General features: G+C 42.1%; 1 protein-coding gene across 4 annotated transcripts; it reads left to right on the top strand.

The window, feature by feature from the left end:
* Positions 1-3,956: 3,956 nt before the first annotated feature.
* On the top strand, positions 3,957-46,245 carry uap1 (UDP-N-acetylglucosamine pyrophosphorylase 1). Of its 4 annotated transcripts, none has more exons than XM_060920029.1 (11): positions 3,957-4,088; positions 5,546-5,845; positions 6,566-6,770; positions 18,037-18,212; positions 26,320-26,492; positions 37,796-37,989; positions 38,383-38,523; positions 38,789-38,977; positions 40,912-40,953; positions 43,409-43,475; positions 45,525-46,245. In XM_060920029.1, the coding sequence occupies exons 2-11, from the start codon at positions 5,569-5,571 to the stop codon at positions 45,615-45,617; spliced, it is 1,557 nt and encodes a 518-aa protein (XP_060776012.1). In that variant the 5' UTR covers positions 3,957-4,088; positions 5,546-5,568; the 3' UTR covers positions 45,618-46,245. The 4 variants fall into 4 exon arrangements, with proteins under 4 accessions (XP_060776012.1, XP_060776013.1, XP_060776011.1 ...); XM_060920028.1 differs by having other exon boundaries at positions 3,958-4,073; XM_060920030.1 differs by lacking the exon at positions 40,912-40,953 and having other exon boundaries at positions 3,957-4,073.
* The last annotated feature ends 17,288 nt before the right edge of the window (positions 46,246-63,533 follow it).

Genomic DNA, 63,533 nt, shown 5'->3' with positions numbered 1-63,533 from the left:
CAGAGGAGCCTCTTAAAGAAGAAGTTACAGGTCTGTGAGAGCCAGAAATCTTGCTTGTTTGTAGGTGACCAAATACTTATTTTACCGAGGAATTTACCAATTAATTCATTAAAAATCCTACAATGTTATTTCCTGGATTCTTTCCCCCATTCTGTCTCTCACAGTTGAAGTGTACCTATGATGAAAATTATAGTCCTCTCTCATCTTTATAAGTGGGAGAACTTCCACAATTGGTGGCTGACTAAATACTTTTTTGCCCCACTGTATATACACACAGTGGTGCAGAATTTTCTATATTTCTGCATAAATATGACCTAAAACATCATCAGATTTTCACACAAGTCCTAAAAGTAGATAAAGAGAACCCAGTTAAACAAACGAGACAAAAATATAATACTTGGTCATTGATTTATTGAGGAAAATTATCTAAATATTACATATCTGTGAGTGGCAAAAGTATGTGAACCTTTGCTTTCAGTATCTGGTGTGACCCCCTTGTGCAGCAATAACTGCAACTAAACATTTCCGGTAACTGTTGATCAGTCCTGCACACCGGCTTGGAGGAATTTCATCCCATTCCTCCGTACAGAACAGCTTCAACTCTGGGATGGTGGTGGGTTTCCTCACATGAACTGCTCACTTCAGGTCCTTCCACAACATTTTGATTGGATTAAGGTCAGGACTTTGACTTGGCCATTCCAAAACATGAACTTTATTCTTCTTTAACCATTCTTTGGTAGAACGACTTGTGTGCTTTGGGTCGTGGCCTTGCTGCATGACCCACCTTCTCTTGAGATTCAGTTCATGGACAGATGTCCTGACATTTTCCTTTAGAATTTGCTGGTATAATTCAGAATTCATTGTTCCATCAATGATGGCAAGCCGTCCCGGCCCGGATGCAGCAAAATAGGCACAAACCATGATACGACCACCACCATGTTTCACAGATGGGATAAGGTTCTTAAGCTGGAATGGAGTGTTCTTTCTCCAAACATAACGCTTCTCATTTAAACCAAAAAGTTCTATTTTGGTCTTATCTGTCCACAAAACATTTTTCCAATAGCCTTCTGGCTTGTCCATGTGATCTTTAGCAAACTGCTGATGAGCAGCAATGTTCTTTTTGGAGAGCAGTGGCTTTCTCCTTGCAACCCTGCCATGCACACCATTGTTGTTCAGTGTTCTCCTGATGGTGGACTCATGAACATTAACATTAGCCAATGTGAGAGAGGCCTTCAGTTGCTTAGAAGTCACCCTGGGGTCCTTTGTGACCTCACCGACTATTACACGCCTTTGTCTTGGAGTGATCTTTGTTGGTCGACCACTCCTGGGGAGGGTAACAATGGTCTTGAATTTCCTCCATTTGTACACAATCTGTCTGACTGTGGATTGATAGAGTCCAAACTCTTTAGAGATGGTTTTGTAACCTTTTCCAGCCTGATGAGCATCAACAACGCTTTTTCTGAGGTCCTCAGAAATCTCCTTTGTTCGTGACATGATACACTTCCACAAACATGTGTTGTGAAGATCAGACTTTGATAGATCCCTGTTCTTTAAATAAAACAGGGTGCCCACTCACACCTGATTGTCATCCCATTGATTGAAAACACCTGACTCTAATTTCACCTTCAAATGAACTGCTAATCCTAGAGGTTCATATACTTTTGCCACTCACAGATATGTAATATTGGCTCTTGTCTCATTATCTCTAGCCGCTTTATCCTGTTCTACAGGGTCGCAGGCAAGCTGGAGCCTATCCCAGCTGACTACGGGCGAAAGGCGGGATACACCCTGGACAAGTCGCCAGGTCATCACAGGGCTGACGCATAGACACAGACACACTCACACCTACGGTCAATTTAGAGTCACCAGTTAACCTAACCTGCATGTCTTTGGACTGTTGGGGAAACCGGAGCACCCAGAGGAAACATGCAAACTCCGCACAGAAAGGCCCTCGCCGACCACGGGGCTCGAACCCGGACCTTCTTGCTGTGAGGCGACAGCGCTAACCACTACACCACCGTGCCGCCCGTAATATTGGATCATTTTCCTCAATAAATAAATGACCAAGTATCATATTTTTGTCTCATTTGTTTAACTGTGTTCTCTTTATCTACTTTTAGGACTTGTGTGAAAATCTGATGATGTTTTCGGTCATATTTATGCAGAAATATAGAAAATTCTAAAGGGTTCACAAACTTTCAAGCACCACTACGGTATATATATATCTATAAAACCAAGTCAGGGATTGCACATTTCAAGCTCAAACAATGCTGAAACACTTCCTCAAAATGTTTTGGATCAGATGCATTGAAAAAAAATGCATTTTTTATATTAAGTGTGGGAATTAGACGATAGTAAATCTCTGTCGGTCTTTAAAAAATCATTGTATTTATGAATTTATGAAATGTACTTCCTTGGCTAAGAGGAAAGAAATATATATACCTCTGTCATCTTTCTTTGTAAAATTCAATGCTAAGGCAAACCAGTGGACAAAACAGATCTTATAACTTTGTTATTCTGTCTTTTCTTTCTCAAGAAAGTCAATTATTTTGTGCAGTTTTTTGATATTTTGTGTAAACCCTGGCTTCGACCTGTTGCCCTCTGGCAGGCGCTACAGGGCCATACCAGCCAAAACAAACAGACTCAGGGACAGTTTCTTTCCAAGAGCTGTCACAATACTCAACTCAAGTTTGCACTGAGGAATTGTCATGCTTGAACACTACTGACAAGGTCACCATCACCACAATGCTGCTAACCACTTGATCTCAAACCTAGTCTCTCCTTGTCAGACTGTAAATTGTCATATTTGCACTGTAAATGTCACAAGACTGTCATATTGCACTATCATATCAAGTCAGTTCATCTGTTCTTAGACATCCTCTTCCTTTGTCATTTTAAGTACTGTAAACTGTCATATTTGCACTGTTAATATCCTAGCTAGCTGTAAACTGTCTTATTGCACCATCATACCAAGTCAGATCATCTGTTTTTTAGTTGCCTACATACTGAAAATAGGCGTCTGTACATGCCAATGCAGGCGGCACGGTGGTGTAGTGGTTAGCGCTGTCGCCTCACAGCAAGAAGGTCCGGGTTCGAGCCCCGTGGCCGGCGAGGGCCTTTCTGTGCGGAGTTTGCATGTTCTCCCCGTGTCCGCGTGGGTTTCCTCCGGGTGCTCCGGTTTCCCCCACAGTCCAAAGACATGCAGGTTAGGTTAACTGGTGACTCTAAATTGACCATAGGTGTGAATGTGAGTGTGAATGGTTGTCTGTGTCTATGTGTCAGCCCTGTGATGACCTGGCGACTTGTCCAGGGTGTACCCCGCCTTTCGCCCGTAGTCAGCTGGGATAGGCTCCAGCTCGCCTGCGACCCTGTAGAACAGGATAAAGCGGCTAGAGATAATGAGATGAGATGAGAGACATGCCAATGCTACCTCTATCACTTGATGCAGCTAGTCACTTTCTTCTCAACCCTGTTACTGCTATGCACCTGTGTTCCTTCAGTAGTTTTATATTAGTTTTATTGTACATATTTTCCTATGTTTATTTTAGTATTTATGTGTGCACTTTATGGTGAAGCTTTAAATCTCATTGTACTTGTATAATGACACTAAAGGCTTTCTATTCTATTCTATTCTATTCTATTCTAAACATCCTGCTTCCTGCTGCAGTGGTATGAGCTGAGAGCGCCCTCTTTCAGCGCTGTGATTGGGTAATATTTTGTACTCAGCCAATCACAGAGCAGGAGGCGGGCGCCCACCTGCTTCTTGCGGCAGTGGTATGGGCTGAGAGCGCCCTCTTTCAGCGCTGTGATTGGGTAATATTTTGTACTCAGCCAATCACAGAGCAGGAGGCGGGATTTATTGGAATGACAGGCGGCGGTAATGAAAGGGTTTCTTGGGCGCTTCTTCTTCTTCGGTGCCACGTCAAGTGACGGAAACGGGGGGCGGAGCTAGCTCGTGGGCGGAGGAAGTGGAGTAAAAGCGAGGCTGCTGGAGGTGTGTGTGTGTGTGTGTTGGTAGGAAGAGAAACGAGTTGGGAGTGAAAACATCAAGGTGAGCGGCAGCAATCCAGGAGGTAAGAATAATATTAGTAAGTGTTTGATTGCTTTAATATCATTCAGTTGTTTTGAGAGCTTTCTGCTGCACACACCTCGGTTATGTTTTATTTCTGTTTATGTATCACAGATATTAGTTTTATAGCTGCTGTTTTATCAGTAAAGCTGTAAACGCTGCTTCTTCAGTGTTTTAAAGCTGCTAAACCAGTTTATCTAATCTATTCATAGCTTCAGCGATTATAAGGGTTACCTAGTTAGCAGGCCACGCCCCTGACAACCAAGCCTTAGCTTGGCCACGCCCATTGATACCAAAGTTATCTTAGAGTGGTCTGAGACATCATTTGTCAACCATCTACAAGGCGGTCTTGGACACTCTTCCCAGACGGCTGGGTGTATGCCAGGACCCAGCTGTTTTCGGGGACTCACAGGAGGACAGAGAGAGTCAGATTGCCATTGATCACCCTAACGGGCAATCCTTTGATCACCCTAATGACTCTCCGTTCACACCCAGCCTCCAGTGACCCACACCAACATGATGCCTCAATGACACCGTAGATGAGCTGGTCATCAGAATTCTGATCCAGGACGGGATAAATATCTGATACTCCCTATTAGTCAGACAGAACTGAGGAAGCCTTTCGGACGAGAGGTGAAACGTTTTCAAGAATCTTCAAGCAAGTCCGGTTGCCCATTTCTACCACCCACAGTTTATTATGAGATAAGATATCTATACGGCGATGGAGGCTGAAAGCCTATACGCCAGTCCTTATAGTCTTTGCAGTTACAGTTAGTCAAACACATCCGCTGGGGCCTTAAAATTGAAGAGCAGTCGATGGTCCTTTCAGAAGTTATCCAGTCTGGACTTGAATGAGTTCAGAGTTGGAGCCTGACCTGGATGATTGAGAATCTTAACAGACCTGCGGTATAAGAGGAATAAACCACTTCAGAATGTGGTGTGACCTGGCAACTTGTCCAGGGTGTACCCCGCCTCTCGCCCGTAGTCAGCTGGGATAGGCTCCAGCTTGCCTGCGACCCTGTAGAAGGATAAAGCGGCTAGAGATAATGAGATGAGAATGTGGTGTTAAGGGAAAATAATCTGCTTTGGGGTGGGAGCAGAAACTGATTTAATGTTTATTATTGTCGTATAGCAGCGTAGTCCATGTTTACTTACTGTTTTAATGATTAATAGTGAGTTCTGGTCAAAATTGTGTCAGAAGTTCCTCATAGACCTCCGTGATCGCTGTAGACGGGTTAAAATCCTGTCCTAACTTGTTGATTGTCTCCTTGAAAGTTTAAATAATCTCCTGCCTCCTGAGTGCTTTCCTTAAACTGCACATAAACACTACCTGGTTATCATCCAAAAAAAAAAAAAAAGCAGGGTAATAAAGGTGTGTGCGTGCTTGTGAGTAACACAACAATTTAACCTTATCAGTACTAGCGCCTGTCTTTCCTGTATAGGCAGTCATATCCGTGTCCTACTTTATTCTTCCAGATTTTTTCTTTTACCCCGTGAACATGGAGCCGAGTAAACTGACTCAAAGTCTGGCTGCAGCTGGCCAGTCTCATCTGCTGGACTTCTGGGACCAGCTCAGTCCTGAGGAACAAGCCGAGCTGACTCGTGAGCTGGAGGCCATGAACTTCCAGGAGATCAACTCCTTCTTTAAGAACGCCATGGAGACCTCTGATCAGACCAAGCAAGAGAAGGTGGACGGCAGGATGGAGCCGGTTCCACGCGAGGTCTTGGGTAGCGTGACACGTGACCGCGAATGTCTCAAAGAGTGGGAGAAGGAAGGTGAGATTGTGAAGAATTTTGCGATTCCTTGACAGATCAGTGTTTTTGCGAAATCTAACTGGGTGATCATGTTCCTGGTGAGTCTTGGAAAAACCTCGACTTCCCAGGGTTACTGTTGATCAATTTTTCAGTTTGGGCAAAACATCTGGGGCGAGAAACATCTGGTTATAGTTAGAACTGACGCAAATGGTGTCCTCCTGCTGTTTTATGAGGTCATTCAGCACTGTCAGGACTTAATCACCACATAGTGTGTTGTTATTTATAAATTTTCTTTCAGCTAAAGTTCAGTGAAGCATCAGCATGAGTTTCTGCTTCCCACCCAGTGTGTGTGTGTTGAGGATAAGGAAGAATAAACTCGGAGCTAGAATGTATGCTAGAGGTTGAATAAGGCTCGATGATAAACCTGACTGAAGTTTATAGAAGATAAAGGCGTGTCTAACTACAACTCGGGACACTGAGTTTTTATAGCAGTAATAAAGTGGTTTATGAATCCAGTGAATTTGAGGTCCTTCCTTGTTTGCACGTACCTTTTTGATACCGTTAATCAAACTTTATGCTCGATTTGATGAAAATTAGCCTTAAAGATAAAACTATGGCTCCAGAGATAATTGGCTACAACGGGGTTTTTTTTCTTTCATTTATTATCTTTTATAATATATTTAATGACCCTTTAGAGCAGAAGTAGTGAAAAGTATCCTGAGTTGTCACTTGTGTCCACAGGTTTGCGATGCATATCTCAGAATAAAGTGGCAGTTCTGCTCCTGGCTGGAGGTCAGGGAACCAGGCTGGGGGTCACGTACCCGAAAGGCATGTATGACGTCGGCCTGCCCTCGCACAAAACCCTGTTTCAGATCCAGGCCGAGCGCATCGTCCGACTGGAGCAGCTCGCGAAGCAGCAGTACGGCACAGAGTGCTGCATCCCATGGTGAGGATGTACAATATTTAAGTTATTCCACAAAATAGAGTCGAGCATGAGCGGATAGCCGAGTCGGCTGTAATCCGTGTACAACGAGATCGACTGACTGGAATAACTGTTTTTATTCTGCCCATGCTCACTGGATTTTGAGAAACGGCACTTTTTTTTTTTTATTTTGCAAATTTGATATAGTTTTTATACAAAACGTCCGACAAAGTAATTTCCGCTTAGAATATGGGTCTGTCTCAGAAATTGGGTACTGTGGGGGTACTCCACTAAATGTACTCGGTCAATAAACTATACGGTTTTGAATGGTGATGGTTTTTAATTTTAAATAAAATGATGAAAGAAATAATAGATAAAACTAAGTCTTTGTGAATATTCAGAATTTGGCAAAAATTCTGCCAATTTGTGGAAAAATGGCGGCTTGATCTGGGACATGATAAATGGTGTGAATGTTAACTGAAGCTCATGGTGTGTATCTGTATGATTTGATGCATTATGCTGCTGTCAAGGGATCGGCTGACTAGAGAACTGCATAATGCCTCGGTCACAACCGGCCGTACGTGCTCCTACGGCCGGTCTACGTGCAAAGAAACACACGGAGGGCGTGCGTGTGACGTGCTGATGGCGAAAACTTTAAAAAAAAAAAATCTTGAGCCTCATTAGCTGGTTAAAGTCGGTTAACCTAGGAGTTTAACAGGGATGCAAACAGCGCGCCTTTTGGCGGATGCCGCCTTTTTCACGGCTGAATCGTGCAGATCCGTTTTTTTTTTTTTTTTTTTGGTGGGGGGCGTTGGAGTGTCTGAATTTCAACGGCATTTGCTTATTTAGTAATTTTAATACAGAATTTACTCTGATGCAATTATTCAGACACTCCAATGCGCACCCCCCCCCCCCCCCCCCCCCCCCAAAAAAAATCGGATCTGCACGATTCAGCCGTGAAAAAGTCGGCATCTGCGCCTTTAGTTTGTGTGGAGAGATGTGATCTGCAATAACATGCATTGTTGGCGACAGACCGAAACATACTTTCAGAATGCACTGGCCAAGGCAGGACTAAACTCGATGTGCCTTCTAATAATAATTAAAAAAAAAAACGATAGGCTTTTTAGCTTACAAATTACTGTGTCTACACTTTTCTCTCGCCGAGTGGCAGTGGTCTTCAACTGGGGCGGGAGGGCGGGACATGACTGAATGAGTGTTTCTGATTTGTTAGCTGTTGTCCTTGCACCGCTTGGCATGCCCCAAGCGTTTACAACACAGAATTCCAGGTTCTCCGCTCCAAAATCGGCAGCTTCAAAACGATTTTTTTTTTTTTAACCGACAACCAAAAAAAAAAATTAACTGGTTGACGTTGATTTGGTCAACAAACGGTCATCGGTTAACATCCCTAGTTGCAAGACAAACTTGCGGCCAACGTGCGTCTTTCTCCACGAACACAAAAAAAAAGCGGCGATTTTGGGAAACGCCAAAAATCGCACGGCCAAAAAATCGTACGTCCGGTTGTGCCCTAGGCTTAAAACAGAACAGCAGGTGGATGGGTGTTTCCTAATAAAGTGGCCAGTGAGTATTTATTTTGGGGATGTTTTGTTATGGAAGGAGTCTCCAATGTCGGCATTTTTGTACCTGTACGTTTTCCACCACAGCAAAGTCTTCAGATGAGTTTGAAATTTAGATATTATTTTTGTCTTCACTTTAAGAGAGAACTAAAATGGTAGCTGATGAAGGAACAGGTTTGTTTATAGCTGCGATAATGCAAGTGTGAACAGGCTCTAACTTGTTTCAGGGTTGCACAAGATTAAATGTAACTGTAAAAAGATAAAGCCCAGAATTTGTCGTTCATCAGTAAGTTAAAGTTTAGACTGTATATACTTTTATCAATCTGCTGTGATATGGGAAGAATTAAACACTTTTTTTTTTTTTTTAAATGTTCTTGAAACTTAATGAGCTTCAGGGTGGTAACCTCGGTAACCCTGCTTTAAGATGAACCGCATTCCGACACCTGCTGTATTCTATCCATCCTTGTATCCAACTGCACAGACCTTGGTGTGGTTTATTCTTTACACAAAAACACCTTAAGTTAAAATCTATGGCTTGACCTTTAGCTGTTACAAAACACGGACACCGGAGACTCCTTTCAAAAATGTGAAACGTCTTTGAGAAAACGTCACCGCATCAACAGTTACGCATGGTTTTATTTCTTTATATGGCCTGTGAAAGAACTGTTAAAGCTAGACGACCTTTCGATTTCGTAAAATCAGTGAAATTTAGTTCCCTCTGAAATTTGGTCATTGTGATTTTATAAGTTTTTCTGTAATATCTCACAAAATATCAGGCCATTGTGGCTGGGAAGTTATTTAATTTGAGGGGATTAAAGCAAATAATGTGCATGAAATTGCTCGCGTCTTTGCGCAGACAGGAAGTCCGTGTGTGTGCGTATGCGCGGGTTTACCTTTGACCGTGCACTAACAGTTCCATCATTCTGTCGATAAACGAGCCGCTGATCACACCGAGGTGCTCGCTGAGTGCCGATATTTATTAGTTTGGGCCTGCGTTTCCTTTCCTTCGTATATAACGCACCGTCTTTTTCTTCTCACTTTCCGTTACTGTAGTCGGTCTTTCACGTTTCATTTGCACACTCGCGCCCTCCATTTTTCTCTCCTGTTTTACATTTGTATTCCACAATACCTTGTGCGAACAGGGAAAGCCCACCACGTCATGCATGACCTAATTTCTTGTATTGGGTCATGGTGAAGCAGGAAAAAATAGCGGCGAGTTCAGGGCCACGTGGCTGTAAATTTATTTTGTGAGTTGTTCTATTAGAAAAACATAATAAAATTGGAAGTCTGCGACTCGAATTCAGTAGCTTTTGGTCCATGAAAGAAAAATAATTGGGTGTTGGGGAAAAGTCTTTTTATGACCTACACTTAAAATCTGAAAGGCAGTCTAGCTTTAAATATAGAATAATAGAACTAGAAGGGAGGGGTGGCACGGTGGTGTAGTGATTAGCGCTGTCGCCTCACAGCAAGAAGGTCTGGGTTCGAGCCCCGTGGCTGGCAAGGGCCTTTCTGTGCGGAGTTTGCATGTTCACCCCGTGTCCGCGTGGGTTTCCTCCGGGTGCTCCGGTTTCCCCCACAGTCCAAAGACCTGCAGGTTAGGTTAACTGGTGACTCTAAATTGACCGTAGGTGTGAATGTGAGTGTGAATGGGTGTCTGTGTCAGCCCTGTGATGACCTGGCGACTTGTCCAGGGTGTACCCCGCCTTTCGCCCGTAGTCAGCTGGGATAGGCTCCAGCTTGCCTGCGACCCTGTAGAACAGGATAAAGCGGCTAGAGATGATATGAGAACTAGAAGGGCACTCAGTAGAGTAGAGCGCATGCCTTTGTCAAGCCACATGTCAACATCAAAATCAAATCCTCGGCTCAAGTGACAATACTAAAGCTGTCCACCAAATTTCATCCAAACCCATTCACTGCTTTTTGAGTTACATTGGGAAAAGGCCCAAAAAAAAAAAAAAAAATCTGTTGGATCCATATACACATTTAGCTTTGGTGAGGCTGTGGCATAATGGTAAAAGAAGTCACTGGTTGGATTTCCTAGACCAGCAGGAATGGCTGAAGTGCCCTTGAGCAAGGCACTTAACCCCCAACTGGTCCCCGGGCTGCTCTCGGTATGTTGTACATCACTCTGGATAATGGCGTCTGCTAAATGCCTGTAATGTAATGGATTTGCATCAAAATCAAATCTTTCTTGGCTCAGCTTTCCTCAAAATTTCATCCAAATCCGTTCACTACCTTTTGAGTTACATTGAGGTGGCAAAAACAGTTTGCAGAAGTAACGGCACATAAATACAAACCTCCCAGCCAGCGCTGCTGTCAGCTGCTCTTGTAGGAAATAAATCAACACCTTTTGATGGATCAGAAGCTAGAACTCAAGAGAAAATGAACACGCATCTGTTCTGTCGTTGTAAGAGTGTGCCTTCGTTCTGCCAGCTATTTTCTTTAGTGCATTTCCTTTTATTCTTCTGAATTCCCCAGCAGGAAGGTTGTTAAAATGTTGTAGAGGTAGAAATGAGGCTGACGTGCAAGCAACATGCTGTCCTGAAGGAACTAGGTCAGTGTGTGTGTCCGTCCATCCCCTGGTGATTTTCTGAACAGCCCCAGCTGAAACCTGATCAGATGATGCATCATGCCCTGTCATGCAGAATGGCCGTCTTAAGGAAATAAAACCATGAAATCCTTTTAGTTAGAAATAATGAGGCACTTGAGGTATGCTCCAAATGAGGAAATGTGTTTAGTGGCACGTAAGCTGAATTGATTTTATTATCTATCATGCGGGTGTCTTTTTAATATTGGTTTGAAACAAGTTTCCTGTTTACGCGCACGCACACACCCTAGTCTATTTAATTTGCACTGGTGCAAATTGTTACCCTCACTTGAGCTATAATAATTATCCTAATGTTTTGAGGATGTCATTTCTCCCTCCGTTTTCAACCAATCAACAAATTTCACATGAAAAATACCTCCGGGCTGACTTATGTTGCCATGACTTTTGGTGCTGATCTGGGTCATTGATCTGGAATGATCCATGAAAAACGAGATTTTCAGTCACTTAACTGTGTGTGTGTGTGTGTGTGTGTGTGTGTGTGTGTGTGTGTGTGTGTGTGGTATAAATAAATATTGTTCAGGGTGCAACTAGGGCTGTGCAATATATCGAATATACTCAATATATCTCCGAAAATTCTGTGTGAGATGTGTAAAATTATATCGTAACTATCGAGTATCTTATGGTCATCTTCCAACTTGCGTTTGTTTCGTGTTTAAAACATTTCCCAGTGGTTTTCTCCCTGTCCCTCAGGCAGTAACGTGAGAGGCTGCTTAAGGGTAAAACAAACATCACACACTCGCCAACCAATCCCGGGTAACATCTCGGTGCTGAAAGGAACTTCCGGGAAGATTTTCTAGTTTCGATTGTGTTGCCAGATTGGGTGGGTTCCCACCCAATTGGGCGGTCTTAAGTGCGTTTTGGCGGGTTTTGAACATATTTTGGGCTGGAAAACGTCAGCAGTATCTGGCAACACTGCCGGTGGGAAGATTTCCTAGTTCCGGTTTACAGCGCTGACTCAGTTCGTGCAGTTGCTGGTGTTGCATAGGCTACTGTGTAAGCTCTGTCAATTTCAGCGACAAATTAAAAATGGAAGCAAACGAATTGGTTCCTAAAAGAACTAGTAAGGGGTCAGTCATCTGGCGCTTTTTTTTTTTTTGAATATTGCGAGGAGGACGTGGAACAGCAAATGCCAATTTGTAAAGTGCGCAAAAAACCTGTCATCACGAAAGGCAGCAGCACTCCAAGTGTGTTCCATCACCTGAAAACTCACCCGGTACAGTATGAAGCGTCTCTTAAACTCCAAACTACTTGTCCACGAGCTAAAACCCTCACACAAGCTAAACAAATGACCATAGCGGCCTCGCTCTCCAAAGCCACCCCATATGAGAAAACGAGTCAGAGATGGAGAGCTATAACGGATGCAATCACTAACTTCATTGCTGAAGACATGATCCCAATTAGCATAGTGGAAAAACCAGGCTTCCAAAAATTACTACACACTCGATCCCAAATATGAGTTGCCTGGTCGCAGACATTTTACGGAGAAGGCAATACCGGAATTATACACATCTGAGAGGCAGAGCCAGAAAACATTCAGTTCAAAAGTGTGCAAAGAGAGAAATTGTTTTGCAGATCTCTCTCTTCTCTCCCTCAATCTCTCTCTATTGTGAATGTTCCAGTGGTTTTCAGTAGTCAGGTTAATAGCTTGGAGATCTACCTTTTTTTTTTTTTTTTTTCCCCCATCTCATCTCCTCATTATCTCTAGCCGCTTTATCCTGTTCTACAGGGTCGCAGGCAAGCTGGAGCCTATCCCAGCTGACTACGGGCGAAAGGCGGGGTACACCCTGGACAAGTCGCCAGGTCATCACAGGGCTGACACATAGACACAGACAACCATTCACATTCACACCTACGGTCAATTTAGAGCCACCAGTTAACCTAACCTGCATGTCTTTGGACTGTGGGGGAAACCGGAGCACCTGGAGGAAACCCACGCGGACACGGGGAGAACATGCAAACTCCACACAGAAAGGCCCTCGCCGGCCACAGGGCTCGAACCCAGGACCTTCTTGCTGTGAGGCGACAGCGCTAACCACTACACCACCGTGCCACCCCCCTTTTTTTTAAAATAATTTAATGAAAGAGCACTTTTCTTATTTAGGCTAAATGTCTTTGTCAGTGTTGAGCTGCACTTTATTGGTTTGAGCTCTGAGCAGCTCTGTATTGTGTTGCCCCTTTGTTGCAATTTTCAAGATTGTTTTTGCAGTTTGTGCCACATCTTTGTTGAATAAAAATAGTCTTATTTCAGTTGTGATTAATCACGAACATGAAAATTTAAAATGTGTTGTTGAAAACCACCTGTAAAGTTAACCAAGAATGTTATTTAATCTGCAGGGATTGTAGTGAAAACAGTAAAGAGTAAAAGTTAGATTTCATGGGGTCCTTTAGAGGAGATTTCAATATATCGAGATGTATATCGTGAAATGGAGAAAATGTATCGGGATATTCACTTTTTTTTTTCCCCATATTGCACAGCCCTAGGTGCAACTTTTCTTCACCAAGCGTCATTCTCTCTTACTGTTCCAGATCTATAGGGTGCAGTATCCTGACGTCCTGGGTCGTAACCAGGGGTTTAGCCAGGATTGGGAAGGTTGGGAGTGTTTTTCTGAAAGTAGGGAGTGTAACTTTGGTTGTGGGGGCAAATTTTGAATTTTGTGCAATTTGGTGTCTTTTGGAGCTGCAATTAAAGGGATAGTATGGGATTTTTGACATGAATCTGTATGGCATCCCCATCAATAGTGTCATGCAAATACACTGACTTACCCCTGACAGCATCCTGTGAGTCCAGTTTTGGTCCAGACGAAAGTAGTCCGGCAAGTTTGTTGGGGTCACGAAAGTAAAACGTTTTTCGTCTCAAAACAGTATGTGTTCAAAAGAGTGATATATTTGCATCACAAAACCGTTGCCAAATAAAAAGTCAGACCTCGAAATCGCTTGGCACTATTTTCCTGCGCGCTGCCGGCTTCATCCAGCTGCGGCTCCAGCTTCAAGGATAAGCTGGAGCCGCATAAGTAGGAGTCCCGGCGGGTGGTTTGTATTCGATTCGTTTATATCCCAACCTTGTTAGTTGTCAGATTTATGTTCATGGACCCGGTAAGCTGGTAAATAATATTTATTATTATTTTTTTCTTTACCAAATTCTAACAGAAAATGAGAGCGCCCGAAAGGGAAAGCTGAGCAGGAGCCGCCTCAGGGCTGTAATGCAAATTGCTTTCCTCCTCAGTATACAAGTGCGCTTCCATGTCAGGGAAAAAGAAACTACCACTGCTGCCTATGTAGTGCCCTATTTATACAAATAGGAGTCATTCAGGATTCAGCCATGACACGGAGCAAAAACATGGCTGAATCCTGAATGACTCCTATTTGTATATACTCCTATTTCTACTTATGCGGCTCCAGCTTATCCTTGAAGCTGGAGCCGCAGCTGGATGAAGCCGGCAGCGCGCAGGAAAATGGTGCCAAGCAATTTCGAGGTCTGACTTTTTATTTTGGCAACGGTTTTGTGATGCAAATATATCACTCTTTTGAACACATACTGTTTTGAGACGAAAAACGTTTTACTTTCGTGACCCCAACAAACTTGCCGGACTACTTTCGTCTGGACCAAAACTGGACAAGAACTGGACTCACAGGATGCTGTCAGGGGTAAGTCAGTGTGTTTGCACGACACTATTGATGGGATGCCATACAGATTCATGTCAAAAATCCCGAACTATCCCTTTAAGCCTTAAAAAGAAATGAAAGAATTTAAGTGTGAATTGTTTTATGAGGCATTTAACACATTTTGTTGACTAATTTAATTTAAACTTTGTTATACCATTTAAGGTTCTTATTCATTAACCAGAACTTTACAAATCACTGTATCAATAAAATCTTTACAAATTCCTGCAGTAAAAGCCGAAACCTTAAATTATAACTTCTAGTGCACTTAAGACAAAAACAAAATACAGATCGCTGCAATCAAGCCCTATTACACAGAATACATCTTTTTACTATGTACAAAAAAAGAGCTTCAGCCAACTCTGATATTAGGAAATGTATACAACTGAAAAATAATAGGTATTTAACAAGTTTTGATTTTACAAAATGTACATAATGCAAATGGGGCGGCACAGTGGTGTAGTGGTTAGCGCTGTCGCCTCACAGCAAGAAGGTCCGGGTTTGAGCCCCGAGGCCAGCAAGGGCCTTTCTGTGTGGAGTTTGCATGTTCTCCCCGTGTCCGCGTGGGTTTCCTCCGGGTGCTCCGGTTTCCCCCACAGTCCAAAGACATGCAGGTTAGGTTAACTGGTGACTCTAAATTGACCGTAGGTGTGAATGTGAGCGTGAATGGTTGTCTGTGTCAGCCCTGTGATGACCTGGCCACTTGTCCAGGGTGTACCCCACCTTTCACCCGTAGTCAGCTGGGATAGGCTCCAGCTTGCCTGCGACCCTGTAGAACAGGATAAAGCGGCTAGAGATGATATGAGACATAATGCAAATGTATTACAAAATGTTAGGAATCCTTTTGATTCTGTTAAGTGCAATAAACAGGAATTAAAAATAAAAAATTGACAAAATACCCAACTTCATTACTTAAATCAGAGTACAGATCCCACTGGTCAAATGTTACTCTGACACAAGTGAAAGCTGTCCAGTCAAATTGGTACTTCAAGTACTGAAGTACTTGATTTTAAAAATACTTAAGTATTAAGTTTGTTTTCGGTCAACGCATTGTTGTATTATTGCCACAACGCTTACAAAACCTAATGTCTCTGAAGCAACCGACTGGATTTACAAAATGAACGCATGCTGTGCCATCATGGTGGTTTAACGTTAAGCTAGCTAGTCAGTGAAGCCCCACCTGACATGCGAGCAAACTCTTTTCAAACTCGAAATTATATTTGGTATCTAACGCTACTAGAAGAGACTTCTACATTGTTTATTTGGCAAGATTATGCTGAAGCGTATATTTCTGAAAGGACTTTAGATAAGTTAGCATTATTCATGTTAGCGTAACTCCATTTTTTTTTTACATGCTAACTAAGTGTCCAAGTTAACTAGCTGTGTGTTAACGTTAGCCGTGGACAAGGCTATGGCAACTTGGCAGGCAAATCCATGGAAAGTCATTTGACTAACCAGACTGCATAGCTATTGCAACGTTATTGCTAGCTCTAAAAACGGACAACTTCACTGTAAGCTTTCTCTTGGAATAAAATGTTTACATCCCTCAATATGCTTCTGCAGGTTGTGATGGTGAGGTTTTTGTAGGCTGTGATGTGGTTTGTTTTCAGCAAACATTTTAAACGAAACGACTCTTAATCCTTTCAGAAAACTAGAACCCATGTTTCAGGTATAGCCATGAGTGTGTGCATTCCCCAGAAGAACCGCCTCCTTCCATTCTGCCATCAACTGATCGTGTTCAAATAACACTGCTGAGAAGTCACTGAACTTGATTTTATCCAGTTTATGTATGTGACGTGACCCTAGTGATTACTGATCGGCTGTCTCCTGCCCCTTTTTCCACCAAAGCAGTTTCAGGGCTGGTTCGGGGCCAGTGCTTAGTTTGGAACTGGGTTTTCTGTTTCCACTGACAAAACTGGCTCTGGGGCCAGAAAAACCAGTTCCAGGCTAGCACCAACTCTGCTGGGCCAGAGGAAAGAACCGCTTACGTCAGCAGAGGGGCGGAGTTGTTAAGACCAACAACAATAACAAGACTGCGAAAGATCGCCATTTTTAAGCGACGAGAAGCAGCAGCTGTTCAAACGCGAAGTAATTTATTGTTGCTGCTGCTGCTTCTTCCATGTTTTTGCTTCGATATTTGCACCAAGGTTTATGCAAACGTAGCGACGTAACTGACGTATACAGCGATGTAATGACATGTCTTCCCTTAGCACCCCGAGCTATGGAAAAGCAAACTGGTTCTCAGCTGGCTCGCAAGTTGAACGAGTTGTGAACCAGCACCAGCACTGGCCCCGAACCAGCCCTGGAACTGATTTGGTGGAAAAGGGGTATCAGTGTCCCCTGCGGAAAAAAAAACAACAGCCACGTTTTAGAAGAGAAAAGAAAAAACAGCCGCTTCATAGTAACGAGGACCTTGATAGAAATGTAGTGGAGTGAGAAGTACGATATTTGTCTCAAATGTAGTGAAGTTAGTCATAAGTTTCCAAAAAAAAAAAACCCTCAAAGTACAGATACTCAGTGTACTTAAGTACAGTACTCAAGTAAATGTACTTCGTTACTGTCCGCCTCTGTAAATAAGAAGTTACAAATGAAAAACTTTCCTGTAGTTACTTGAAATGTAAATGCTGTAAACAATACAAAAATTCAATAATGGAAGGTTATGAAAGTACTAGTTAAGATAACTTAAGTCTTAGCGAATGAGAAGCCAATTGAAACCGAAAGAGTGAAGGTGATTATCATGCCGTTACCATGGGGACAGTCTTTTAGGACTGCGGAAGTAGGCTCTAAGTGCGCAGAGTCCAGTGTGACTGAGGAAGGGGACAAGTTTTATGTTTCATCTAATTTAGGTCATTTTAAAACTAATATATAATATTTCGCAGTGGGCACTTTTTTTTTTTGGACACAGTTAGCATATAAAAAACAGTTACGTTAACATGAATAACGTTAACTTATCTGAAGTCCTTTCAGAAATGTCTAGCATAATTTTGCCAAATAAACAATGTAGAAATCTTTCTTTTCTAGTCGCGTTAGCTACCCAATATGATGGAGTTTGAAAAGAGTTTGCTAGCATATCCAGTGGAGCTTCACTAACTAGCTAGCTTAACGTTAAACCACCATGACGGCACAGCATGCGTTCATTTTGTGAATTCACATTTCTGTCTTTGGCAACGGCATTAGGTATTATAAGCGTTGTGGCAATAATGCAACGATGCATTGACAAAATGTACTTTTAATACTTCAGTATTTTTAAAATCAAGTACTTCAGTACAAAGTTGACTGTACAACTTTCCCTTGTATTGGAGTAATGTTTGACCAGTGGGATCTGTACTTTGACTTAAGTAATGAAGTTGGGTACTTTGTCCACCTCTGATTAGATAGCTGCTACTTCTAGAAAATGACTTTCTGTTTCTGGCTTTTTTTTTTTTCCCTCTTCCTCTCCCCATGTTAGGTACATTATGACAAGCGGCAGAACGATGGAGTCCACTGAGAAGTTCTTTTGCAAACACCAGTACTTTGGCCTGAAGAAAGAGAACGTCATTTTCTTCAAGCAAGGCATGCTTCCTGCCATGGACTTCAGCGGCAAGGTCATACTCGAAGGCAAAGGCAAACTCTCCATGGCTCCAGGTGACGTTTCTGATAGCCACACTGTTCCTCTGAACAAAACTTGAGTATTTCCAGTGCCTTGCATATAAGTTTTGACCCCCGCACTCTCCTCAAATGCTGTATTCATCCAGCAAGGCATGCTTCCTGGTTCCTTGTTGTGAATCAGTGTGGAATTGAAGTGTGAAGAATTAATAGGGTGTTGTATGATTTTTGTTTTTAAGGGTGTTAAATATTTGTCTTGTGACACAAAGGTGAATTAGATTATTGAAATTGAACGCTTGCGCAAGGAAAAAAGCCTACGTTATGGATTTTGTCCTTCAAAGTGCTGCTTGTATCTCCCTAGGATTTTTTTTTTTTTTTTTTTTTTTAATAAATAAGGTAGGTAGTGATCTTGCATCTTTTGACTCCGTCATGTCGAGTATGTGAATTATTTCTGGATGATGTGATACCCGGAAGTCTTTATACACAGAACCTGCATGGTCTTGCTGTGCCTCATGCATCTACACTGAGTGCAGAATTATTAGGCAAGTGAGTATTTTGACCACAACATCCTTTTAATGCATGTTGTCCCACTCCAAGCTGTTTAGGCTTGAAAGCCTACTACCAATTAAGTATATCAGGTGCTGTGCATCTGTGTAATGAGAGGGGGTGTGGTCTAATGACATCAACACCCTATATCAGGTGTGCATAATTATTAGGCAACCTCCTTTTCCTCTGGCAAAATGGGTCAGAAGAGAGATCTGACAGACTTTGAAAAGTATAAAATTGTGAGATGTCTTGCAGACGGATGCAGCACTCTTGAAATTGCGAAGATGTTGAAACGTGATCACCGAACAATCAAGCGTTTCATTGCAAATAGTCAACAGGGTCGAAAGAAGCGTGTGGGGGGAAAAAAGGCGCAAAATAACTGCACATGATCTGCGGAAAATCAAGCGTGAAGCTAACAAGCAGCCATTAGCATCCAGTTCTGCCATATTCCAGAGTTGCAACATTCCTGGAGTGTCAGAGTACAAGGTGTGCAATACTGAGGGACATGGCCAAGGTAAGGAAGGCTGAAAAACGACCACCGCTGAGTAAGGCACACAAGATAAAACGTCAAGACTGGGCCAAGAAATATCTTAAGACTGATTTTTCTAAGGTGCTGTGGTCTGATGAGATGAGTGACTCTTGATGGGCCAGATGAATGGGCCTGTGGCTGGATCAGTAATGGGCACAGAGCTCCGCTCTGACTCAGACGCCAGCAAGGTGGAGGTGGAGTATTGCTATGGGCTGGTGTCATCAAAGACGAGCTTGTTGGACCTTTTCGAGTTGAGGATGGACTCAAACTCAACTCCCAGACCTACTGCCAGTTCCTGGAAGAAACCTTCAAGCAGTGGTATAGGAAAAAGTCAGCATCTTTCAAGAAGAACATGATTTTCATGCAGGATAACGCTCCATCTCATGCGTCCAAATACTCCACTGCATGGCTAGCCAGTAAAGGTCTGAAAGGTGAAAAAAATAATGACATGGCCCCCTTGTTCACCTGACCTAAACCCCATAGAGAACCTGTGGTCCATTATAAAACGTGAGGTCTACAAAGAGGGAAAACGGTACACCTCTCTGAACAGCGTCTGGGAGGCCGTGGTTGCTGCTGCACACAATGTTGGTCGTGAACAGATAAAGAAATTGACAGAATCTATGGATGGAAGGCTTTTGAGTGTCCTCATGAAGAAGGGTGGCTATATTGGTCACTGATTTTGTTTTGTGTTTGAATGTCAGATATGTTTATTTGCAAATCTGGAGTTGTCATATCGGTGTACCTGGTGAAAATAATTAAGTGAAATGGCTACACATTTGGTTTTTATTAAGTTGCCTAATAATTCTGCACAGTGAAAGTTACCTGAACACATACATATTCTCCTAAAATGGCCAAAACTAAAAACACCCCACTCTAACTTCCATACATATTCAGCTTTGATATTTGAGTCTTTTTGTTTGATTGAGAACATAGTAGTTCAATAATAAAACTAATCCTCAAAAATACAACTTGCCTAATAATTCTGCACTCCGTGTATGAGGAAGATGATGATCATTGTGTATATTTTTAGGGTTTGGGAGTTGTTTAGTTAATCCCACGAGAATGCAAACTATGACTCAGACACCTAAAATATGACTCTTAATGAATGCAAACTGGTTTAAAAGCAACAAGGTACAGTAGCTGTTTAGCTCCTTCAAATGGCAAGTAGAGATGTCCCGATCCAGGTTTTTGCACTTCCGATCCGATACCGATATTTTTTTTCACTTCCGATCCGATACCGATACTGGCCGATACGATACCGGCCTATCCGAGCATGTATTAAAGTTCAAAGTTATTTACCTTCCTTACCTAGTTGTCAGACTCATGTTGAAAAGGGTTTTAGTACTCTTGAGAACAGCTAGCCAGCTGAATTAGGTGAGTTTGAATAATACACAATGGTTGATAACAAGAAACTGACCTGTTTATTCAGGGATAAACACAAAATAGACAGCATTATAAATAAAAAAACAGAAATGGCATCAGTGGTCAGTAAAAAGTGCAAATAAGACTGTAAACTGTATCAAAAAAGCAAAGCACATAAACAACCTTATCTGTATCTATAATATAGTCTATTAACTCAGCATCAGTACTCTTCTCTTGAACAAGTGTAAACCAAGGCTTTAAAAATCAGTGCAAATAATACTGTAAACTATTTAAAAACAAAAATGCCTTCTACTCCCCAATCTGCTAGTGTTAGTTGTGTAGGACCTTTCTTTTTGTCTGCAGTTTTTTTAAGATACTCTTCGTGTTCTTTATGGTGGTATTTTGCTAAATGCTTTATTAAGTTGGTTGTATTAAAACTTCTTACAGCTTTACCACCACGCCTGACTTTATTGTGGCATATGTTGCACTCCACCTCTTCGTCTTTGTCGTCCTTTAGGGTAAAATGATCCCACACAGCTGACATCTTTACCGTGAAACTACTGCTAAATTTACATCGCCGTGATAATGTAGAAGATGCCACTGAGGTAAATTGTAAGACGCTAATGCTGGTGCTGAAGGTGTGCTGGAAAATGCGGACCGGATTTTGGGGAAACCAGAGCAAAAAACTGGAATGGATTATCTAAATCGGTGCGCTGGAAAACCCGGAGCGGAGTTTTTTTTAAAAATGGATCGGGAGTCTGGATCGGAATTTTTCCGCGCCTGCCGATCCGATCCCGATGCGCATTTTTTGCTGATATCGGCGGCCGATCCGATCCTAATATCGGATCGGGACAACCCTGATGGCAAGGTGTCAAACTGTAAATAATCACCCGAGGTTAAATGTTAAAAGGTAAATTTACTACCCTTGAGGGTGATTTGATTCTAGTCCTGTGTAACTAGAAGGATTACATTACATTGTATTGTTTTTAAGATATTTTGATTTGGTGTGTAGAAGACTGTACTAGGCACCAAGACGTCCAATAATGAGCATGTGTAATCTGTTTGGTTTATTCACATTTTGCAAAATAAGGGCAGGAAACGATCTATAACTGAGATTTTTGAGTTTGTGCTGTTTGTTTCTGATAGCCATGGTGAGCTCGTATCTCAAACAGGAGCCAAGTGAACCTGAAAATTGCCACACAGGCTCTTGCTTGTGAATTTAGCAAGTGTTGCTTCATCTTGTTTTTACTACATGGTGGATGACAAACCCCCCCCCCCCTTAATTCTCAACTTTGGTGGCACGGTGGTGTAGTGGTTAGCGCTGTCACCTCACAGCAAGAAGCTCCGGGTTCGAGCCCCGTGGCCGGCGAGGGCCTTTCCGTGCGGAGTTTGCATGTTCTCCCCGTGTCCAAGTGGGTTTCCTCTGGGTGATCCGGTTTCCCCCACAGTCCAAAGACATGCAGGTTAGGTTAACTGGTGACTCTAAATTGACCGTAGGTGTGAATGTGAGTGTGAATGGTTGTCTGTGTCTATGTGTCAGCCCTGTGATGACCTGGCGACTTGTCCAGGGTGTACTCCGCCTTTTGCCCGTAGTCAGCTGGGATAGGCTTCAGCTTGCCTGCGACCCAGTAGAAGGATAAAGCGGCTAGAGATAATGAGATGAGATGAATTCTCAACTCCTTGCCAAGTCCTTACAAGTAGAACTGGGTGTCTTCGAGCACAATGGACACTAAAGCCAACCAAAACCCACAAAGTAAACTCCTTTACACTGACAGATAATATCTGTACAAGACATGTTTAAGTGTTCACTTGTTCATATTTGTACCTGTATACTTTGTTTTTAAACAAATGTCCCTGGGCACCATCTGTCTGTCTGCGGTACAAATATCGCACTCAGAGTACAAATCATGATATCACGTACATGCTATTATGACTTACCGAGGCTGAGATCTAGTGGATACATCACATCACTTCTAAACCCTAAAGCTGCCCGAGTATCAAGTGTTCAGGTTTAAAAATGAGCCTGATGACTGATCATTTTATGTGACCATGCTTCTTCCCCCCTGAGAGAAGATCTTTCTAGATGGTGAGAATCCTGTTGCTATGGCAACAGGATTGTTTTACTAGTATCTGTGTGCCACTCTCTGAGCTCTATATAAAATCTGGAGAGCTCATGGGCATGTCCGAATGAAGCTAGCTGTCCGCCATCTTGCCACTCCCATCGCAGAACGGTCACTTAAGGCCAATTTATGCTGACAACCCAGTCCTTGCAGATGGCGTCTGCGTAGCCCCCCCCACCTCCACCGACGCTCTGCGCGCACCTCCCAAAAATTGTGACCACCGCAGAAGCATCGCAGACAAGAGGGCTCTGATTGGTCCACTCTACATCCGCTGTACACGCACTTCCGCTTCCCTACTTTCCCGGTTTTTGTTTTCACAACCGCCATTTTTAAAAACACGAGCAAAGATGGAGCAGCACGAAGAGCAGTTGATCGAGGAAGTACGTACATCTATACGACTCCAGTTCTAGTCATTATAAGTAACCGGAGGATAAACGCTCCACTAACCACACCCACCAACTACTCCTAGCGATTTCACGACTTCGCACCCCCTTGCGTTGTGGCGGTGAATAACATCGCGCATGCCTATTACTCCCCGCTCAACGATAAATTACAACTGTCTGCGAAAAGCTATCTGCGAAAGCCTTGTCGCAAGAGCATGCAGAGGCCCTTAGACTACTGGAAGCTACACAAAACTGGACAAGTTATTTATGTAGTTGGTGAGAGAACTTGAAGTCAAAATGCCTACGTGTGCAGCAGTGAAATGTACAAATCGTCAGGTTAAAGGTTGTGGACGGACATTTCACCTGTGCGTATTGATTATGTATAGAAGGAAGAAATATATGAAGGAGAGCGGTACCCTGTATAAGAAACTGAAATCTCTAAAAATAATTATAGTAGTAAGAGACCTTCAGGGAAAAAAATGATCCGAGACTGAACTGGAAAGGGGGGGGGATGGTGAAGGGGAGCGCTATAAAGAGATATGGGTCAAGTTGAGAAAGAAAGAGGAGGTAATGAAAGGGGGAGGGGTGGAAAAAGTCTGGAGATACTTTTCTTGGGGCAAATTTGATCAGATACCACGGTTTAACACACAAGCCAAAAATACACGCGATAGGAGTGGTAATATGGTAGCCCGTTGGCTTCACTCATCTCTACAGCGAGGAATAGGCTAGGAGCTCTCCAGGTTTTATATAGAGCTCTGTGTAAAAGCCACAGAATTTCTGATTCCAATTTTTAGAATTGGAAGCCTTTGTCACACACATTACAGCAGAGTGAAGTTCTTTCTTTGCATTTAACCCTGCTGAAGCAGTGAAGACTTGCTGAGAGAGTGAGTGCGCGTAGTGGTGCCTGGCGATTTGGGTTGTTGGTTGCGTTTAAAGAATTGGCAGCCTTTATTTGATGGCTCTGTGTAACAAAGGTAAATGGCGTTCTAGAGCAGAGGTGGACAAAATGCCCAACTTCAATACTTAAGTCAAAGTACAGATCCCACTGGTGAAATGTTACCCTGATACAAGTGAAAGTCGTCCAGTCAAATTTTTACTTGCTTTTAAAGATACTTCAGTGTTAAAAGTACATTTTTCTGTCAGTGCATTACCATTGTCAACTCTTACAAAACCTAATGCCTGTGAAGCAACCAACTGGATCTACTGATCTTGTAGAATAAACACCTGGTAGAATGTTACAAAATGAAACCCAACTGAAAGAGTGGGGTGTCCTTTTATAAATTGTATGACTCCTCCCCACCCCCACAAAGCGGCATGGTAGTGTTCTGACCCAGCTCTGGCAGTGTGCACACATGCATGTGTATGTTAATCAGGAAGACCATGGAATAGCTGTAAATGCAGCTTGCTCAGAAAATAAAAATGACAATCCAACCTGCTTAAAACCCAGATCCACACTTCGAGCTTAATAACTGCCCAACAGCAACACTGCTTTTAAGCAAAAAAAAAAAAAAAGACCATCTGACATCAAAACAAAAAATTCCAACAATTTGACTGACTTGTACAATACTGTCCATCTCACAGGTCTCACGCATGTGTTCATGCACATATGAATCTGCCTGTGGAATCATGGTGGTCTAACGTTAAGCTAGCTAGTCAGTGAAGCTCCACCTGACATGCTAGCAAATGCTTTTCAAACTCGAAATCATATTGGGTAGCTAACATTACTAGAAAAGAGATTTTCTACATGATTTATTTGGCAAGATTATGCTAAAACATTTCTGAAAGGTCTTCAGATAAGTTAACGTTATTCATGTTAGCGTAACTCCCGTTTTTACTTGCTAACTAACAGTGTCCAAGTTAACTAGCTATGTATTAATGTTTGCTGTGGACAAGGCTACGGCAACTTGGTGGGCAAATCCATAGAAAGTCATTTGACTAACCAGACTGCATAGCTATTGCAACGTTATCGCTAGCTCTAAAAGCACAGACAACTTCATTGCAAGCTTTCTCTTGGAATAAAATGTTTATATACCTCAATATGCTTCCGCAGGTTGGATGGAGTGTTTTTGTAGGCCGTGATGTGGTTTGCTTTCGGCAAACAAAGCACAGTTCAAACGAAACGAATCTGTTCCTTTCAGAAAACTAAAACATGGGTTCTAACTATAGAACCATGGGTGCGTGCATTCTCCAGAAGAACAGCCTCCTTCCATCCTGCCATCAACTGATCATGTTCAAATAATGCTGCTGAGATCACTGAACTTGATTTTATCCAGGCTATGGACGTGACATGACCCTAGTGATTACTGATCGGCTGTCTCAGTGTCACCTGCGAAAAAACCAACCACGTTTTAGAAAAGAAGAAAAAAATCCACTTTCAAAGCTGCTTCATAGTAACGAGGACCTTGATAGAAATGTAGTGGAGTGAAAAGTATGATATTTAGTTTTTCAAATGTAGTGAAGTTAGTCGTAAGTTTCCAAAAAAATTGCTCAAGTAAAGTACAGATATGGGCGGCATGGTGGTGTAGTGGTTAGCGCTGTCGCCTCACAGCAAGAAGGTCCTGGGTTCGAGCCCCGGGGCTGGTGAGGGCCTTTCTGTGTGGAGTTTGCATGTTCTCCCCGTGTCCACGTGGGTTTCCTCTGGGTACTCCGGTTTCCCCCACAGTCCAAAGACATGCAGGTTAGGTTAACTGGTGACTCTAAATTTGACCGTAGGTGTGAATGTGAGTGTGAATGGTTGTCTGTGTCTATGTGTCAGCCCTGTGATGACCTGGCGACTTGTCCAGGGTGTACCCCGCCTTTCACCCATAGTCAGCTGGGATAGGCTCCAGCTTGCCTGCGACCCTGTAGAAGGATAAAGCGGCTACAGATAATGAGATGAGAAGTACAGATATTCAAGTAAACGTACTTTGTTACTGTCCATCTCTGTTCTAGAGTACCATTAACATCACAGGTTTCAGTGCAAATTGTTGTGACCAGATAGCCAATTTTTAGCAATATCGTAACTCTTTTTTTTTTTTTTTTTTTTTTTTTTAAATTTAAACGTGCAGAGGGCACATCAGGGCAAACAGCATTTATTTTTGGGTTTTGTCTGATTTTAAGCTCCAGTTCTATGGGCCTCCCAAATTTAATGACAGCCAAGTGACTGACTTTCTAATTTCATTTTCTAAAAAAAAATTCACTTTATAAACCATTTGTCGTTTATGCAGACGGCAACGGAGGACTTTACAGAGCGCTGGGCGTGTACAAGATCGTGGAGGACATGGAGAAAAGAGGAATCGGCTACATCCACGTCTACTGCGTGGACAACATCCTGGTGAAGGTGGCCGATCCTGCTTTTGTAGGGTTTTGTGTGCATAAGGGAGCAGACTGCGGTGCCAAGGTGAGCGATGATCAGCCTTCAGGTCCTACAGGATCTCCTAGGTTGAACTATTAATAGCTGTAATATTTGTTAGTAGTAGGATTACAGACATGCTTTTGTTTAGTCACAATCAGTACATGTCGTGTTTGTTTAGTTTACTCTGACCTGAACTCTGTTGTCTAGCTGTTTATACACACACGCAGTTTTTCACCCTTTCAGTTGCCTTTAATTGGTTTGGCGAGCTCAGAGGGTGGAAAGGCGTGTGGAGATGCTTCAGATTTCCAGAGTCCTTAAAATAAAGCTGTACTGAAGATGAATCGAACATTGAAGTTGAACTGTAGTAACCTCTTGCAGGAGATTTTGGGGTTTGGGATTGGTACTGTGAGCGAGATTAAGAGAACTCTCTTTTTTGACTGAACTTTTGCGATGGTTTAATTGATTTAATGTTGTAAAGATAATTGCAAGTAACGATGTGCTCATTTCCTATTTTGACTTCATACCACACTTGTAATGTAAGCGTAATAGTATAACGAGACTGTCAGTGACTGCGTAGCTCCATTCTGGCCCCGTCTAGTCCAGAAGGAACGATCTAAAGTGGGCCACCTTGTGCAATAAATGTTGCAAGCTATATATAGAAGCGATATCCACTCTAGGAATACCGACCTATTTGCCAGAAAGAATCCAAAATGGCGAGGAATTGACGGAGAAGAGAGGGTTTTTTTTTTTGTACTGCTCACTCAAGGCTTAATTAGTCCATAACTTCATTAATAATTGCAATTAAACAAATCTGGGTAGAAGTTATATGCACACTAGATGCCCTGACCTTCATGAGAGGGAGAATCAAAATTGGTGAAGGTTTCAGGGAGAAGTAGTGATTTGTCTGGAAACTGCTCGTTAGGGATTGATTACTCCATATCTTCATTATTAATTACAATTATGCAAATTTGGGTAGAAGCTATATGCACCCCAGGCAGATCTACCTTCCTGCCAAAAAGAATAAAAATCAGTGAAGAATTGAGGGAGAGGAAGTGATTTTCGTGAAATGTGGACAATGCTGGACAACACATGCTGGCATAAGGTCATCACCTGTTGGCTGGATGACCTAATAATGCACGTGCACCGTGTGAAGATGATGATAACTTTCTTAAGATGAATGTACGATATGTAAAGCCTTGATCTTCAAAAACCGCAGAAGGCCATGTTGGGTTGCACTCCAGTCGGTAAAGAGTAGGAATCTGAGGCTACAGTGGGCCCAGGATCACCCTAATTAGACAGATCCGGATTAATAAAAGACCAGGTGATGGGTTTCCACCAGCTTCACTGAAACCTGTATCAAGTGTCTCCTCTGATTCCTGTTTTCGCCTGGCAGGAGAGTAGACTGATGCTGGGTTTGGCGTGAGCTGCTTTTCTGCCAGTGCTATAGTGGAGTCACTAAACCTCGGGTCTGAGTCCAGTCTCGAGTCCCCAGTGTTCAAGTCGTCATTAAAAAAAAAAAAATTTCAAGCGGAGTAGTCTGAGACCAAGACTCCGACTGCACCATTTGGCGGTGGCTGTTTCAGCGCCATTAACATGAGTTTGTTCCTAAACATGACGTATGAACAGGTGAATGTGCTTCTCTTTATCAGGGAGTGTGAAGTGTTCTGTCAGAGATGGTTGGGAGACGGCTGTAAGTGCAGAAGGTGTGTTTGTTAATACAAGTGAAGATGGTAAACAATCCAGAATGGCAGGCGAAATCGTAAAACGGTGAAACTGGCAATAGGTCGAGAGAGGCACAAACAGGCTATTGTAGACTCTGCAGAATCAAAGACGAGAAACAGGAAATCAGGGATCAGGAAACCAAACAAGGAAATAAGGCTCGGTAATGTATCGGCAACTCAATACTTTGCAAAGTAAGTGCGTTTTCAGGTTTTTTTTTTTTTAAATATAAACATAGGCGTGCTGACTGCACCTGCACAGGATTAAGGTACAGAGTTGTTTTACAGCACATGCAAGAGTCTATCTGATGCACACGGCAAGGTGTGCAGGTGCGACACTCTTGCACAAAATAGTAAAAAAAAATTTAAGGTAGATCTAAATCTTGGGCCAAATTATTATGGCATGTTACAAAAAAAAAAGAGAAAATCAGAGTCCTCGTCTCCAATTTACAAGTCCAAATGCAGTTAATGCACGAGTCCGAGTCTTCAGTGCTCAAGTCGAGTCGCGAGTCCTTAAAGGAGATGCACAGAACCTTTTTTTTTTTTTCAATAAATTTCTGAATGGATAGTATCTCCATCCTTGACTCTTGTTTGCTGCATAAATGGGAATTAAAAATGTGTATATTTGAGAGTTTAAAATCAACCACTTGGATTAGATTAGAACTTTGCAATTCCCAAAGGGATCAGTAAAGTTGGCATTCGAGCTGCCCTGCTGAGCCAGCCAGCCCTGAGTGCGTGACGTCACAGCGGTAACCGGTTTTAAGGCCGAGGCCTTTTACAGCTATAGACCAAAGTTGTATAAATAAAACTTTATGGTGAAAGTAAGAAATACCGTTACCGACTTGCTCAACTAAGACTGATTTGACTTCATGGATTGTGGGTTGACTCTCATTAAAGCAGGATGGGTGTTATAACTTGTGCAACATGCATGTACCGTATTTTCCGGACTATACGTCGCTCCGGAGTTTAAGTCGCATCAGCCAAAAAATGCATTATGAAGACGAAAAAAACATATACATCGCACCGGACTATAAGTCGCACTTTTTTGAAGGGTTATTCTATCCATAGAATCTGTGATTGTATCTGATAAGCGGCGCGTGGTTACTGCGCGACTGCATTGTTTATTTAATAAACGAACAGCTGAGCAGTGATAACGCGCCCTTTGTCCTGTAAGTAGCCTCGTCTGATTATTTTAAATATCTACTACTATCTTTAATACTATCACTATCGTTATTACTAATAGCCTTTATTATTATTATTATTATTATTATTATAACTAATATTAGTAGCCTATTACTGATGCATTAATCAGTTTGCTTTTAGAATATTTTTACCGGTAGGGCTTATTATCGCCCCATGGCTCTTTCATCTGTGTTATTAAAGCTGTAGTCATCATCGAGGAGTGTCATTCTTCATTTTTGTCGAATTTTATTTCATCAAATCAGAGGTCAAGTAGGCTATAGGTATATCATCTCCAAAGACAGGTACGGTAGTAAAAACACCCGTCTAGTGAAAAAAACAACAACCGCTTTTAAATCCCCTACTTAAATCCTTAAAATGAGTCATTTAACTCATGTCTTGTGTGATCTGATCTCCAATGGTGAAATAAACCGGTTGTGATGAGTACAGTCTGTTATTTTAGAAGATAAATGTAATATATAATTTAATATATAGACTAATAAAAATTAATATTTTATAATATAATACGACATATTACTGTCTGTAACTGTTTGTCACTAAAGCGTTTTCTAAGATCATAATGTCTGATATTATTATTATTATTATTATTATTATTTTACACACACAATAAGCGCATGTGCGTAAAGTTATAGTAAACCATCCCCCGCCTTTTTTTTTTTTTTTTGAGTCACCGGACCCACCCACCTCCTGCGTTCCGGGACCTCCCACTTCACAAATTAAGCACTGCCTAAAATCACTACATAACTTATTTAAATAACTATAGGCCTATCATTAATAATAAAACACAGGTCAATCAAGTTTATCAAGCTGGCGATTTCACTCCAAATCAGCAAATCCATTGAATTCCTCATCCTCGCTGTCGCTTCTGAACAACTCTGCCAACTCCAGCGGCAGATGAAGCGCCGTTTCCTCTTCTGCGTGGCTGTCGTCAGACTCAGCATCAGCTCCAGTTATTCCGCGGTGAAAAAAAAAAAAACATATATACGTCGCACCGGAGTATAAGTCGCATTGCCAGCCGAACCATGAAAAAAAGTGCGACTTGTAGTCCGAAAAATACGGTACATGCATGCATTTTCACTGATAATGTAAAAGGCTAATTAAACAATCAGACAAACTAAGACAATCTCATTCTGAAGCAAATTAAATAATCTTATACCACTAACTTAAACACGCAATACAAGTTACATGTATTAATCTAAATGCAAGTAAACAGCGAGAGTTTTTGCTTTATATCCAAACGAGAGTCGGAGCTTACCTGTCTGTTCTCGCTTCTTGAAGGCCGATCCTGTGGCCAGCTGTTTTTGAAACAATCTGACTTTCAGTTCTCCGTTCATTCGCTTCTTCCACGTAAGGGCGAGATACTGCTGCTGAGCCAAGCATATCCAGCGGAGAAATCGGACAGCTGGTCCACTCATTCTCCATACTGAGTACTCCGCCATTACTGCTCAGGCAATTACTAAAACCCGGGATGGGACGTCACCGGTTTTAGCAACAACTGTGGGGAGGTCACTGCTGAAACGATAGGTCATGCCTCGTTCCGTCCCGGGTCTTGGCGACAACCCTCGGCTCACACTCCGGGAGAACTGGTACAACTGAACTTTTTTCCTTGTAGTTTTCTTTTCCTTTAATTGTTGGTACTGCACCCTCTTTCAATACGGGCTTATAGCCAACACTCAACAGATCAGAGGTTTCGTACAAGTCTTCAGTGAAATGTGCAGAGCAGAGGAGAGACCACTTCGTAGGCGCCTAATGTGCCCGTGAACTTCTCGCAAAACGCGTCAATCTTTGCAGTTTGAACGTTCTTGGGCCATGAATGCAACGTAAATCCACCTTCTGTTGTGTTGCTGCTCTGGCCAGCAACACCTCTACGTGGCATGGCGATAAATTGGCTCAAAATGGAAATTTGAAGTTGCAGTCGGCTCTGTGTTTTAGTATATCGGTCTCGTCGCCATTTCTGATAGACTTCCTGCTGTGACGGCACAGATGTCAAGGTCATTCACTCAGACCGCTACCTATATAAGTCACTTTAATCGTAAAAATTACTAGATTAGATTTATTAACGCTTAAAACTATTCCTGTGCCATTCTTGAGGTCTCAAGGCATTTTATAAACAAAGTGAGGGCATGGTTCTGCATATCTCCTTTCAAATTAGGGCACAAGTCCTGGACTCGAGTACTAAAAGCCTGTTTTCTGCTCCCCGTGTTGTAGAGAGTGGTTATTTAAAGTTACCGTAGACTTCTTGTTGGTTCAAACCAGTCTGGCTGTTCTCCTATGACTTCTCATCAGCAAGGTGCTTCTGCCTGCAGAGCGACCACTTGCTAGTAAACTCTGCAGACTGTTGTGTGAATCCCAGGAGATCAACAGTTTCTGAAATACTCCTTCAAACCAGCCCATGTGTTCCCAAGAACCATTCCACAGACTAGGTTGCTACAGCTAGTTGTTTGGTGCTGAAGTTTTATTCCAGGTGTCCGATGTGATGTTGCAGGAGGACATTGCTAGTGTAGTTACAATGCTTTTTAGTATGAGAATTTAAACTACCTCAAGCAGGAGCTCAACCAGTTTCCAGCAGCGTTCAAAGTCTTATTAGAAGTACTTGAGATGTTTGGTGCAAATGTTCACCTCAAGGTTTCCGAAAGTAACTCGGCGATACAGCGGAGTTGCACTTCCAGAGACTCTGCTCAACTAGTTAGTGATGTACAAGATGATGAGCGCAACGGTGTTGGTGGTGGTAAGAGAATGAGAGTTAAACCCTTGGAAGCTGATCTGTATGAGGAGGTGGGAGATGAAGCAAGGGCTAAACCCCACTGGTATCACTATCGGAAAGGAGTCGAACAGCATTGTGGGTAATTTTGGACCTCACTGGAGAACTGTCGACACGATGTCTCTTGAAAAGGGATATTTTTAATCCCATGGCACAAACAGCCATGTGAGAAGTTATTCCACGAAACTGAGTCTGCTGTAAGTCGTGTATGATGAGATTGAGGGGAATAAAGGCTTTATTCTAACCACGTTCACTGGAAACGGAGCTTTTTTTTTTTTTTTTTTAAATGCACAAAATGTCCAAAATAGCGGCACGGTGGTGTAGTGGTTAGCGCTGTCGCCTCACAGCAAGAAGGTCTGGGTTCGAGCCCCGTGGCCGGCGAGGGCCTTTCTGTGCGGAGTTTGCATGTTCTCCCCGTGTCCGCGTGGGTTTCCTCCGGGTGCTCCGGTTTCCCCCACAGTCCAAAGACATGCAGATTAGGTTAACTGGTGACTCTAAATTGACCGTAGGTGTGAATGTGAGTGTGAATGGTTGTCTGTGTCTGTGTCAGCCCTGTGATGACCTGGCGACTTGTCCAGGGTGTACCCCGCCTTTCGCCCGTAGTCAGCTGGGATAGGCTCCAGCTTGCCAGCGACCCTGTAGAAGGATAAAGCGGCTAGAGGTAATGAGATGAGATGTCCAAAATAAATAATTTCCGCTTGGAATGTAAATAAAGCGTCAATGATTTAATAATTCTTAAAACACTTTTTTTTTTTTTTTGGTGGGGTTTGTTTTCGAGTAGGGTTTTTTTTTTTTTTTTTTTTTTTTTTAAATAAATATATTTCGTCCTCGGTTGGTTCAGCAACACACTCCACCATTTTTAGTTTTTCTCTACTCCCAGTATATGAGCTGATCTAGTAGTAGAGTAGCCAATCAGAGCACACGATTGCTCATATCCTGTGGATGGAATAATAAATGTTTTACGTTTGGATTCACTGGACTGGTGTTCTATTTAATACAATTTATTTGTATAACAGTGGGTATTGTCACAAAGCATCTTTACGCAAATCCAGACGTAATGTTTATTTAAATTTTAATTAAAATTCCTGCCTCATGCCCAGTGTTCCCAAGATTTGCTTCAGATCCACAACAGCCCCAACAAAGTGGTGGATGGATGGATAATGGAAAATTTTCCTCAGTTTGAAATGGTTTCTAGCCATTTATACAGTTACTCCAATCTGGCAACCTTGATTTCATAGAACCACCCTACCTTATTTTATTTCTTGTTTATGGAGTATTCTGAAAACGTTTACATCTAGTCCACCAATCCTAAATCGGTTCATTTGATCTGAAGATTTGTCAGCAGAAATATTAGTATAACAGCAGCCCTGAGAAGATTTAGTGACTTGTCCAGGGTGTACCCTGCCTCTCGCCTGTAGTCAGCTGGGATGAGCTCCAGCTTGCCCATGACCCTGTTCAGGATAAATGGTTATGGATAATGAATGGAATATTCTAATGGCATGACATGAAAGCGGGTAGTTGTCATTATTGGTTTGGTCCACCTTGGGCTCATCGGGCCTCAAGGCTTTCACCAGAGCTCCTGTTAGTCTACTGGGAATATTGCCCAGTGTTTCCATTTCCACATGGCCATGATGTAGGAGTTGGACTTTGAAGAAGCCTCGAGTAATCTACATCAAAAACATGCAAGTAATCACCGGCCTCAGAATAGGAGACGTATTGTCATGCAATGGACAGGGTTAACTGGAGGGAGAAGCAGCGTATTTGGGAGATTTGACCCACAAGCTCCCAACTAGGAAGGCAGGAAGGAAGGGATGACGTGAAATGGCAACCGTAATGTTTCCATTTACCAAGCGCCAAAAAAAAGACCCAAAGAAGCCTGCACTCCTTCTGAGCCTCACTAGATGGGGCACTTTCTTACTAAATGAAGTATTTCTGAAGGTCAAGATGATTTTGTAGTTGTGTAATTTCTAGGGTTCCTCTGTATTTTTGACTGTTAGTCTCATCTACTTCCTCTGCAAGGTCACTTTGTACGTCCCTTCAGTCTAAGTTTAGCAGGCAGTATGAATGGAAGATGGTTTCTTGAAAGCAAATGCCTTCATGACTACCTTAATCCTGTCACGGTTTTAACACTTAAAAAAAAAAATACTGGGTATGTAGTGACGCTTCTGTTCGCTAAATGGAGAGCGAGCTTTATTTTTAGGACACGGAAATGGTCTACCAGGAAAGGACACGTTTTTCACCACACAACTCAAGATTAGCCCATGATGAGACCACCCCCATCCGTTTTGCTGATTGGATGTGGACCCAGCAACAAATTCTCACCAAGTGGTGAATATCTGCTGGTCAAAACATCTGGAAAGGAACACCTGGTTCCTTGCTTTCATTTTGACCGCTGTATGTCTTCAGAGACATTAAGCCCTTGTCCTGATTGTCCATATGAACAGGAAATGTTGTTCTTGGGGATTTTTAATGAAGTAAAATGTTTCCACATGAACACTGACCACAACTTTTGATGCGAATTACTTAACTCTAAGCCTTCATTAGTTTCTACACCCCCTGTCGTTTTCACATTCCCTTTCACCACGTCTCTCCTCATTTGTCCTCAGTGTCTTGAGAAAGCAGCCGCCACATCATCGAACAATGGTTTAAAAAAAAAAAACTTGGCACAGGGAAAGAGAAATCTTGGGTTTTTCTTTGTGGTTGGCACAGATGCTTGTATATCGCAGGAGAACGGTCCTGGCTTGTGAAATGTCGAGGGTTTTTTTTTTTTAAATGTCTTTTTGATATCTATTTTGACGTCCAGTGAAGAGCTAAGAAAACAACTGGCTAGTAGACACGTCCAGCAGCTTCTAATCATGGACGGTGTTTTTTTGTTTTGTTTTTTTTCTCCTCTGGTCTTTTATTAATGGATGTGGGTCTTGAGCCTAATCCTTCTGCTGAAAAATTGGACAAGGCAGTACAGTATGAAAATTTGAAAACTGGTGAAATCCAGAAAATGTGTCTTAAAATGTTAAAGGGATCCTCCAGCGGATTTACTCTTTAAACTTGTATTATGTAAAAGTATTCGTAGATTTCAACAGTCAAACATTCACTTTTGGAGACCAAATAGTGTTCGAGACCATTGTTTGGTCTCTGAAAATGAATGTTTGCCTGTTTTGAAATCTACAAATACTTTTACGTGATGTATGTTTAAGAGTAAATCTGCTGGAGGATCCCTTTCAGATTCTACATTGCTTGTTTTTACACATTGCCTGCCTGTCAGATTTTATGGTTTCTGTTTTAGTAATTCAGTGAAATTCCTTTTTATTTTTATTTATTTTTTTTTTGAAAGTCTGAAGTCTTAAATCTAGTGTTTTTATGAGAAGAGCACAAACTCTGGCGGCCATTATCGTTGACCATTTTTTATGATTGGATTTCTGGAGAATAAAAACATGAATGGCTGTGAAAATATGCACAAATTCAAACGTTTAGGGTTTAAGAGGTTTATGATTCCTGGGTTCAGACTAGCACTAGTAATTAAGCAGTCGCTTTATGACTTGAACCCACCCACCCTTTTGTAATTTGTAAACCACGCAGTTAGTCTGGCTCTAACTCGATGCCTCCTCCTTCTCCCCCGATGGTAACCCATCATCAAGCAAGAACGTGTAATTTGTTACTGCCAGAAGGATTGTGTGTGGTTTTTCTGTTTTCTTTTGTTTTAATTTGATGCAGACTTGAGGTAAGGAGAGGAGGAGATGGAATTTCACTCTGGCATCAATAATAGTGGCCTCAGTGTGGCTGAAGAGGAAGAGTACCTGTGTGTGTTGGAATCTAATTATGATCGTTTCCTCATGTTTAAGGCTGCTTTCACATCCTCAGCACTTGGTCCATTTAAATAGTGCGTTTTCTTTGGTGCCAAAAAAACCACCCCAATCACACTCCAGTGTCAACCAAAGCAGCTGGGTCCGATTCCAAGAGAGAGCTTCTGAAACGCAGCAAGAAAGCGATTCAACTCTGAATCGGCTCAACTGCAGGAAGTGAACAAAACGTACTGTGTGGGGTTTTATTTTTTTTGGGGGGGGGGGGGTTGTGGGATTTTTTTTTTTTATTTTTTTTCTTCTGGATGTGAGCTTTTAAACTGGGCCAATGGACTGGGCTTTAGACCTCGAGAAATGTGTGCATTCTGGTTATTTGGACTGACAAACAAAGGGAATAAACACTGGCTGTGACATGAAGACTAATACTAATGCTTGTTATTCTATCCACATTCACTGGATATGAGCAACCGTATGCTCTGATTGGCTACTCTACTACTAGGATATCAGCTCGTATACCGTGAGTAGAGAGAAACAAAATGGCGGAGCGCGTTTCTGAACGAACCGAGGATGAAATAAAAACTACTCGAAAACAAAACCACACAAAATGCAACAAAATATGGAATGAAAGTATTTGATGGTAAGAACGTAATTTTTTTTTTTTCCCAAGAATTATTATAATAGCATTTTTCACAAATTGCTACTGTAACTTTTGCCGGTTTGCTTACGTTCTTCAGCTTTAAGCACAAAAATGTGGTGGGGTGTGTGGGTTATTATTTATTATAATATAATTTTAAACTGGTTCAGAAGCTCAAAAGTTTGAAAATGACATCACTTAATTCTTCCTGGGACATTTTAATAAATGTCTAAAGCTATTCTATACCTTGGCATGACAGCAAGATGGTGTTTTCTCCAAAAAAAAAAAAAAAAAACACTAAAGTCAATTCGTGCCGCCATCAATAGGTTTTTAAGAAGTCCGCCGAAGCAGAAATTTTGTTGGACGCTTTGTGTAAAGGTGGGGTGGGGTTTCTTTTTTTAAATTGAATTTACTAAAAATAAAAATGCTCTTGTTTCTCAAAATCCAGTGAATATGGATAGAATAAAACTGAAGTTTTTTTTTTTCCCCTCTCTCTCGTTGCTGTATTTGAGTTTTACATGTAGCCCCCCCCCCCCCCCCAGTATGTTAATTATGTACAGTGTGAAACACAAACGAATCTCAAAGCAAAAAACTAACGAATCAATTTTGCTTTTGGGAAACGAGAAACAGTTGCACAATGACATAAGTAATACATGGGTAAAATTCTCTCTTGCTAATGAACTATTTCTTGGTGACTAATGTGCATACTGGGCGGCACGGTGGTGTAGTGGTTAGCACTGTCGCCTCACAGCAAGAAGGTCCTGGGTTCGAGCCCCGGGACCAGCGAGGGCCTTTCTGTGCGGAGTTTGCATGTTCTCCCCGTGTCCGCGTGGGTTTCCTCCGGGTGCTCCGGTTTCCCCCACAGTCCAAAGACATGCAGGTTAGGTTAACTGGTGACTCTAAATTGACCGTAGGTGTGAATGTGAGTGTGAATGGTTGTCTGTGTCTATGTGTCAGCCCTGTGATGACCTGGCGACTTGTCCAGGGTGTACCCCGCCTTTCGCCTGTAGTCAGCTGGGATAGGCTCCAGCTTGCCTGCGACCCTGTAGAAGGGTAAAGCGGCTAGAGATAAGGAGATGAGATAATATGCATACTGATACTTTTTAATGATTTTTTTTTTTTTTAAATGAAGTACAAGTTTTTAGAGTGCTCTGTGTGATGCTTGCTCGACCATTTAACCCCTTTTTGTGCTGTGACGCTTTTGCAAAACTCCTCACTGGTCGTCTCTTCATTGGCAGGTGGTGGAGAAAACCAATCCTACTGAGGCAGTGGGCGTGGTCTGTAAAGTCGATGGGTGGTACCAAGTCGTAGAGTACAGCGAAATTACACTAGCGACGGCAGAGAAGCGCAGCGCCGACGGACGACTCATGTTTAACGCCGGCAACGTGGCCAATCATTTCTTCACCCTTTCCTTCCTCAAAGACGTCGTCAAGTGAGTGAACTGTCAATTTGGGGGGGGGGGGGAATTCTTTAGTCATTCGTGTCTCTTGAATTTCTTCAATGAGCATGAAATGCAGGGTGTACTTTGTTGCTAGGCAACATACTATATCTCATTCCCCTGTTAAAACGGGAGTTTTATGAGGGGTTTCCAGTCAGCTTGCCATCTTGTAAATATTAAGCAGGACGGAGCGGAATCGGACTATGAGGTAAAGGCGAGAAAGGAACATCTGCACTTTTAGTCTGGTGTTTTTAAACCCAAGCTGGTTTGATGGTTTTGCCAGACCTGCTCTCTCATTGTAATGCATCTGATCTTCTAATAGAAAGACCGTTTTTCACTTTTCCCATGTTTGTCTTTGGCTTCTGCCTCTTCGACACTGTCTTTCAGTACCCATGAGCCTCAGCTACAGCACCATGTGGCTCGGAAGAAAATCCCCTACGTGGACGCACAAGGCGAGCAGGTCAAACCCGAAAAACCCAACGGAATCAAGATGGAAAAATTTGTGTTCGACATCTTCCAGTTCGCCAAGTGAGTGCCTTTTTTTCCCCCCCTCCTTTCCTGTACCCTGTCTGAGTGAAATAAAAGGCTGTTGGTAGAAATGGTGTAGGAAAATATAACATGCATGTCCCTTCTTTCCTTCATTGCCTTTATAAATATAAACATGAAGAGAAACTTTTTTTTTTTGTGGTGCTGGAAAGTAAAGCAGGCGCAGTATTGCACTCACGACCAGCTTTGAATCTTTTTTTTTTTTTTTTTTTTTTTTCCTCTTTTCTCTCCCCCTCCTGGGTTTTAGGAGGTTTGTGGTGTATGAGGTGCTGAGAGAGGATGAGTTTTCTCCGCTGAAGAATGCAGACAGTCAGGATGGGAAGGACAATCCCACGACCGCACGCCACGCCCTCATGTCCCTGCATCACCGCTGGATCCTCAACGCTGGTGGGCATTTCATCGACGAGAACGGAACCCGTGTGCCTGCTATACCCAGGTCAGCAACATCTCATGAGGGAGATAAAATCCCATCTCTTTTTCCCCTGTTTTCCTTCTATTCCTGGGTTTTTTTTTTTTTTTTTAAATATTACAATCCTGCATTATACACTGAAATGTACAGTATAAATGTCTGAAATTGTCATACCGTTAATGTAATGTCATTTGTTGACATGACCACTTCTCCTGGAGCCACAATCAGAACCTCTAACACTACAGGAGTTTATATAGACCGGACTGATCGATGGTAGATATGAAAATGCCCCAGTTATGGTATCGTTAGCTGTGGCATTTACTGTGTAAAATATACGGCTAATTATTTACAAAAGGATTATGCTTTTTAAAGAACAGACTGTTCATTTGTTTTTTTAAATATATTTTTATAAACTGATTAATCCTATTCATTCTCATGCAAATGTACGGTTTCATTCTGCTTGTGTGGGTCTGAGGTTCGCCTCATGGTGACTTTTTGTTAAATGCAGCTCTCTTTGGTCTATGTTTTAAAAAAAAAAAAAAATTGGTAATTAATTAAACCAAATCGTTTAACACCGTTACATGATGCATATCATAAGCCGATCCCGTTATACACTGACCTTTTAGCAAAATGATTATGATGTCTGTCATCGTCCTCAAACTCAAGTTTGTGTTCCAGTCCAACAGAAAGCAACAAATAAACAAATACAAACATCTCGTTTGTATGAAAATAAACAAATACAAGTAAACCTCACGGAAAACTAATAAACAAATGCAGTCCTCAGGTCGTGTGTGACTTTTTTTAGTAGTAGTTATTTTCAATTAAACTAGTTTGTTGATGTTTGTCCCTGATGATGGACCGTAGGGCCGAGAGCTCAGAATAAATATTATTTACCAGCTGGGAGGTCCGTATCGTGAAATACCGTGACCGAGGTCTTGAAAGTACTGAGCGAGGCCCTCTGGGTCGAAGTCTGTGTTCAAGACCGAGGTCACGGTATTTCACCATACGGACCGACCTTAAGCTGGTAAATAATGTATTTTTTTTCTTTACCAAATTTTAACAGAAAACGAGAGCGCCCGAAAGGGAAAACCGAGCCGAACCGCTATTTTGAATCCTCATTCACGGTTGTAATGCAAATTGCTTCCTCCTCGGTATACAAGTGCACTTCCATGGCAGGAAAAAAAACTACATTTTGCCGCCTATGTAGTCCCCTATTTATACAAATAGGAGTCATTCAGGATTCAGCCATGTTTTTGCTTGGCGTTAGGAACAGTTACAGGTTTTTAGCTTTCTCCTAAAGTTTTATTTTATTTCTTTACTTTTGCTGTGAAGACTGTCGTCATTGCTATCCATGCTGTAAAATTAATGCTATTTTCCTGAGAAATGCTGGCAAAAATGTATGAGATTTTTTATATATATATATATATATTATTTTAATTTTTTTTTTTGATAATCTTTTAAATAAATCTTATAAAAAAAAAATGTTGACAAAAAATGCTACTGTTTGTGAACGAGCGAGCCGCCAGAGGTCTGTAACCAGGGTCTGAACCGTAGGATACGGACCCGCTCGCCAGCCAGTCAGAGCGCAGGATTTTGACTGCGAAAAATAAATAAATTTTCATAAGTGTATGCGAAAGACACCTTTTTTTTTTTTTTTTTTTTTTTAAATTTTTCACATGCATACAAACTTTGGATATAATATTACAAAGTTCAAACATGTTGGACAACAAGTCAACAAATTCAAACACTCTGGGCAAGAAAATAAATACAAACCTCTCGGACAACAAGTAAACATCATGGAAAACTAAAACAAATGCGGTCCTTGGGTTGTGTGTTTTGTACTCAGACGGAGTTCAATGCTCCGTTCCTCTTGAGTCTGTTTTTTACTGCATGTCCAGTGTTTTTCTCTCCCAGCCCAGGCCACCATTTTGACCCTTTTATTTCCTGTGTAACATTTCTAGACCTGGACCAGCAGGGGCTCTCCCACCCGATGGCAGCCAGAAGTAACTATTTCTGTGGTTCTATGGTAGTGCATGGTGATGGGGCTTTTCGCTTCTTCTCCGTTTAATAGTTTAACAGCCAGTAGGTGGTAGAGAATCCAGCTGAGGAGGTGGGGAGAGTTGGGCTCTCCTTCTGGTGTGCGGTGAAGGTTGGTATTCTCAACCTACTGCTCGTAACTTGTTCTCCTGCAGACAGTAGATGCTAACGGGCAGAATGACGCATGCTGGGAAGAGGGCGCCGGGCATGCTTTACAGTCCGTGTCGGCACAGCTCATTCGCTACCGTAACGGAATGGTGCTATCCTTTCTCTTCTCTTCAAGTTCTCTTTCCTAATCTCTTCAGCACTTCATGAGGGCAAGTGAAGGCAACGTTTTTTGTTTTTAAATCACCAGTAGTGTGGATGACTGGAGTCATGAACTTTTGGGTCATGGGAAATCAGTGGTGTTCTGGTAATCTCTGAATGTTCAGTGGTGGACAAATCACCAGCCTGTTCTGGGACAAGCAAATTGTGTGGGTGGGTGTTTTTGTAGCAGCAAGCAAGTGAGCAGGTTCAGTCGCCTGTTTCTAAAGCCATCAGCTGAGGAAAGACCAACCAGAGAGAGAAATTACTCCTTCAACAAAACTATTTTGATGTGCATGTTCAAGTGTAACACACTCCAATTGGTTTGAAAAGTTCAGTGGTGCAAATGCTCTGGAACGTACTACGCTAATTTATTTCGTCACTAAATAAATAAACTGAAAAGAGATTGTGATGAACGACTACTGCCGTTCCAGCAGCGTCCCTGCGATGCTCCAACAATTCAATTGGATTTCACTGGAAAAACAGAGACTTATAAATTATCTTGTGTGGGTTTTTTTTTTTTTTTTCTCAAGATTCAACACATTTAAAATAAATATCAATTTCCCAGGAGAACTTGAACCATATTTTAGAACAGGATGATTACACCACTAATTAATTATCGACAAGTTTCTGCTAGAATAAACTCGTATTAACCTTTTTTTTTTTTTTTTTTTTTTTTTTAAATATTATTAGAACTATTCCAGTATGGAACCAATTGCTAGCCTGCGTTGTGAAAACACGCCATGTTTCAAGATTTAAAGAGCAGGCTACATCTTTTATTAGATGCATATCATCAGAAGACCTACTCTGACTTGAATTATACTTTAGTATTTCATACAACTGTTAAAATTTTGCTGTAAATTTGATAGGATTTATTTATTATACCGCTAGACTGCCAGTATGCTAGGATCTATGCTATAATTAAAGGAGAACTGAAGGCAATTTTTTTAATCAAAATTCTATTTATCTCACTAAATATCAGAATGCATTTTTGATCGCTATTTTGTCACCGCTAGAGCAAGTTATGAGTTTTTGAAATATGCTCTGTAATATCAGTCCATATATCAAAGCAATGGCCATAAATGAGATTCGTTGAGACCTGTGCGAGACATCGTAGGACGGAAGTAAAACGTACAGCAGAAATCAAAGTGACCAACATCTGCCAACGTTGTCGAAAGACACGCGTGCCCTCTTTCGAATGCTGATGTAATCAAGCCGGAAGTTTTTTGTTTGTTTTGATAGCAATCAGGAAAGTTTGGGGGGAAAAAAAAAGTAGGCAGTAATCGTCATTTAAACTCGTTTTTGTGCAATATTTTGTTTGGAAAAGTTTTCAAAATGGCAGCGCTGACACTTCACGTTTTGAAGTCTCACACAAGTCTCACAAAGATTGCGCGGATAAGCGACGCCTGCCGTGGACCAAACGAACTAAATTCAACACGGCTAAAAAAACAAATAGGCTGATAAGTATAATATTTAGTTGCCAATACGAGTCACGATATAAGGTTACTAAAACCGAAAACGTAATTGAATAACATGTTAATTAAGATGTAAAGCAAGTTTACAAATGACTTCAGTTCCCCTTTAAGCACTAAATAAACTGAAGCTACACTTTTTTTTCCGAATCCCTGTAAACGTTAAAACTATACGCGAGGTCTAGTTGTTAGGATCCATTATTACTAGACATGTTAAATTGCCCCAATTCATATTCTGCCTTATCAGAATGAGGAAAACGAAGAGATCTGGGAACAAATCCAATTGAGTGCAGAACAAAAACTGTTAGACACCATGCACTTAAACGCTTGTGGAGTAAAAAGCAAGGCTCCAGAACACTCCAGCGCATAGCTTGAAACTTCCTTGGAATTAATTGGACATTGGGACAAACCTTATGTAGGACAGAGAAGCACATTGGAGCTTCCACATCCCAAATGGGCGAGTAATCAGTTCATGATTTGTCCACCGCTGATCCTGATGCACAACCATTCACTCAGTCATGAGTGCAATGGACTTTCCAATAACCAATGAATCCTTTTACATGCAGCGTACTCCGATCTTTGATTACTCCTCAGATTTACTTAATTGTTCAAGTTTTAAATGATTTTAACCCTCTGTATTTTCCAGTCTGAAGGATGGAACTGACCTGCCAATTAAATGTGAGATCTCTCCACTTGTGTCCTATGGAGGAGAGGTAAGAAAAGTCTCCAGAAAGGCTTTTTTTTTTTTTTCATTTAAAAAAAAAAAAAAGGACTAGAGTTGTTTGCCTGGGACAGTTATCTAGAATTCACACCTGATGTAACTTGTACGCAGTATTGTTTGGCAAACTGTATTCCTTCTGAGGAATGTGTTTTGGTATGAATTGACCTTTTCTGAACCCATTGAAGGCAAGGTGTATTAATTTGCGCTAGCAGTGGTACCGCAAATTGTTATCCTCACTCAGGATATTTCTACTTTTATTATTCTAATGTTTTTAGGATGCTATTTCTCCCCCAGTTTTCAACCAATCATCAAATTTCACGTGAAGAATATCTCTGGGCTGAATTACATTGCTATGACTTTTGGTGCTGATCTGGATCACTGAACTGGAATGATCCATGAAAAATTGGGGGGGGGGTTCAGTCAATCAGTGTTTGTGTTCAGGGTGGCAGGGCACAACTTTTTTCCTTGACCTTCAATTGACGAAGGTCAGCTAGCACAAATTACAGTGACTTTAGTCGCAGTCTCTATCTAGTTTAGTTGATTTTAATACTAACGAAATATAATTTGGTTAGCATGTGCTGGGAACATACAACACAAGTTCAGCCCAATTTTTTTCATGGCTGACAAGTTTCCAGTGTCAAGTCCAAATATAAATATAGTTGGACACGAGGAACAGACTTTGAAGTGTGATGTCATGGGGTGTCTGGGATGCCCCATGACATGCCAAAGAAAAGTCTAGAGTGTCAGAATATTTTGCTTTTCACATCTAGTTTGACAGTTCCTCCTACAGTGTGTTCCTTGATGCAATGCCATGATTGGCAATTTCTTGACCCTCCTCTTCAATAACACACAAGGACATGAACGATGATTGGTCGAAGTCAAACTTGAAGGGTTGCCAGTCTCCTAACCAAGACCTGGCGAGAATTGATGGCACTAATAAGTGTGTAGTCTGATCCAGCGTTATTTTAAGCACCTTATTCAGTAACTGGTGATGGATGAGAAATCTATACCAGTCAGTCATATGACCACTGAGAGATGAAGTGAAATAATGTTGATTCTCATAACGGTGGTACCTGTCAAGGGGTGGGATATATTAGGCAGCAAGAGAAGTCAGTTTTTGAAGTTGATGTGTTGGAAGCAGGAAAAATGGGCAAGGGTAAGGATCGGAGTCCATCCTCCCCTCATCACCATCTGGTACACTGCTGCCTCTGCCAGGAACAAGGGTAGACTGCAGGGTATCATTCGCTTGGCAGAAAAGGTGACCGGCTGCAGCCTGCCTGTTTGCTTGAGGACCTGTTCGCCTCCAGGATGCTGAGGTGTGCAGGAAAGATCTGAGCTGATCCCTCCCACTCCGGACATAAACTGTTTGAGACACTCCCCTCTGGCAGGAGGCTGCAGTCCATCAAGACCAAAACCTCACACCACAAACAGTTTCTTTCCTACCACTGCCGGCCTCGTAAACATGACCAGCGACCCCCTTGTAGTTGCAACAATTGCTTGGCAATAAAGCTTTTTCTGATTTTGACAAGGATAATGCTGGATAAGAGAAATGTATCAGCATTAACCTTTTTAGCAGTTTGTGCTCAAGTAGCTCTTCTGTGGGATTGGACCATATGGGCGAGCCTTCATGCCCCATATGAATCAATGGGCCTTTGACACCCATGACCCTGTCACCAGTTCACTGGTTGTCCTTCCTTGGACCACTTTTGGTAGGCACGAACTACTGCATGCCAGGAACACCCTACAAGATGTGTCATTTTGGAGATATTCAGACCAAGGCATCACAATTTGGTCCTTGTCAAAGTCACTCAGATCCTTACGCTTGCCCATTCTTCCTGCTTCCAACACATCAACTTCAAGAACTGACTGTTCTCTTGCTGCCTAATATATCCCACCCTTGACAGGTGCCATTGTAATGAGTGAATCAATGTTCTTCACTTCACCTGTCAGTGTTTTTATGGCTGATTGGTGTGTCTGGATGCATTGTGGGAGTTTCAGATCTTTGCAAGTAACTAACAGGATGTGTTTTGTTGATGCGCAGGGGTTGGAGAAACTGGTGCAGGGAAAAGAATTCCACCCAGCTCTGATCATCGACGAGACTGGAATCCATGAGCATGTCAAAAACGGACTGTGAGCCATGAGATCAATATCTGAAAACCGAAGCCGTTTTCCCCTCTCCTCCTTTCTCCCTTGTTCTGTCAGGCTGGGAGACAATGTGACATACAGTGCAATAAGATGAAGGAATGAGGCTTTCAGGGGCCTTGTCTAATCCAAATCAATCTATTTATTTTTGCAAAACTTATTTTTATATAAATGCTGGTTTTGTCCTAGAATAGGAACATGCATGAATGTAATATAATGTAATCAGAATGGTACGTGGGTTAATCTGTATGATCAGCACCAAGGCATTTTATCCAGCCTTTGTTCATAGCGTGAAACACGTAAATGTTTCCCAGGACACCGAGAAAGTGAAGATCAATAGCCAAGGCTCTTTATACCACATTCTACACCTTCCGGGGTGTGTGGTTTTTTTTTTTTTTTTTTTTTTTAAAACCATGATATTCTGCCCTCCTGCAGCTCCACACAGCTATACTGGAACAGTACAGTTCTAGAGGTAGTAATGAAGATCAGTATAGACTCTGAGGACTTTACATGGTGAACATGTTCATGAACAAATCAAACCGAACTGGAAGAAATCAGATTTCTAAGAGATATTGTCAATATTTTCAAAAATGTACAATAAATACTTCTGAAACTCTTGATGAGGTGACTTCCTGTCAGCATGTGTGTTTGTCTGTCTCGAGGAGTGGGGTGTTATCCTGGTGGGGATCCATGTCCCAAAAAGGACAGAAATATCTAATGGTTTTGACCTCATGACAACGCTGCTTATTTCCCTCCCATGCTAAAATGGATATCACTACAGTGATATGGCAGCTGACTGCTTCGGCCATCAAAGTCTTTCAGGAACATTACAGTAGTGGTTTCTGGTTGCTTTCTACTGGATTATTATAGAGGGTCTTTCTCCTCTCAACCGTTCACACCTACAGTCAATTTAGTCACCAATTAGCCTAACCTGCATGTCTTTGGACTGTGGGGGAAACCGGAGCACCCGGAGGAAACCCACGTAGACACTTGGAGAACATGCAAACTCCGCACAGAAAGGCCTTTGTCAGCCAGTGGGCTCAAACCCAGAACCTTACTGTGAGGCAACAGTGCTAACCACTACAGTGCCGTGACACCCTTCTGCTTATTTACCAAAAAAAAAAAACAAGAAGACCATGCTATCTATGTCCCCCACCCTCTGTACCAAGTTTCAAGATGTTATTTGCCACGTTTTTCAAGTTCTGCTGCAGGAAACCAACCCTATCTTTTTACACTGACCTTCAGCAGCCCATGGCATAAACCTGCTGGACCTTTTGGTCCAGGTGAGCTAAAAATTTAAATTTCTCACATTTTCTTAGCATCAAAAGGCACATATACATTACTTAATCAACGCACATACGAACTTTCAAGACCATACCACTCATAGTTTTCAAGTTCTGCTCCAGAAACACAACCTACCCTGAGAGACTAAGTCTGAAACAGTTTCCATGGAAACAGGAAAAATTAATTTCTCAAATTTCTTAGTATGAAAAGGCACATCTACATCACCTTAACATGTATACCAAGTTTCAAATCCGTATCATGAATAGTTTTGGATATATGCTCCGGAAACAGTGCTCTTAGAAATAAAGTCAAAATCAATTTTTTATGAAAAATTTGAAAAATGCTTTTTTTTTTTTTCCCCCCCCAAAAGTCCAAAATAGCAAAAGGCACCAGTTCACATGTTGCTTGATATGTATACAAAGTTTCATGATATCTTCAGTAGTTTAAAAGATATGGCCTGAAAATGTGACCGGACAGACGGAACTCGTTTCTCAGTGGCGGCTGCTGGTTTTTAAAACAGGGGAAGCCCATTTTACGCATTCATCGTAAAACCTGTAGGCCGGATATCAAAGCATAGAAAAGTGTGCCCCATTAGCACAGTGAACTAGACAACCCTACCTAGTGGCAGAAAGTATTTTTGCTTGTACATTTCATGTTATAGTCTGGCTTGCCAGGCTAGTGCCTCATATCCTTAATCAAAAATATCAAACATCCAAAAATCACTGGCTATTCAACGAAGAGGCTTGAACGTCATACCCTGATATGCAACACAGAGTCTTTAACACAACACCCAGCTGTGCAACACATCCTTGAACATCTTCTGCAACACAGTCTGGAAATTCATAACCAGGTAGGCTATGCAACACACAGAACCTTGAATATTATACCCAGGTATAACCTATAACACAGAGCCCACCATTCTCTTAACATTACTGAACAATATACACACTTCACATTCATGAACATGAACACTATTTATACACAAATTCTGCCCTCCGCTCCTTTTCCAGAAAATGGTCTGTGACCCTGTCATACCAGCTGGTTGTGCTTTCCAGAGACTTCACCAATTTCTGTTAGCAGCTAGCACTGCAGATCCCAATAAGGCTCAAGCTAGCCTACAACCAGATTGAACTACAAATGAAATAAACGAGTGAATTCACGAATGATCAAACTGATAGAATGGATGAAAGTTAACGGAGCACAACGAGTAATATTTACATTTATTTACAGAGTAATGTACAGAGACATCAATGAGAAGAACCGTTTATATGAAAAGAAATTCGGACAGCACTTTGGCACACGACTACACTTTCTCGACATCCGCTAGGGACTGACTGATCATACTTCCGTGTTCCTCGCCGAAGTACTGCCCTCCTCATGTCTTTCAAACACTACCTCCAATAATCCTTTATCAGCCCGGCTTCTTGTCCCTCCCACTGTCTCGTTTAGTCCCAGAGAAGCCCTGCTTCCCTGGAAGTAATGATTTTGTTTATTTTAACCAGTAACAACTAGCCGAAATTGGCTGTTCAGAGCCGTCTCGTAGACTGCAACGGATACCCGGCTGCCAGTCAGTGTTGCCAGATACTGCTGACGTTTTCCATCCCAAAATATATTCAAAACCTGCCAAAATGCACTTAAAACCGCCCAATCTGGCAACACTGCTGCCAGTCCATAGAGCCCATTGAAATAAGAAAGGTTACAGCCTGGCAGCAAAGGTGATTCTCGTAGCGAACTGAAAGTTCGTCAGACATCACTCAAATAAGTTACAGGATAGTTATGAACATAAATACAGTCTTGGGCATATATTATGTTATGCAAGTTATTGTTTTAATGAGAATTCAACGTCGTAGACACCGCAGTTTGGGGAGAGAATTTTAGGGGAAGCTCGGCTTCCCTTGTTGTCTCTGAGAAATCGCCCCTGTCATTTCTGTATCCCCGGATATCTAGTTAGTGTTTCCTTTTGGTTACTGAGGTTAAAGTAACAGTTCACTTCAGGTGTATACATGGTGTTCATTAGATGTAATCAATGGAAAGTGTTCAAGGATTTTTGTGCGCACGCGCCCATATGTACATAGGTGTTTCGACAGTGTGGGTTTGGTTTTCTTTTTTTTTTTTTTAAACCTCACCCATGACGGAGTAAACTGGGCGAGGTATTGTAATCGGTTTGTTTGCGTGTGTTTCTGTCTGTTAACAATCTTGCGTCTAGACGGTTGCACCGCTTGACTTCAAATTTTCAGTGCAGGTGGGTAATGGTCCGTAGATTACCTGATTAAATTTTGGGGGTAATCAGGTCACCGGAAAGGTCAACCTTTTGGTCAAAATAACACATTTTCCATTATAACTCAAAAACGGTTGCCGATAGACAGATGTTTACTATTATGAGCATATAGGAACTCCCATATGGCCTTTCATTTGGCACCATGATCTCATCTCATCTCATTATCTCTAGCCGCTTTATCCTTCTACAGGGTCGCAGGCAAGCTGGAGCCTATCCCAGCTGACTACGGGCGAAAGGCGGGGTACACCCTGGACAAGTCGCCAGGTCATCACAGGGCCGACACATAGACACAGACAACCATTCACACTCACATTCACACCTACGGTCAATTTAGAGTCACCAGTTAACCTAACCTGCATGTCTTTGGACTGTGGGGGAAACCGGAGCACCCGGAGGAAACCCACGCGGACACGGGGAGAACATGCAAACTCCGCACAGAAAGGCCCTCGCCGGCCCCGGGGCTCGAACCCAGGACCTTCTTGCTGTGAGGCGACAGCGCTAACCACTACACCACCGTGCCGCCGCACCATGATCTGTAACCTTGAAAGGTCAAACTGAAGGTCATGGGTTTTCAAAGGGCTATAACTTTAAAATGGTTAATGATAGCCAGATGTTTAGCATTATCAACATACAAGAAGTCCCATATGGGCTTTCAGTTGGCACCATGATCTTTGGCCTTGAGTGACCTTGGAAGGTCAAGGTCATGGGTTTTCAAAGGCCTATAAGTTTACACTGACTGACTTCAAATTTTCATGATAGGTGGGCAATGGTCCGTAGATTACCTGATTAAATTTTGGGGGTGATTGGGTCAAGGGCACTGGAAAAGTAAAAGTTTTTTAGGGTTTTTTGGCAATAACTTTCTTCAAATTTCATTGTTTTGACTTCAAACCAAAACTTGCATCTTTCAATTCTGCTTCCAACCCAATGCTGCATGATGGAACAGTCTCTATAAGCCTAGGTCACAACCGGACGTACGATTTTTTTGGCCGTGCGATTTTTGGCGTTTCCCAAATCGCTGCGGTTTTTTTGTTCATGGAGAAAGACGCACGTTGGCCGTAAGTTTGTCTTGCAACCTGAAAAAAACGTAAGCGCCCGTAGAGTTTGTTTGACATGACAAAGAACCTCTTCGGCTGGTCTGCGGCCAGTCTACGGCTCGAAAATCAGCACGTCACGCGCGCCCTCCGTGCATTTCTTGCGTTTTTTGCACGTAGACCGGCCGTAGGAGCACGTATGGCCGGTTGTGACTGAGGCTATAGTGGTTAGGGGTTAAAGGTCAGGGGGGTCAAGGTCATCGGTCAAAATAACATTTTCTATTATAACTCAAAAACAGTTGCCGATAGACAGATGTTTACTATTATGAGCATATAGGAACTCTCATATGGCCTTTCATTTGGCACCATGATCTTTGACCTTGAGTGACCTTGAAAGGTCAAACTCAAGGTCATGTATTGTCATAGGACTATAACAATGACTGAGAAATACTACCATTATCAACATATAGGTATAAAATAAGTGCTGCTGGGTGAGGTTTGTTTTGCCTGGCAACACTTTTTTTTTTTTTTGGTATTTTGAGTTCTGAAGCTTCATCAAAAATACCACTGTTCCATTGAAAATAAATCTTCAAATGTAAATTAATTACTTGACTGAAGTTGAACAATGGCTTTAAGTAACTATGGCTCAGTCGAATAAGATTTTCCAGCCTGGGTTTATGAGGGAGGTTATGATTGGCCGGTGACTCTGTAACCACCACCACACGACAGCCATTTCGGAAATGTACCCATAGGCACTCTGTCTGTCTGCCTGGCTCTGTTTCTGTCTTTTTCACCTTCACTCTTACTTCTTGCTTACTCTTTGCTCTGCTCGGCTCTTCTCTTCCTGAAAAAGAAATCCACTGATATAATTTCCATAATCTAATTAATTTATGAATATGGCTATACTGTACAAACTGCTTGAGATTGAATAATTCTACCAAAACTCTGTTGAATTCTTCATTACATTACAGGCATTTAGCAGACGCTCTTATCCAGAGCGATGTACAATGAGTGCACACACACGCACTACCTGCGGAGCAGTTCGGGGTTAGGTGCCTTACTCAAAGGTGCTTCAGCCATGATTTTTTCTGACTGGGAATCAAACCAGCAACCCTTTAGACCCAAGGCTCCTTCTTTAAAGTGTAGGCCATGGCTGCCTCTGATCGTTCTGATTGGTCACAAGGTGTGGATTAATTTCCTATAAAATCATCTCTGGCTGTTGTTGCCTCCGTCAACTTTGTTGGAGGAGGTTACGTTTTTGCTTTCGCCTTTTTTTGTCTTTTCCCAACGTAACTCAAAACAGAGTGAATAGATTTTGATGAAATGTTGAGGAAAGGTGGACCATGGTTCAAAGTCAAGTCAAGTTTATTTTTATAATGCTTTTAACAATAGACATTGTCGCAAAGCAGCTTTACAGAATTTGAATGACTTTAAACACGAGCTAATTTTATTCTTAATCTATCCCCAATGAGCAAGCCTGTGGTGACGGTGGCAAGGAAAAACTCCCTCAGACGACATGAGGAAGAAACCTCGAGAGGAACCAGACTCAAAAGGGAACCCGTCCTCAATTGGGTGATGACAATGTGATTATAACATTTTTAACAGTTTTAGCATGAAGTCTGTTTCATTGATGTTATAACTCTTTATTGATGGAAACTTGAGTGCAAAACTGTTCATGACAACTGCAGTCCTAAAGTTAGCAAGTCAACTGTAGTCCTCAGCCATAAAAGCATTACTGTAAGAGTCCAGAGCGTCCTCCAAGTGCGACTTTCACCTGTCCATATGGGGCCGTCCTCCACAGGAGCAATGTGATGAGACTCCAACCAGACCTAGGGTATCAGGATGGATCAGGCAGGTCCGAGGAGCAGAAGAGGTCAGCACCTCGATCTCAGGATTGACATGTAACTCAGAGTGATAGAAAGGGGGGAGAAAAAGAGAGAGAAAACACAGGTTGTTAGGTATGCCCAATGTCACCTGAATAAGTAGGAACAGTATATATTTTGCGGTGAGTGCAAGCAGGGACTACGGCAACTAACTATGACAGCATAACTAAAAGAGAGAGCCAGAAGGTAACACAGCCATGAGGGAGCCCCGGGACATAAAGCAGGAGCCACTACACCATCAACAAACTTGAGTGAGTGGGGGACTGACAGCATCCAAACATCCCAGTTTACCAAAACACTCTATGCCTGACGACCCTCCAGATCTACTCCTTTACCTCATAAACACTATTAACAAAAGGCTTGACTAAACAGATATGTTTTCAGCCGAGACTTAAACGCTGAGACTGTGTCTGATTCCCGAACACTACTTGGAAGGCTGTTCCATAACTGTGGGACTTTGTAAGAAAAGGCTCTGCCCCCTGATGTAGCCTTCACTATACGAGGTACCAGCAGATAGCCTGCACCTTTTGATCTAAGTAGGTGTGGCGGATCATAAAGGACCAGAAGTTCGCTCAGGAACTGTGGCACGTGATCATTCAGTGCTTTAAAGGTCAATAGTAGTATTTTAATATATGTTCAAAGAATAATTGATTAGATTTTGATGCAAATTTGAATATGTATGAAAACACAGTAAACATCTGGATATTTTAATATGTGGCTTGGTGGAGATATGCGCTCTCCCAAGTGCCCTTCTACAACCCCGATTCCAAAAAAGTTGGGGCAAAGTACAAATTGTAAATAAAAACGGAATGCAATAATTTACAAATCTCAAAAACTGATATTGTATTCACAATAGAACATAGACAACAGATCAAATGTCACAAGTGAGACATTTTGAAATTTCATGCCAAATATTGGCTCATTCGAAATTTCATGACAGCAACACATCTCAAAAAAGTTGGGACAGGGGCAATAAGAGGCTGGAAAAGTTAAAGGTACAAAAAAGGAACAGCTGGAGGACCAAATTGCAACTCATTAGGTCATTTGGCAATAGGTCATTAACATGACTGGGTATAAAAAGAGCATCTTGGAGTGGCAGCGGCTCTCAGAAGTAAAGATGGGAAGAGGATCACCAATCCCCCTAATTCTGCACCGACAAATAGTGGAGCAATATCAGAAAGGAGTTCGACAGTGTAAAATTGCAAAGAGTTTGAACATATCATCATCTACAGTGCATAATATCATCAAAAGATTCAGAGAATCTGGAAGAATCTCTGTGCGTAAGGGTCAAGGCCGGAAAACCATACTGGGTGCCCGTGATCTTCGGGCCCTTAGACGGCACTGCATCACATACAGGCATGCTTCTGTATTGGAAATCACAAAATGGGCTCAGGAATATTTCCAGAGAACATTATCTGTGAACACAATTCACCGTGCCATCTGCCGTTGCCAGCTAAAACTCTATAGTTCAAAGAAGAAGCCGTATCTAAACATGATCCAGAAGCGCAGACGTCTTCTCTGGGCCAAGGCTCATTTAAAATGGACTGTGGCAAAGTGGAAAACTGTTCTGTGGTCAGACGAATCAAAATTTGAAGTTCTTTATGGAAATCAGGGACGCCGTGTCATTCGGACTAAAGAGGAGAAGGACGACCCAAGTTGTTATCAGCGCTCAGTTCAGAAGCCTGCATCTCTGATGGTATGGGGTTGCATTAGTGCGTGTGGCATGGGCAGCTTACACATCTGGAAAGACACCATCAATGCTGAAAGGTATATCCAGGTTCTAGAGCAACATATGCTCCCATCCAGACGACGTCTCTTTCAGGGAAGACCTTGCATTTTCCAACATGACAATGCCAAACCACATACTGCATCAATTACAGCATCATGGCTGCGTAGAAGAAGGGTCCGGGTACTGAACTGGCCAGCCTGCAGTCCAGATCTTTCACCCAGTGAAAACATTTGGCGCATCATAAAACGGAAGATACGACAAAAAAGACCTAAGACAGTTGAGCAACTAGAATCCTACATTAGACAAGAATGGGTTAACATTCCTATCCCTAAACTTGAGCAACTTGTCTCCTCAGTCCCCAGACGTTTACAGACTGTTGTAAAGAGAAAAGGGGATGTCTCACAGTGGTAAACATGGCTTGTCCCAACTTTTTTGAGATGTGTTGTTGTCATGAAATTTAAAATCACCTAATTTTTCTCTTTAAACGATACATTTTCTCAGTTTAAACATTTGATATGTCATCTATGTACTATTCTGAATAAAATATGGAATTTTGAAACTTCCACATCATTGCATTCCATTTTTATTTACAATTTGTAATTTGTCCCAACTTTTTTGGAATCGGGGTTGTAGTTTTGGCAGTAACTCAATCACAGGTTAATGTTACCGTGCTAGTTGTAATAAATGTTATTATTTCTCAAGTTACAATGTCGTCTCCAGCGTCAATGCTTTGTTACAGAGGTAAAGCTGTTGCTTTAAATTTTCCGACACAAGAAAGTCTTTAACATGGAGGACTGTGGAGTTTCTCAGTAACATGACGAGCTGTTTTTATTTTGTCTCATTAACTTCAAGAGAACGGAAAAAGAGAGACTGGTATATTACACCTGCCATAATGTAAGCGATAACAAGAACAAATGTTTCCAAATGTTCCACGACATGAAATGTAACTGGATAAAAAGTATATGTTGTTTTGAATAAATAAAAACTGTAAGGCAAATTGCTGTGGTATGAAAGGAATAAAGCACCTCAGGACATGCAGTTATTGGAAAACATTCAACCTCAGGGTAGAAACAGTGAGTCAACTTCACATCAGGCTTCATCGCACCACCACATCGTTGATTATTTTCCTGTAAGAGCATGCTCCAGTGTGTTTATTTCTCACTTTATTCCGAAGATTTTCAATACCCAACTTTTAGCGATGTGGAAAAAAATCAGGATTTATTAACATACTAACTGTTTTGTGAACAGTTCAAATCTGAGAAAGAACAGTGGTGGGTTTTCTAAAAGCCTCTTAACGCTAAGAGCATCTTAACTAGGAGAGAGAGTGTTCATTGTGCTGCTCGCTCTACCATTTAATGATGATCTTTGTGCTACGATGCTTTTGGGAAACTCGGCACAGAGTCGGATGTTTTTAGAAAATGTGGAAATGAATTTTATGATCTCAATGAGTTGTATATTTTTGGAGAAGTTACCGACTGCTCAGAAGAGAATCGGTCCAGACAAGCAAGGGCAAGAAGACGTAAAAGAGGACTGAAATGGATGAGATAATATGGGGATACGTGATGAGAAGAAGACAGTGGTGAAGAGGATAGGAAGCAGTGTTAAAATAGGAAAATATGAAAATCAGTGTATTCTGCCATCCAATATGATGCTGATTTCTTAGTTCTTTACTCCATGAATAAAAATAATGATGAAATGAATAATTCATGAAAGTGCAACATATACGCCAAGCTTCTGTCTCACCCCTCATCACACTCTGCGGTATATGATTAGTAAGGTCAGAATGGCGACGCAGACATGAAACCAGGCTTGTCGTACTCGAGTCCAAGACTCAGACTTGAGTCCGACTCGTGCCCTAATTTTAAGGACTCGTGACTCGACTCATACTTGAGCACTGATAACTCGGACTCGTAAATTGGAAACGAGGACTCGGATTTTTCCTTTATTTTTGGTAACATGCCATAATTTGGCATAAGAGATTTATATCTACATTCATTTTGAACTAATTTCATGCAAGAGTGTCACACCTGCGCACCTTGGTGCATGCATCAGATAGACTCTCGGGCACGCTCTGGACAGCGCACGCGCCGTAAACGACTCGCACCTGCACAAGATTAAGGTGCAACCAGCGCACTGATATAAAAACTGTGAAAACACACTTACTTTGCGAAGTATTGAGTTGCATTGCTGACACATTACCGAGCCTTATTTCCTTGTTTGGTTTCCTGATCCCTGATTTCCTGTTTCTCATCTTTGATTCTGCCGAGTCTACGATAGCCTGTTTCATGATTTTGCCTGCTGTTCCGGATTGTTTACCTTCTTCACTTACATCTGTCTCCCAAACATCTCTGACAGAAGAAGAAGAAACCTTTATTTGTCACATGCACAGTGAAATTAATCCTCTGCATTTAACCCATCAGAAGCAGTGAACACATGCACACAGAGCAGTGGGCAGCCACACCAGAGCATCTGGGGAGCAGTCAGGGGCCAGGTACCTTGTTCAAGGCCACCCCACATCAACCTAACTGCATGTTTTTTGGACTGTGGGGGAAACCCACGCAGACACAGGGAGAACATGCAAACTCCACACAGAAAGGCCCTTGCCAGCCGCTGGATTCAAACCTAGAACCTTCTTGCTGTGAGGCGACAGTGCTAACCACTACACCACCGTGCCAACAGAATACCTCACACTCCCTGGCAAAGAGAATGCATAGTCACCTGTTCATACGTCATGTTCAGGAACAAACTAATGTTAATGGCGCTAAAACAGCCACCGTCAAATGGTGCGGTTGGAGTCTTGGTCTTGACTCAAAAATTGACTCGAGGTTTAGTGACTCGACAACAACACTCATCTCATCTCATTATCTGTAGCCGCTTTATCCTGTTCTACAGGGTCGCAGGCAAGCTGGAGCCTATCCCAGCTGACTATGGGCGAGAGGCGGGGTACAGCCTGGACAAGTTGCCAGGTCATCACAGGGCTGACACATAGACAACCATTCACACTCACACCTACAGTCAATTTAGAGTCACCAGTTAACCTAACCTGCATGTCTTTGGACTGTGGGGGAAACCAGAGCACCCGGAGGAAACCCACAAGTACACGGGGAGAACATGCAAGCTCCGCACAGAAAGGCCCTCGCCGGCCCCGGGGCTCGAACCTGGACCTTCTTGCTGTGAGGCGACAGCGCTAACCACTACACCACCATGCTGCCCCAACAACAACACTGACGTGAGCAGTTACTGATTGAATAAAATATTTTGTTGAACACATTCAAAAGTTGGTAGTGACTTTTTCTCATTGTACAGGGGAATTTCCGCCACATGGTGTGACTCTAGTTTGGGGGAAATGACCTTTATCAGTCTCATCTCATCTCATTATCTCTAGCCGCTTTATCCTGTTCTATAGAGTCGCAGGCAAGCTGGAGCCTATCCCAGCTGACTATGGGCAAAAGGCGGGGTACACCCTGGACAAGTCGCCAGGTCATCACAGGGCTGACACATAGACACAGACAACCATTCACACTCACATTCACACCTACGGTCAATTTAGAGTCACCAGTTAACCTAACCTGCATGTCTTTGGACTGTGGGGGAAACCGGAGCACCCGGAGGAAACCCACGCGGACACGGGGAGAACATGCAAACTCCGCACAGAAAGGCCCTCGCCGGCCACGGGGCTCGAACCCGGACCTTCTTGCTGTGAGGCAACAGCGCTAACCACTACACTACCGTGCCGCCCCTTTATCAGTCCAAAAACTAAAATATTTCCAATATAACAGACAGTAGAACCTCTTTAGGAAGCTTTAAAAAGCTTAACTAAACAATAAATACTGTTCCTTTTGTAGGCACAAATTGAGTGAGATTGTATTTAAATAAAAAAAAAAAACAGACAGCATGTAACCTCTGAACATTTACAAATAAAATCACTTGCTTCCTGATTCCTGCTCCTTTTATTAAAGTGCATATCACGGGTAAATTCAGGAGCAAGATCAATGTAATTCTCCTATTTTATATTAAACTTTGGTCAAATATCTGTCACATTCTGCATTCTCTGCAATTTTTTTACCTTGTGCAATACCAGAAAAATTCACTTGAAATCAAGCCATTTGAGGCGAATTGGTCCGCCTCTGAAAAAACTTGGCATTTGGATTTCCCGGCAAACATTGATTTTCATGACGTCGTGTGCGGGACGCCTCCCTCTGAATCCTACGTCAGTGCTGGCTTGTTTTTGAGAAAACGACCTGGTGGTTTTCTGCAAATTTCTTCAACGTTATCGTGTAATTATTAAAATGGTTAACAGATGTATCGTAGGAGGGTGTAGCGACACCAATCTTGATGAGATTAGTACTCATCATTTCCCAAAAGACCGGGCAATGAGAGAGAAATGGGAGCGCTTGGTCTACACAGGCTGTGCACTGAAACCGTGCAAAGCTCACGCAGCCTGCTGGCGCTTCCGCAGGTGACATCACGAATCTGGCTCCAGACTCCCTTGGGGTTTTTCCAGACGCGTTTTGTTATTTTATTTTTTTCTGCTGTAGACAGATGGCCTTGTGCAAAATTACCTTTCTGGATGAGTGTGTAAAGGGACATACTTTCATATAAAAAAACCCCGAAATTGGTCCAGTGACTCTGCTCTTTACATTGTCCTTTATGTCATGCTTCAGAAGCTCAGGATTATTTTTCTTAGTTAAGACAGTTAAAACTTTTGGGATAGGTTAGTGCTGGCTCATTGGTCAAGTTCTTAGGTTACTAGTCAGCAGGTCAGGGGTTTGAGCCCCAGCACTGCTAAGCTTCCAGCATTGGGTCCTTAAAAATATCAAATATGCCCCCCCCGTTATAGGGGACATATATATATTAAAAAAAAAAACCCTCACTTTTAGGTATCTGGAGCCTACTGAAGCACAAACTCTAAAATAAGTCACCCATTCAGTCTCTTTTATTCTGTTTACTTCACAAAATATGAGCTTCAACAAGCCTTTCGGATTTGGCTCCTCTTTCTATTCAGCCATCAACTGAGTGGAGCTCATTAGAATGATCCCGCCCCCTCATCTGAGTATCTCCACTCATGACTTGAAAATGGTCTTTGTGAATAAATATTTATTAGGAAAGTGCTACCTGATTGGCTGGCGGAAGGGGGGGGGGGGGGGGTGAGCAGAGGCTCATTATAATTTCAAGGAACAGACACTCAAATTAGCTGTTTGGAACGGGGCTGTTATTTTGACCAAAGCATTTCACAGACATTTCATTCAGACCTCAGGGAACTGAGTCAACTTGTGGAAAAGGGGTATAATATGTCGCCTTTAAGTTAGTTTTGGTCACCCCCCAATCAGCTCTCCACTATGATATGACAGCTACCAACCTGAGATGCAGAAGGCTAATACATGCACTTACAATACAACACTTCAGGACATGCTGCTATTGGTAAATAATCAACTGCCTTGTGGTAACCATATTGCTCCTTTGTGTCCGGCTGCATCACACCTCACACCAGCCAGTTGTTAGTGTGGGATTTTCATCCACAATAGTTGGTAGAGTTTACACAGAATGGTGCAAGAAACAAAAAACGTTCACTGAGCGGCATTCCTGTGGGTGGAAATGCCTCAGTGGTGAACCCTGATTTGTGCTGCAGCACGCAAACTGTACGGTCACACTTGAATCAATGAATATGGACCCAATCAAGTCAAGAGTTCAGGTTGCTCTTGGTGGTGTAATGATGTGTGGAATGTTTTCTTGGCACCCACTGGGCCCCTTAGGTCAGAGGAGAATAGCTAGACTGTCAGAATGCTTCAGGCTAATGGGTTAAATCAGCATTAGAGCACATTGGGTTACACTCCTGTCAGCAGAAAACAGGACTCTGAGGCTACAATGAGTACAGGATCACCGAAACTGAACAGTTGAAGATCGAAAAATATCATCAGGTCTGATAAATCTTGGTTTGTGCTGCAGATGGCAGGGTCAGAATTTGGTTCCAACTGCATGAATCCATCATGTCATTTTTCAGCAGTTCAGGCTGCTGGTGGTGGTGTAATGTTGTGGGGAGTGCGAAATGTTTTTGTGGCACATGTTGGGCCTCTTAATACCAACTGAGTATCATTTGAATGCCACAGCCTGTCTGGGATCTGAATCTGACAGAGCACTTTTGGGATGTTGAAGAACAGGAGATTTGCAGCTGACAAACTCTGCACTAACTAATTACTGTATATGATGCAATCACATCAACGTGGGCGAGAATATCAAAGGAATGTGTCCAACACCTTGTGTCATCCATGCCATGAAGAATTAGAGGCTGTTCTGAGAGCAAAAAGAACCCAATCTTCTCCAGTATTACAAATGTGGCTGGAGAGTGCACAACAGGTTCAATATTCACTTTTATCTGCGTAGTGCATTATTACTGTAAATCAACACTGTCACAAAGCAAATTTTCAGAAATCCAGATGTAGAGTATACACTCACCAGCTACTTTAATAGAAACTTGTTCTTGATTCTAAGATTCCTGTTCTTGGCTGCAGGAGTGGAACCCAATCTGCTTTTCTGCTGTTGCATGCTGAGATGCTTTTCTGCTCACCATGGTTGTAAAGAGTTGCTATGAGTCACTATATCCTTCCTGGCAAAAAAGCTTGAACCAATTTCCTCTGACCTCTCTTATCAACAAAGTGTTTCAACCCAAAGAACATAAACCAACTTGTCTGGTACCAACACATTACATTAATAGCACTTAGCAGACACTGTTATCCAGAGCAATGTACAACATACCCAGAGTAGCCTGGGGAGCAGTTGGGGGTTTAGGTGCCTTGCTCAAGGGCACTTCAGCCATTCCTACTAGTCTAGGGAATCAAACCAGCAACCTTTTGGCTCTAAAGCCACTTCTCTAACCATTAGGCCATGGCTTCCCAAGATGTTTGGAAACGATGACACACGTTTGCTTCCTGATTGGGTCTCATCAGTCATGACACATCCTTCCCTGATTTGTAAACTTCTTGTCACATGACCCTTTTCCAGAAGAAAACAAGCAGCATCAGCTGTTTATACCAGCACACTCATGCCCAGTTTACATGCATGATCATGTGATATGCGTTTTCAGGTGTATTAGCATGAACAGAGATTATTTCTAATATTGAGCTAAAATGCACATCTGTACGGAGGTTGTTTTCATTTTAAAATGCCATTTTAAAACTAAAATATATACAACACCGATTCCAAAAAAGTTGGGACAAAGTACAAATTGTAAATAAAAATGGAATGCAATGATGTGGAAGTTTCAAAATTCCATATTTTATTCAGAATAGAACATAGATGACATATCAAATGTTTAAACTGAGAAAATGTATCATTTAAAGAGAAAAATTAGGTGATTTTAAATTTCATGACAACACCACATCTCAAAAAAGTTGGGACAAGGCCATGTTTACCACTGTGAGACATCCCCTTTTCTCTTTACAACAGTCTGTAAACGTCTGGGGACTGAGGAGACAAGTTGCTCAAGTTTAGGGATAGGAATGTTAACCCATTCTTGTCTAATGTAGGATTCTAGTTGCTCAACTGTCTTAGGTCTTTTTTGTCGTATCTTCTGTTTTATGATGCGCCAAATGTTTTCTATGGGTGAAAGATCTGGACTGCAGGCTGGCCAGTTCAGTACCCGGACCCTTCTTCTATGCAGCCATGATGCTGTAATTGATGCAGTATGTGGTTTGGCATCGTCATGTTGGAAAATGCAAGGTCTTCCCTGAAAGAGACGTCGTCTGGATGGGAGCATATGTTGCTCTAGAACCTGGATATACCTTTCAGCATTGATGGTGTCTTTCCAGATGTGTAAGCTGCCCATGCCACACATACTAATGCAACCCCATACCATCAGAGATGCAGGCTTCTGAACTGAGCGCTGATAACAACTTGGGTCATCCTTCTCCTCTTTAGTCCGAATGACATGGCATCCCTGATTTCCATAAAGAACTTCAAATTTTGATTCGTCTGATCACAGAAGAGTTTTCCACTTTGCCACAGTCCATTTTAAAAGAGCCTTGGCCCAGAGAAGACGTCTGCGCTTCTGGATCATGTTTAGATACGGCTTCTTCTTTGAGCTATAGAGTTTTAGCTGGCAACGGCGGATGGCACGGTGAATTGTGTTCACAGATAATGTTCTCTGGAAATATTCCTGAGCCCATTTTGTGATTTCCAATACAGAAGCATGCCTGTATGTGATGCAGTGCCGTCTAAGGGCCTGAAGATCACGGGCACCCAGTATGGTTTTCTGGCCTTGACCCTTACGCACAGAGATTCTTCCAGATTCTCTGAATCTTTTGATGATATTATGCACTGTAGATGATGATATGTTCAAACTCTTTGCAATTTTACACTGTCGAACTCCTTTCTGATATTGCTCCACTATTTGTCGGCGCAGAATTAGGGGGATTGGTGATCCTCTTCCCATCTTTACTTCTGAGAGCCGCTGCCACTCCAAGATGCTCTTTTTATACCCAGTCATGTGAATGACCTATTGCCAATTGACCTAATGAGTTGCAATTTGGTCCTCCAGCTGTTCCTTTTTTGTACCTTTAACTTTTCCAGCCTCTTATTGCCCCTGTCCCAACTTTTTTGAGATGTGTTGCTGTCATGAAATTTCAAATGAGCCAATATTTGGCATGAAATTTCAAAATGTCTCGCTTTCGACATTTGATATGTTGTCTATGTTCTATTGTGAATACAATATCAGTTTTTGAGATTTGTAAATTATTGCATCATGGTGGTTTAACGTTAAGCTAGCTAGTCAGTGAAGCTCCACCTGACATGCTAGCAAACTCTTTTCAAACTCAGAATCATATTGGGTAGCTAACGCTACTAGAAAAGAAAGATTTCTACATTCTGTTTATTTGGCAAGATTATGCTAAAACATATTTCTGAAAGCACTTCAGATAAGTTAGCATTATTCATGTTAGCGTAACTCCATTTTTACATGCTAACTAACAGTGTCCAAGTTAACTAGCTATGCGTTAACGTTAGCTGTGGACAAGGCGATGGCAACCTGGTGAGCAAATCCATAGAAAGTCATTTGACTAACCAGACTGCATAGCTATTACAATGTTATCGCTAGTTCTAAAAGCACAGACAACTTCACTGCAAGCTTTCTCTTGGAATAAAACGTTTATATTCCTCAATATGCTCCCGCAGGTTGGACGGTGAGTTTTTGTAGGCCGTGATGTGGTTCGTTTTCAGCAAACAAAGCAAACATTTAAAACGAAACAAATTTTTAATCCTTTCAGAAAACCAAAACGTGGGTTCTAGGTAAAGCCATGAGTGTGTGCATTCCCCAGAAAAACCACCTCCTTCCATTCAGCCATCAACTGATAGTGTTAAATAACGCTGCTGAGAAATCACTGATCTTGATTTTATCCAGTCTATGGACGTGACGTGACCCTAGTGATTACTGATCTCAGTGTCTCAGTGTCACCTGCGAAAAAACCAACCACGTTTTAGAAAAGAAAAGAAAAGAAAAGAAAAGAAAAGAAAAGAAAAGAACGTCCACTTTCAAAGCTGCTTCATAGTAACGAGGACCTTGACAGAAATGTAGTGGAGTAAAAAATACAATATTTGTCTTTCAAATGTCTCATCTCATTATCTCTAGCCGCTTTATCCTGTTCTACAGGGTCACAGGCAAGCTGGAGCCTATCCCAGCTGACTACGAGCGAAAGGCGGGGTACACCCTGGA

This window comes from Neoarius graeffei, chromosome 4, assembly GCF_027579695.1.
Source record: "Neoarius graeffei isolate fNeoGra1 chromosome 4, fNeoGra1.pri, whole genome shotgun sequence".
Taxonomy (NCBI): domain Eukaryota; kingdom Metazoa; phylum Chordata; class Actinopteri; order Siluriformes; family Ariidae; genus Neoarius; species Neoarius graeffei.
Note: the sequence above shows the minus strand (reverse complement) of the source record. Positions and strands in the feature narration are given on the sequence as shown.

Coding starts and splice junctions, on each gene's coding strand:
- uap1 (XM_060920029.1), top strand. CDS start 5,569: ATGGAGCCGAGTAAACTGACTCAAAGTCTGGCTGCAGCTGGCCAGTCT. Junction 18,213..26,319: donor CAAACTCTCCATGGCTCCAG/GTGACGTTTCTG, acceptor TCGTTTATGCAG/ACGGCAACGGAGGACTTTAC. Junction 43,476..45,524: donor TTGTGTCCTATGGAGGAGAG/GTAAGAAAAGTC, acceptor GTTGATGCGCAG/GGGTTGGAGAAACTGGTGCA.